Genomic DNA, 72089 nt, shown 5'->3' with positions numbered 1-72089 from the left:
AACATGTAATTACATTAATGTTTTATATTTATTTCAACTAAATTGTAAATAATTGTAAATTGGTTTGTTGTACATATTAACTACATGTTTATGAAATTTATTTTTCTAACTCTAATATATTAACGTATTACACTATTTTTATCTCTAATTCAACTATATAATCCAAATCTTAAGTAACTATAATCCCTAGAATTGAACTATAATCCTAATTTGAAGGTTAACAATGTAATCCAATTTTAACTAGAGCCATACTAATATTGACCTTAATTTATGTACATCTTAACTGAACCCTATGTAATGCGCATAATCTGAAACCCTTACTTCAATCCTACATCTAACTCTAAACCTTAAATGCCTAGCATTAGATAATAAGTTAAGTTTCAAACCTTATATTCCTAACCCTACCATATAGACACTAAATTCGAAATGTAGTAAACCATGATGTTAGCTACCCATATTCATCACCTAGCACTAAACCTAACCAAGTTTAATGAACTCATACCCTAAAATGTTATTTCTAAATCTTAACCATGTAACCCTAATCTTGTAGTTTAAGGTGATGTATATATGTTTGAATTGAATGTAAGTTTAATATTTTATGTAGATTTATTAAATTTATAAAAATTGGTAAGTGTTACAGTCTCTCAATTATTCATATATGTTCACATGTATGAATTGATGGTTCATTATACAAAAAAATAAAGTTAGTATTTATTTTAATTTTTAAATAATAAATAATCAATTTTTATGTTTTAAAATAAATTATAAATTCAATATATCAAATAATAGACAATTTAAGTAATTTACCTTTATACCAAATGATCTAGAGCTATGTACATGTATATATGAATGTAATTGTAATCCTAAGTCAAACTCTAATCCTAACATTAACTAAAATCCTAATCCTAAACAATCATAACCAAATCCTTTACACAACCTAGACTAGATCTTAAATTCTATTTGTGATTTTCAATAAGTCATGTTTCCCTTCCAAATCAAATGTAAAATTAAATATAAATTTGATATTTATATTTGAAAAAAAGTGATATGGCAATAAATATAATTAATTTAAATCTAAATCTAAATCTAATTTAGATATAAATATCTACTAAATCTAAATCAAAATTTAAAACCTTTATCATAAATACAAATTAATTAAAATTTAAAATTCAATATATTTGATATAAATATTAATTAAAAAAATATAAATTCAATACAATTGAAATTGTAAAATATTGATTCATGAATGTAACTCTAATCTGAAGCCCAACTCTAAAATATTGATTCATGAATGTTAAATTTTAACTCTAAACCCTAGATTCATGAATGTAACTATAATTCTAAGCCCAACTCTAATCCTAACATCAACTAAAACCCTAATCCTAAACAATCATCCTTAACACAACCTTAGCTCTAATTATGACATAAACCTAGACTCTCTTTTAAATTCTATTAAATGTTATTTTCAATAAGTCATGTTTCCCTTCTAAATCAAATGTAAAATTAAATATAAATTTGATATTCACATTTGAAAAAAAGTGATATGGCAATAAATATAATTTTAAATATTATAAATTTAAATTTAAATTTAAATCTAATTTAGATATAAATATCTGCTAAATAAAAATAAAAATTTAAAACCTTTATCATAAATACAAATTAATTAAAATTAAAAATTTAATATATTTGATATAAATATTAATTAATAAATTAAAAAAATTCAATACAATTAAAATTCTATAATATTGATTCATGAATGTAAAATTTTAACTCTAAATCCTATATTGGTGAATGTAACTCTAATCCTAAGTCCAAATCTAATCCTAACATTAACTAAAACCTAATCCTAAATAATCACAACCAAATCCTTAACACAACCTTAGCTCTAATTATGACATAAACCTATGCTCTCTTTTAAATTCTATTAAATGTTATTTTCAATAAGTTGTGTTTCCCTTCCAAATCAAATCTAAAATTAAATATAAATTTGATATTTATATTTGAAAAAAAAATTATATTGACATAAATATACTTTTAAATATATAATTAATTAAAATTTCAATTCAAATCTAATTTTGATATAAATATCTACTAAATAAAAATAAAAATTTAAAACCTTTATCATAAATATAAATTAATTTAAATTTAAAATTTAATATATTTAATATAAATATTAATTAATAAAAATAAAATTCAATACAATTGAAAGTGTAAAATATTGATTCATGAATGTAACTCTAATCCTAAGCCCTACTCTAATCCTAACATTAACTAAAACCCTAATCCTAAACAATCATAACCAAATCTTTAACACAACCTTAGCCCTAATTATGACATAAACCTAGACTCTCTTTTAAATTATATTAAATGTTATTTTCAATAAGTCGTGTTTCCCTTCCAAATCAAATGTAAAATTAAATATAAATTTGATATTTATATTTGAAAAAAATTGATACTACAATAAATATACTTTTAAATATATAATTAATTAAAATTCAGATTTAAATCTAATTTTGATTAAATATCTACTAAATCAAAATCAAATTTTAAAACCTTTATCATAAATACAAATTGATTTAAATTTAAAATTTAATATATTTGATATAAATATTAATTAATAAAAAATAAATTCAATACAATTGAAATTGTAAAGTATTAATCTCTCTCTCTCTCTCTCTCTCTCTCTCTCTACCCACTTTCACCTCTTCATTATTATCTATCTTTTTGGATTATTATTATTATGATTTTAAAGTTACCATTCATAATGTCTTAGATTTTAGTTTGGTTTGTAGTAATGATTCAAGTTATTTTTACAATTCACATTTAAGTTGATTTTTTAATAGTTTTTTGGAGCATTATTTTATGATTGGGCTTAAATTTGGTTTAATGCTCAATTAGCCTTAAGATTAAAGATTACTTAAGTGTTTAACTTTATTCTAGTGTTAGTGTTATGGTTCTATTTGGTGTAGATTAAGATTAAATTAAATTTATTATTAGAGTTTGTTTTTAGATTATTATTTTTTTGGATTAAATTAGATTCCATGAAAGGACATTTAGCATTCACTTTTATTTAGTCTTCATTTTCAATATTATTTAAGATGATATTTAATTTCATATAATTTGTTAAAGTAGGTTTTGTTTACTATACTTTGTACGGTTTTATATGTTAATGATTTTCATAATGTTTCTTTAATCCAAATATATTCTCTCCTCTTTTTGTTATATTCAAGTAGTTAAAGATGTATTGGATGTAAATTAATATGGTTTTAAAGATGTACATTTATATAATTGATATTTTAGATTTATTTTATTAAATAGTAATTTTGTAAATTTTTATGTTGTTTACATATATGTAGATTATATTTGACGGACCCACCCCCTCCCCCTCCCTCTCCCCCACATCCACCCTTGCCCCCTCCATCTCCACCTCCACCTCCACCGCCACCTCCACGACCACCTAGTCCTCCTCCACCACCTACGATAGTGGATTTGAGGGAGAGCATGAGGTGCAACCTTCGTGACCTCATGCAAGATATTCAGACCATTAGGCACGAGGCCCACCCCCTCTCACCTACTTCGCCTTGCAGATAGTATGCAAGGAATTGTACACTGTATTGACCATTTGGATAGTAACATCGATAGCTTTAAACTATGGAGGCAAAACATGCATGTCTTTTATTCTTATGGCCTATCTTATGGAGAGGTCCATCAACTCAAATTAAATAAAGGGCATTTTAAAAGATATTTTTTAAACCTTAAGACGAGTCCTGAGATTAGCAAGAAGAAGCCTCACATATCTATTAGATGGTGCACACATCCATGTCTATCAACGCACTTTTGGGGGAGGTGGTGGATGGTATTTGACAATCCACCACATGTAAATCATGAGGTGCCCAGCTAATTTCTTAAGGAAGTATGGGCTGAGTTTTAATTGGGTTTGAAACTTAATTATTTTGATATTAGATCATTTCAGGGGGTTGGTGGAGGGATGCCTCAAGAAAGGCATGGGACAAAGCTCAGTGATAATGTGAGGAATTGCAGACATCCTTAGCCTCTTATACCACTTCCTACACTAGTTGTCCCAATGCCTCTCCATCATCAAGTAGTGTCATATTCTCTATTGGCATTATATTGTATTTATCATTAGTGACAACACTTATTCGATTCTGAATGGTTACCGAGCTCATCACTTATTCTACAATTTATATCAAGCATTTAGTGGTTACCTTGTAAGTTCATCACTTCAGTAATTTACACTGAGCATATAGTGGTCACTGAGAATTTCTGAAGCTACCGAGTAAATATGCAATTCAGTAGTGTCTACCGTGACTACAGTGTTCACCGAGCAGATAGTGTTCACTGAGATTCATATTATCTACCGAGTCATCAATTTTTGTGATGGAAGCCAGTATTTACCGAGTAATGGATGTGTAGTGTTTATCAAGTGCAAGCAAGGTAAATGAAGGATTCAGTTTTTACCAAGTAACACCATATCTACCGAGTCTCCAATGGTTACTGATTTCCAAGCTATGTTGTGTGATTAGTATGGATCGAGCTTCTATTTCTACTGAGTGCATGATGATGCCGAGTAGTACAGTGAATGCCAAGTATCAGAAGGTCACGAAGTCAGCTTGAAGAACTCGAGTTTTCTACTGTTTGGCACACTCAATACTATTTTGTTTACTTGTGTTTTAGCCAACCTTGTAATTGTAATTATTGGAGTGGTATATATGTAATGTATTGTATCATTTTCAATATATGATGAGGATGTGAAATGTATGGACTTGTAATATTTTGAGAAGAGTGAATGCAAATCAACAGCAAAGTAGAATATTCAGCAAGGTCAACAAGGAGCAGTAAAGATATATCAATCACAAGAGGTGATATGTACTTCAAGGATCTAATCAACAATCAAGTTGTAAGTCAGATCCATTGCTTCATCCTAACAGGTGAATCAATCTCTAAATCCTTTAATAGAGTAGACTTAATAGTCTTTTGTAAATCTCTTAATTGAGTGCATAGTTCATTGTATGTTTGTAAATCCTCTAATAAGGTGGACCTAGCAATCCTTTGTGCTCCTAACAGGATAGATCACCAGAAGTGGTCAATGTAAGCCTTAACTGGTCAAATTTATGCTACAGTAGTGAAGTTTTGTGGGTATCATCCCCACCCCAGTTTTACTTTCTATTTTGGAAGTTTTCTACGTCACCAAAATTATGTGTTCATGTGTTATGGATGTTTATCTTTGTCATGCATACAATAGATTAAATGAATGAATGATGAATGGATCAAGTACTGAATTGATTTAAAGTTTTTTAGGGTACTGATTCACCCCTCTCCTCTCAGTAACCTAGTTAGTCTTGATTATTTCCAACAATTCTCTTACATCATTGAGAGCCCTTTCGGGCAATTTAGTAGAGTAGTGGATGTAGGTGACACATATTCATCCACTTGGACACATTTGGACCAGTTAAAAAGGTATATGCAGATTCCCCCAAGGTAATGATGATGTAGGACAAGATGACCATGATGCTAAGGGTGTTGGTTTTGATTATGAGGCGTATGCTGCTCATGGTGGTGGTAGTGATGAGATTGATGTTGAGTCATTTGTTGACCTTCTTTTTCGAGAAGGAGTGAGTCATGAGCAGTAGGTAAAATTTTAATTTTAAAATTTATAAAGTACATAATTATTTACTTTCTACATACATGCATAATTGTACTAACCATATTAATGTATGTTGATTTTCAATTAATAGAGGATGGATGATACGATTCCTCCTAGGAGGTAGTATAGTCTTTTTTCGAGACCTTCAGACATTGGCATTCCTTATACAGTATGCACTTTGAATTACAATGTAAATGATGTACATTAGAACTCAAATTTAATAAAATGTGCTCATATATTCTTTTTATCTTATTTTGTTGGGATCTTCGTCTGATGCTTATACAGGTCTTTATCCATCGACCATTGAGGCACAACCTCAAATACTTATAGTATGAACTAAGTTTGAAGAAAAATAATTTGTACTATTTTTATGTACACATTGTTATTGTTGGTGTAAATAAGTATTTCCTTATTACACTTTACTTAAGTTTACTTAGGTTAATGCATTATTTTATTATTTATTTAGGTGAGACACTTAGGACTTTGCGTACTCTCATGAGTTGTCATGTTGACAACACTAGAGTAAGCAACTCTAAATCAGCACATGGTGTCTACAACACTGGAGTTTACATAATTAAATGAGTTTTCATGTAGACAACACAATTATTCACACTCCTAATTTAGCACATGGTTTCTACAACATATTTTTTCTTGCTACACCATTGTAGGCTTATCCTCCATCGTCGCACTTAATCCCATGCTTAATGGAGGATAAACCATATCTGGTGGACATGTGCCTAGTTGTATGAATTATCATGTTGCTGACTTCTATGCTTTCTAGAAGCTTTCTAGAGGCCTTTATATACAGACACTCCTAGTGTACTTGCATGTGATATTGAATGAATAATATATTATTATTTTGATCATACTCTTTCAGGTCTACTATTGTGCTTGTGCTTGAGTTCCTTAATCTTGGGAGAATTTACCCTAAGAAAAATTCTTACATGGTATTAGAGCCATGGCAAATTCTCTTCAGACAACCATCTGAGACCATTGTTGCTTCAACACCTTGACCTGAATCCAAAGAATTTGTAGAAATTGGGAGCATCTAGAGCCAAATCAGACCTCACCATTACGTTCAAAATGTTGATTCAGTGAAAATTGGCTATAAATTTTCGTATGCTAGGCTAAAGTTGATCGTGAGGCAAAAAAAATTGTAAACCGGCACGTGAAGGCCCTGATTTGTAACTTGGGTATGGTCATTTAATTCAATCTATGATTTGTATTTTCATATCTATTTTTTTATTATTCACTACTTTTTCGAATTTGTGGCTTTTTCAAAAAACAATTTCAGCCCTACAGACCCTTGTAGAGAAATTTTTTTTGTAGAACCGAGTAGTGACACCCCAACCCTACAAGGAGGAATATTCATATTTGATTCAGAGAATATTCCTTAATCGGCAGGCTTCAACACTATATCCAGCATCTAAATTCTGGTCACATAAGCCACCAAACTGGTCTGCATACATTTTGGTCGAGGCCAAATTTGGCAAGTGCCCCTCCCTCATGATGGCTTCCACTTTGCTTTGTAGTCTAGGTGTTTTTCTTTTTAAATAGTGGTGAATTCAATCCCACCACAAATGTGGGATTAAACCTATGAAAATTAGCTCCCGCAAAGTCATTACCGGCACCATTTCAAACATACCAGCCACCGCTATTTCTTTTTCTAGTAAGACCCCACTTCATTCTTCCATCTGACACGTAGACTCCACTACCTCTGCCATGTGGATGACCCAAAAACAAATGCCCACATCAGCATATAGCTATCAATGACCTTGACTCAATGCTGATCCATGCCTCTACCACGTGGACCAATCCACGCCCACCAACTCAACTATACGCAAGCACAGAAGCCAACTCGACAACAATATGACACATCAGCATACACGCAAGTAGACACATGTTTTTTTGTCATACTATTATGTAAAATCTATATGGTGTCGATGTCATCATGATGTCACACTAATGTCATCATAGGGCCTGGGTATGCTGACATCATTAGTTCACAAGCCTAAATTTGATTCCCTTCTGACCATCATCCAGGGGAAAAATAGAACTATTGTGATGATCGTATGACCATCAAATTTAACCCCATCTTTTGTTGATTCAACCCCTCTCCAGATTGATTTTTGATTTGATAGTTCGACTTTGGGAGGCCATATCTCAGTCATCCGAACTCCAAATCACGTGCAAATTTTTTTTCATTTTGGGTAGAATTTCCTAAACTTTTCAGTGGTGCAACTCTTTTCTAGTTTTGGTGCAAGGATTTATCAAAAATTACATCTTTTGGCAATTGTACCTATCCAATCTTGCATTTTGCAACTTCAAATGCTTCGTATGGGCTCATCTGGACATGAAAATTGGTTCCATTTTTTTTGAAAGTGTGTTATTTTTTGTCTACTTTCCAAATCTAAAATCAAATTATAGGGTTGTGCTGACAAAAGTGTCACTTTCAAAATTAGGTCCTTTTCTGCATTGTAATGCTTTGATATATCTTCAAAATTGTTGTATATCTAAGATACATTGTAATGTTCTAGTTTTAAACTCCATAAGGAGGTTGTACAAGGTAAAATTAGAAGTCCACTAAGGCCAAAATTGGCAAGTGGCCATTGTAATCAAATAACATATAAAGTGCCAAAATATATCTTTTGGGGTGGGTTTCTTGATTGAGTGAAAAGGGGGGGTGTTCTTGGTGTTGTGTTCCTCTTTTCTTTAGTTTTCTTTCATTTTTTGCATCATGGGAAATTTTAAGTTTCCAAAATTAACTCCACATAACTATGCTACATGGTCCATTAAAATGCGGTGTCATTTAATGCATAAAGGAGTTTCTCAATATGTGGATGTACCCTTCCTAAACCAACAAGTGATCAAGTATCTTCTAGTGAAATCATTGATTGGAAAACAATGAATAGGAAAGCCCTAGGTGATATTTGTTTGGGGGTTGAAGACAAGATCATAACCCAAGGAAGCTTGGGATACCCTCCAAAACCTATATGGTAAAGTGTTTGAGGAAGATGTTTTCAAAATTGAGGATGAGCTTGTCTCCTTAGATCCTAAGACATTTGATTCCATATAGGATTTTATCATAAAGGTGAATGAATTAAGAACGAAACTTGATAAATGTGGGAGTCCTATTAAAGATGACAGGTTAATCTATCTCATACATAATAAGTTGCCATTTGAGTACTCCACATTTGTTTCTACTTATAACACCTCAAAGACTACATTAGGGTCTTCCTATCAGAAATTATCTTTTGATCATTATGTCGAACCGTTGGATAAAGAAGAAAAGAAGTTGAAATCAATGGGGATTCTTAATTCACCAAAGTCTAAGGCATTGGCAGCAAATAATGAGGGTTTTCAAAATTTAGCTGGTCAATCTTCAAATAAAGGAAAAGGCAAGAATAAGAAGTGGAGGAATAACAAATTAGAGGATGTAGAAAAGACAACACCACAATCAAATCAACAAGGCAAGTCTTCCTCAAATTCAAACAAGAAGGGTGACAATAATAAGGACAAGAAAAAGAGTGTCTTGCAATAAATTGAGTCATGAAGAACATGAGTGTTATCATAAAAAGATTGATGAGTTAACAAACATCATGAAGAAACATAATTTTCCATTTCCTAATGCCTATAAGGAGAAAGGATCTTCTTCAGATTCAAAGGGAAAAGGGTAAGCACTCATGGAAAATTCAAATTCTTCAAAGGAATGGATTCTTGACTCAGGTGCCTCATTTCATTTGGGTTCTTCAAAAGAGGATTTTTCTTCATTGAAGCAGTCTAAGGTATCGCACATCTTTGTGGGAGATGATACAAAAATGGAAGTTGAAGGGAAAGGAAATGTGGAGATGGAAAATGGAGAGTTTAAAGATGTTCTCTATGTTCCTTACCTAAGTTCTAACCTCCTCTCAATTTACCAAATCACTCACCTTGGAGATGGCCACAAAGTTGAGTTCCTTCCTAAATTAGTAAAGATGCACAGTCTAAAAGGTGATTTAGTGGTTGCAATGGGAAAATTTAATCATGACAAAAGGTTGTATTCTTTCTCCCACTTTGTACCCAAGTCTCCTTCACAAGCCTTGTTGACTCAATCCAAGTCACAAATCCAATTATGGCATGAGCAGTTTGGTCATCTTGCCTTCCACTATCTTTAGCAACTTTTCTCAAACAATATGGTAAAAGGTCTACATACAATCAACTTTTCCCACGGTGAATGTTCAACAGGTTCAATGGATATGCATCTAGAGGAGAAGTTACATAAAGGGAAGTCTTCAAGAGCACCAGTTGTTCTTTAGTTGGTTCACATGGTACTAGCAGGTCCTTTTGTAGTGACATCAGTCAGCTAGGATCACTACATACTTACTTTCATTGATGACTTTTCACGTTATACTTGGGTCTACTTTCTTCATCACATGAATGAAGTGTTGGATAAGTTTCTAGCCTTCAAAACTCATGTTGAACATAAATCGAGGAAATCCATCAAAGTTCTTTGAATGGACAATGAAAGAAAATATGTGAGAAAAAGACTTAAAGACTTTTGCAAACTTGAGAGAATTGATCTTTAGAATCCACCAACATTCACTCCGCAAAAGATAGATGTTGCAGTATTGAGGATACAAACTCTTAAGTCTATGGTAGGTTGCATGATACAAGCCAAGTCTCTAGATCCATCACTTGAATTTGAAGCAATCAGTAGTGCTAATCACATACTTAACAGGTCTCCTTATCTTTCCTTACATGGAAAGACTCCTTTTGAGCTATGGTGTGGCATAAAACTAGTTGTGACACACTTTAGAGTCTTCAGTTTTCTAGCATGGGAAAACCTATATTCTAGGGGATGGAAGGCACCTCCACCTCAACCTTGTACTTTCATCAGATATGAAGATGGTGTGAAGGCATACAGACTTATGGATCCTGAGACACATGAGATCTTTGTGGAGAAGAATGTACACTTTGAGGAAAGTTCACCCAACTTATCCTCTAATCATCTCCGCACATCATACATTGTGGAAACTAATAGTGACACCAGTGATAGTGCTTCAATAGATTCAGATACATGGGGTTCTATCAATAGTTGTAGTGAGAGGTCATGACATCAGCATATTCCACATGCATACATTACCACAATGATAGGTCTAACACAATAGGGTACACCTAGTCTTCTAGCTCTAGCAATAGAGAATGACTACATAGCAAATATTTCAAGTTTGCTTATGGAGTCATACATAGTGGGTTTGGGGGACATCATTGATGATATACATCTTCCCTTTGATGAAAAAGATCCTTCTTCAGTTGTTGAGAAGGCTTACAATGACCCTCATGTCCATTCTCTACGTGATTGATCTTCACATGTTGATGTGATTGTGGATCCTTATCTACAACAATTACAGGAGGTCTCTTTATCAGTTGAGGACACAAAAAGTTCTTTGGGACAAGTTCTAAATTCATTCTTGATAGTTGAGCAGGTTTCAAAGACATCATTGATCATCGAGATTCTTTCTCTACATAGGGGAAGCATCTCACTTGTACCTTTGCCATTGTTTCTTCCAAAGGGGAGGAACAGTATTTAGCATTCCTGGATCAGCTTCTACATTAGAGCAGCTATCACTGATCGACACTCTTCATTTGCAAGGGGGAGACTACCTTGTCTCTCTTCTTCTTCTCTCTTGTGGGGGGGGGGGGGACCTTTTCCTCTTTTGGGATTGTGTTCTTATCATATTTCTCTATTGTATATACTTGATGTATGTCGTAATGCATGGTCTTGATTACTCCATCCATCCATGCATCTAATTTTTTCATCTCTCTTTTTGGGGGATGCTTTTTCACATGAGGTTTTCCCTCTTTCTCCACTTTATGAGAGATTGCATTGTATTATTTCCTTGGGTACCTAACATGGCCTAGTAGCTAGGACCCATTATGCATTTCATCCTAGATTTTGTGAACTTAAGAGCATTCCCCTAAGTTGCACTTAAGGGGGGGTGTTGGTGTAAATCAGTATTTACTTATTACACTTTACTTAAGCTTACTTAGGTTAAAGCATTATTTTATTATATTGCATTATTTTATTATTTATTTAGGTGAGACATTTAGGAGTTTGCATACTCTCATGAGTTTTAATTTTGACAACACTGGAGTAAGCAACTCTAAATCAGCAACATAGTGTCTATAACACTAGAGTTTGCATAATTAATTGAGTTGTCATGTAGACAACATATTTATTCGCACTCTTAATTTAGCACATAGTGTCTACAACATAATTTTGTGTGCTACACCATTGTAGGCTTATCCTCTCATCATTGCACTTACTCGTGTGCTTAATGGAGGATAACCCATATTTGGTGGACATGTGCCTAGTTGTATGATTTATCATGTTGCTGACTTCTATGAATTATAGAAGCTTTCTAGAGGCCTTTATATACATGCACTCCTAGTGCACTTGCAAGTGATATTGAATAAATAATAGATTGTTATTTTGATCATACTCGTTCTGGTCTACTATTGTGCTTGTGCTTGTGCTTGAGTTCCTTGATCTTGGGTGAATTTTCCCTAGGACAAATTCTTACAGTGATTAACATATCTTCAACTTTGATTCATGTACAATAATGTATTTTGGTTTTATGAACAAGAAATAGATCATACTTATCCATATAGGCCCCAGTATAGTCTATTTCAAACATGTCAATGATCATCATGGTAGCATATCTCTAAACATGTCTATGATACTGGCTACTACTTAGGTATGATATATGTTAAATTAGTTTCAAAAAAATGTAGTGTTAAATTGTGTACTTTTAAATTTAAGTACTTTATAATTCATTTATATATAATTTTAACTCAAGGTTTATGTATCCATGATTTTAGGACTATGTCGCCATGAGTATTGCTAAGGCTATAGGACTAAGCCATATGGAGGTACAGACATCATCCTTTCATGTTAGTATTGTGATTTATACATACATAGTTCATTATGATCTTTATCAAATTTTAAAAATTTATGTATCCTAAATTATGGGACCTCACCACTACCACATTTGGTAGCTTTGACAGTGCACCTCCCTCTTGTTATAGAGGGACACCTATCTCACGTGGTATTATTTTTAATAAGTACTAAATATTTAATCTATTTTGAAACCCATTTCAATTAAGCATGTACATATTATCTTCTCAAGATGTGACACGCAATGCCCCATAGGATGACCCACATGATGAGACACATCATGTTACACAAGATGATCCATCTGAGTCATCTTCACGTGGAGTAAAGAGCAGTGTAGATCAGATAGATCAGGTCTTTTGGCACCTTTAGATTTTATTTTTATGACACATGTTTATTCTAATACACTTTGTATTAGGAGATTTAACTATATTATATGTATTTTTTGACTTCATAGATCATGTTATGACATTTTAGACCATGTCATATATTTTTGAGACTTCTTATCATGCTAGTGTATGTAGTATAGATTATTATGTTATCATGTTGTAAGTATGAACCGTTTTCTTTATTGTGACATATTTTATTCTTGCTATGACAAATTTTGTTAGTATATGTTACATGAATGATAATTTTAATAATTTTAATCAAATATAGGAACATTAATTTAAATGGAAAAATATAGGACGTTGTTACTTGAATTGTCAAAGAATTTTTAATATCAAGTGCACACCTTTAACTTCCAAGTAGAAGTGAACTCCTATATTTTACACAACTGAAATCATATAAATTTAAAACAAGTGAAGTCCTATATATGTAACACAATGTGAAAACATAAATAGAAGCGCACTCCTATTTTAAAATGTTTACAACATGTTTCAATTTCAAAATAAAAAATTGGTTCAACACATTTGTTCAAATGAGGTCCTATAAAACAAAATTTTACAACAAAAATATATGTTAATAAAAGCATAAATTAATAAGATCTGTATGTATTAAATGTAAATATGTGTAATTGCACAAGATGTTGATGTTTGATCTACCTTAAGCATTTAACTTTGCAAAAATAGGAATTAAGACCTGAATAAAAGGTATATATAAGTTCTCTAATTTTCTATTGACAACACATACATACATTTAAATTATATAACTACATATATAAAAAGAGCACAATAAATAAAAAACTTACACTTGTTTGATTTAATTGTAGTCATCTTACTATACCATTTGCATCCTCTCTCGTTTGCAATGCATCTATGATTGTCTCGTGCTTATCCATTGAAATTGTCCATAATACCTTATCATCAAGTTTGTATCTTTCTAATTTGATATTCGGTTACACAACTGTTGTGGTGTCCACAACACATGCCCCATTCCTCACTAGGAATGGGGACCCCTACCTTTTTTGACTCCCGGATTCACATTTCAAGAGTTGGGAGAAGAAATTTTTGTTAGAGTTAGAATTTTAGAATTAAAAAAAAATGAAAAAACATTGAAATGACACAAAAAAAATAATAAAATATTAATAATAATTATAAATAAATAAATACTGTGTGCACATGTCACAAAGGGTTGCGTGCACGCCACCAAGGGCAGTGCATGTGCCCAAGCGCTGCGCGTGCCACAAAGTGTAGCATGTGTGCTTGTTCCAAAGGGTTGCGCGCACGCCACGCACCACAAAGGGCCATGCATGCACCAAAGCATCTCACACCACACCGCCCTTTGTGCGTGTGCTAAATTGCACCATGCATGCCATCTCACGTCGTACACCATGCCCACACCTCGCCATAGTGTACTTGGACGCACGCACACCACCAAGCTCATTTTGCACACATGCTGCCCCTCCAATTTAGCTCCGATTTTGTTTGAGTAGCTAGTATTTTTGGTTTTTTGTTTTGGTGTCATTAGGGTGTGTCATAATTAAGCATTTTTTTTATCTCCATAGACTAATATGTGCTTCATTGTGTAGGTAAAAATGGCATCAACTTGTCGGGCTCATAACTTTTGACCTGTAGCTCAACAATCAGAATTGTTTACACCACTGGAAAGAAGGACTGAAGATCTAATTTTACTCCCTAAAATAGTGAGTCTTTGGCTGCCTAATTTTAGAGACCGACAAAGGTTTCAATTTGAAATTTTGAGCAAAAGACCTCTAAAAAAGCCATTTAAAAATGCCCAGAAAAACTTGTAAAATATATATGAAAAAGTTTCAAATATTTGATCAATTTGGATGATCCAGTCTCTTGTCGAGATGGATAGGGAAGTTGGAGAGAAGACAAAGGTCGAAGATACAGAGGTTGGACAAATGAAGTGGAATAGGTTCCTCATCTTATGTAGCTATTAATGACAAGATTCAATTCATGTGCCTTGGGATTTTAGATCAAAGAAATAGGAGTTCAAGTTTATGAAAGTGATTGGCTATAAAGAGGGTATAAATCATCAAAAAGGGGCAAAGTATATACACAAAAAATGATCTAAAACCCCATTTTAACAAAACCCAGAAACTATTTTCAAAATTGAGAACTTTGATTTTTTGGTGAATTGGGCTTCCGAGGTACACAACTTTCTAGGCACGCAAGTCCGCAGCTTTGCATTTTCATGCAGCTTTACAGGTCTACATTTTTGTGTAGCTCTGCATTTCATGTACCTCCTCAAGTCCATAGCTCCACAATTCCAAAGTGCGTGCGTCATCAATGAACTGCCAGTTCCAAAAATAACACCTTCCATGCATCGGGAATGCATTCTAACAGTAGTTTAACTCCGACACACGCCTAGTGAAGGGCTAACTTCTATTTTTGGCACCTCCATGCACTTCCACTTTGACTGATGGCTTCCTCCTATGTTCTCTCTCATGATTTCCTATTTTTTGGCATGTAAAGGGGCTCATGCATCCAATTAATGAATATAAAATGGATGAAGTCCCTCTTAGCACCATTTTTATAGTTAGTTTGTATATAATTAGTTTGTTTTATTAGTTAAAATAAATTTATTGCATGAAGGTATCTCTCACTCTCAACACAAATTGAAGAGATGATTTCCTTTAAATACCCCATTGCAATATGTAACAAGGGTCGCCATTATTATGCAATAAAATTATGCTTTTGGTGCTTGTATTCATAATGTGGTTATTCTTGCCTGCATGTGTCATTATTTTGTGAATTTTATTCATTAGATTGTGATTGAGCCAAAGGTTTATTGTGTTGTTTCTAGTTGTGCGATGTTTTAGTTTTGGTGTTTGCTATAGATATACAAATTCCGCTGACGTAACGAGCTTGAGAAGAGATCACCCGATTGTGTCTACATAGTTTTTCCTCTCGCATGAGCGCACTTTTAGTGGCCTTATGATTTGATGAAATGTGAAATATCATACAATTATTAAAGATTCTCACTGACGATTGCATCAATGGATTCTAGGAAGTCCTACTCCTATTTTCATTGGTTTCCTATCGATTTCTTCAAAGGTTTAACTCACAACGTGTTGTGTTCTGTAGCTTATGTCTATTTAGGAATTTCAATTTCAAGTCATTTGATTTCATGTTATTTTCTCTGCTAACCCCTTGTTAGAATAGGACCTCATAGTAGCTGCATTGTTAGAATTGCGTTCATTGAAAAATAGAAAAATACAAAAAGTTATTGTTCTTTTGGTGTCATATTTTGAGACAGCGATCAGATTTACTTTGATTATGAGATAAAAGAGTTTTTAGAACCAGCAAAGGCCTCCTCATGAACACTCACATTTATCTTCTACTAAGCTAATTTTGGTACATTGCAAGACAAATATTGAACCTTGGAGCAGATCCTTAAAAAGATTTTCTTTTTAAGAGAGGAATTGTGCAATGGATTCCTATCGTTGACCTTGTGCAAAATGAATGCCCAACAAAAGTGGCGCTAAAAGGAGGGCCCCCTTTAGACTTCCAAAAAGGAAGAAAGTTTTTCTAGGTTTTGGAATTTTACACCTCTACAATAATCTGTGCTTCACAAAAGTTCAAAAAAATTCTTGATTTTTTGACAAATTCAAGTCCGCAGCTCTGCAGGTATGCAAGTCCACAGATCTGCAAGTATGCAAGTCAACAGGTCGGTAGGTCTGCATGTATGTAGGTCTATAGATCTGCAAGTCTGTAGGTTCACAGGTCTGCAAGTACATAGCTACGTAGGTCTACAAATTTGCAACTTTGCAGCTATGCAGAACTCTATGGTGCATTGTTTTGAGAAAGCATTATTTTTCAAAGGTGCACTTTTCCAAAATAAATAAGGGGTCCTACAACTCAATCACTTTCACAATCATCACAGTGATAAAGGGATACTAAGAACTTCACCCATTCACATTACACATTGGACAACATCATCGTTTGCTTTACATTCTATTTCACACATTTCCATCATTATGCACCATGTCTTTCTTCACTACCCAAAGTTCACATTTGAACCTAACTGGACCATTACATGACTTGCCCAAAAATCCTACAAAGTCTTTCCCATGGTTCATCTATGGAGAATCATGAACAGTAGAGGATCATCTTAAAATTTTCAAGGAGATTTGTAATCGAAACCAGATTCAACATATGGATGTGTTATGCCACCTTTTTCCTTACACTTTGGGGGAAATGGCATTCAATTGGTACCTCAATCTACCACCAGCATCAATAAGGGATTGGAACTCTTTTGAGAGCAAGTTTCTAGAATAATTCAAGATCTATATCAATCTAGATATCCTACATCATTAGTTCATCTCAATTAAGAGGGATACCCACGAGACTATTTCAAAGTTTAATCATCGCTTCTATAGGATGTATCAAATAATGGAGTTTCCTTACGTTATACCACAAGAGGCTGCCATCTAGGTCTATTTCATAACAATGTATTCATTAAATTCTATTTTTCTAAGAAGGCTCCCACCTAGAGACATTGATACCATTGAAAAGGTCTTCAAAGAGGCTATTACATTCACAAATCAAGTTACTGTTGCTCCAATGCCAACAATTACATATTCAGGGCATGAGTCCCAAAAGGTAGTTGCATCTGCTAAAGTAGAAAGCAATATGGCTAGAGAGTTTAAGGCCATGAAGGAGATGATATCTCTTTTATCCAGTGAACTTGTGAGAATAAAGTTGAATTCCTCAAGAGACCAAGACAACTCACTACCCAAAGCAATTATTCTAAAAATCAGAGTGGAAATTTTGGCCTTTACAGTAGCATCAACAATGAGAATAATTGTATTACAGGCATGAGTCCAAGTGAAAATGGATCCAGGTAGAATGATTTTTTAGATCAGCCTCCCCAAATTATGAAGAAACAACCTTTTCAATTTAGTGCAATGGTGTTTGAATCATATGATAAATCTACAAGAGGACAAAATGATGAAGATGATCAAGAGGATTTTGTGTTCCCATTTAATGAAGAAATTCTTCCAAGTGTTGATGTTTCAATAATTATAGATATGCCAAGAAATTTTGAGGGTGCAAAAAATTTTGAAGTTCCAAAACTCCATGAAGTTGCAAAAAGTGATGGAAATGTAGCGGATCCCAAGGTTGGTGAGATTTTTGAATAAAAAAGCCATCAAGATGAAGATACCAATTCTTCCTACTATGATATTGATTCCCCATTGAACAATAATAAGATACATCTGTCAGGACAAGATTTGTCATCAGAAGAGATGGATATAGTGCTCAATTTGGTCTCGAGCTTAACTAAGGAAATGTCTATGTGTGGGTATTCTACACATATATCAAACCATGCAGTAATTGAATCATGTAGAATCCATCCATTTGGGTTCCATTCAGAAGAAAGTTGTCCTAATTTCTTAATATCTTGGGAAATCACAATGGAGGGAAAGTATGATTTTGAACAGGCTTCTTTGGGACATGAGGGAGAGAACATTTGCAATGACGATAGTAATGAATCCTGTAATTTGAAAGGAAGGTTGGTGATTGATTTTTCTAGTCCAAAGGAACCTAAAGTGTTTCCATGTGTGAGTGGAGTTGTGAACCATGAGATAAGACCATGAGAAGGAGAAATAAAAATGTGTGAGTGTACCCCTATGGTGGGGGACTCGTTGGATCAGGTGATATCTTTCCATTATCCCTCTCAATTTGATGAATTTCAATTTGAATATGATGCTAAAGGTAAGAGAACTTGTTTGTGGATTAATCATGATCATAAAGAGTTACCACAACTTTTGATTTTCTGTGATTTGTGCCCAGAATTTGAACCAAGATTGTCCAATCTTTATTTTTCTGAGTACAAAGACAAGTTAGCATTTTTTAGAAGTATACGGGGTGGTTCATCACTATTACACATAATGAGAAATCTACTGACAACTACCCCACATTCTTATTATTCAAAGTTTTTAGTAGATAAGGTTTTCTTTTGTTTTTGTTTTTTGTTTTTTGTTTTCATTTTTCTTAGTCTTTTAGTTTTTCTAGTTAGGTGTTAGTTTTCATTGAGTCGAGTCCTTTATCTGGGTTTTGTTTCTATTTTAGCCATGTCAGTTTGTGGATTAGGTGCAATCAAGACTCATTCTTGACACATTTTACTAACCACTCTTTGGTTTTGATTTTAGGAAGAGGTATTTCTTTGTCAAAACATCTGGATGATTGTGTGTCTTATACCAACTGAGCAACTAACATTTCTTGTGGAAATAGGGGACTTTCAGTTTGGAAACCAAAAGCCTAGACCAACAAGTTTTCAACACTTTGCAAATTTAAAGATCTGATTATTTTAGGTGCTATTGAATTGAAGTCAAAGGTGATGAGGGATGATCCAAACTTCAACTAGTTCAAATAGAAGGGGTCTCCTTAAAAGGTTGTTGAGATCATTGTTTGGCATGAGAGTTTCCAAGAGTTCTAAAAGAGGAATGCAAGGGGATGTTCATAAGAGATTGAATCCAAGAAATGACATTGATGTTCTGGCTACACAGTCCAAGCGTAGTCAGGATACAGAATTAAAAAGAAAAAAGAAAAAAAGATAGTGTTAAGTCTGAAGGATTCTAAAGATCTAAAATGGAAAAAGATACATTCTCAAAATAAAGTATCTTCTATTCAAAGTATTGTTTCATCAAAAGTAAAATTTTGAAAGACATGGAGCAATTATTCATAAAGCCAAAAATTTAAAAGAAGGTGGCATCCTACCAAGAGCCCTTAAACGGATTCTCTCATCTAGTCAAGTAATTGATTGATAAAAGGCCTTTGTCAAGATTCTGAATGAATGAGCTGGGAGGAGTGGAAGATTGTTTTGAGCTATCAGAAAACTTTGATTGATTGCATTCTGACATGTCAAACGGAATGAATACACAATGCACACACTGAACTTGAAGGTTTTGAATTCTGAGATTTTGACTGTAAAGTCATCTGAAAGATGCTCGAGATGTTCAGAGTTTGGTTAGTGTTTGACACACATCAAAGGAATTTTTGCTGATGAAAAAATGCCTTAGTCATTTCTTCCTTTTTCTGGGGCTATTTGTTGTGGTGTCCACAACACACGCCCCATTCCTTACTAGGAATGGGGATCCCCTACTTTTTTTGACTCCTGGACTCACATTTCGAGAGTTGGGAGAAGAAAGTTTTGTTAGAGTTAGAATTTTAGAGTTGAAAAAATAAAAAGTAAAAAAAATTTAAAAAATAGAAACTGAAAAAATACAAAAAAAAATTACAAATTGAAAAAAACCCAAAAAATTGGAAAAATTGAAAAAATAAGAAAAAATAATAATAATAAATAAAATAAAATAAATAATAGTAATAATTGTAGACACCTAAAAATCCTTTAGAAAATAAAGTATTTTTATTTTTTTGAAAAATTCCCGATGACATCATCATTTATTAATTAATTAATTAATTAATTAATTAATTAATTTTTATGCCATTAAATCCCTTTATCTTAATTAAAAATATTTAATTAAGGAATCCCTCCCAAAAATGTTTAAATCTTATTTAAACATTATTTCCTTATTTATTAATTATTTAATTAATAAATTGACCAAAAATCCTAAAATAAATAAAAAATTTATTTTTTTCCCAAAAGTTGGCCAATTTCCTTATGACCAATAACCTCTTCCAAAATCTTCTAATCCTTCTTTAATTTCGATTAAAGGCTAATCTCATCATTTCCTACCCCTAACCCCAACTCAAAATATTTAATTAAAATTAAATATTAATCCTCATGTTTATTAAAAAAGTTTTAATAAATATCTCCTCAACCCAAACCCTTGAAATAAATAAAACTTTATTTATTTCCTAAAAATCTAATTTATCCTCACCCTAAGAAGTTCTAGACTCTTCTAGAAAGTCTTCATCCTCATCCTAGGAAATTCTAGACTATTCTAGAAAGTCTTTATCCTCATCCAAAATCTAGACTCTTCTAGAAGATGTCTTTAAACCTAATCCTAATCCCCTCCTAACCTTGTCACATTCCCTAAACATGGGTTAAAACTTACTAACCCAAGCCAAAGTTAACAAATATCTCTTCCTTCACCCACCCTCATTAAATGCCATCCACTTGCCTATCCTTAAGCTAATCCTAAACCATCCTAATCCATCCTCTAATCATTTGCACAAGCCTAAACAAGCTTAAAACATTTCTAATCAAGTCCAAGTCGAATTTGCTCTCATCACCCTCAAAATATCTCAACCATAAAACTTTATGAAGTCCACTAGGTCATAAATGACTCTTACAAGCCCTTTTATTGCTCTTACAAGTCATTATGAGGGTCTTTATGAAGATTTTATCTCTTGAGCCTCCTTTGTTGACTCATCCTTGCCCTTTCCTCCATCCTCTCACCATGTGACATGTGTCACTCCTTGATTGGCTATAAGGAAGCACAATCCATGTGCTCTCCTCTCATGCAATCTGAGCCTTCCATAAGCTTTTTCCCATCCTTGCATCTTAGCCCTCAATCCCTCAAGCCTCTTGCCTATAAATTGGATCCTTCCCCTTTGCAAAATAACACAATCCATGAAGTAAAGTTATAATGCTATTTTGAGAGCCAAATCCATACTAAATCCATCTATCCACACCAAAAATCCACAATCATCCATTGAAGCCTTTGAAAGCATATTGAGCATACATCCTATCCATTTAGATAAAGCTACTCAACAAGAGAGCTTCTTATTGAGAGAGTCCATTAATGGCTCATATTCTCAATTAAGAGCTCATCTTAGTCTATCTTGAAGTTTATGAATTTTGTTTAGTTTGTAGAAGCTTTATATTAAATTTGGTTTCTATTAGCATACTAACATTGCTCATATACATTTTGGCACGCCCAGTGGGACCCCGCATGGGTCATCTTCATTAGCTTTTTTACTCAAGTTTTGTATGTCATTTGCTGATTTTGGCTAATTTTTCTTGTTTTTGTGATTGGTAGGATTGTATAAATTGGTTTTGTAGGTCCACATGAGCATGAAGAAGACAAAGGAACTCATAGTCTATCTCATAGTATTTGCAGATTTTTCAAGCTTATAGGTGGACAAAGCACTTGGAATTCTTCTTCCTCTTCTTGTCTATATTCTTCTTATTCCATCTACTTCTTCTTCTTCTTCTTATGGGAGATCTTGGCCATTTTTTTTTTAAGGAAGCAAAATCATACACACTTCTTTTTAGTGCTTAAAATGAACCCCCAAATCATACTTAAATCCATTGAAAAATTAAAAATTTGCAAGAAAGAAAAAATCTTTTAACAAGTGAAACTAAACCAATCTAATCATTTGCATCCTTGCAACATCAAGGTTTTAGATGCATTCATGCAAAATTAGGAACACTTCATTTTTGGGAATTTAAAAAGAACTTCAAGTTTCCATTTCAAAAGGTTCAAAATCAACACTAAGTGCACACTAAAGTTCTTTTAAAAAATCTCATGAAAACTAAGAGTCCTAAATGGTTGCCAAAAATTGTCCTAAAAGCTTTGTTATTTGTTCCAATTGCAAAATCTTGAATGTTTCTTAGGATTTTCATGCATCAAAACAATCTAGGAATATCATTTTTGGGCTTAAAACATGCAAACTAGCACACAAAATCTTGAATGAAAAGCAAAGTCCAAAGAGTCATTTTCACTTTTGAGTCCAAAATCAATCTTGAATGATCTAAGGTTAAAACAAAGCACTTCAAAGTTCTTAAAAAAACACACAAAATCTCAATCTTGAATGCTCAAAGGAAAAAACTTGAATGTTTAATCACTTGTCTTTGAATGCATGTTGCTAAAATCACTCTTGAATGCCATGGATTAAAATCAAATTTTCCTTGAATGCACCTTAATCTCGCTCACACTTTATTTGGGCATAAAAATTGGACAAATCTTGACGTGGAGGGCCTCCGGGCGCGAGCTTGAAATCGAATCTCACACACCTTTATTTTGGGCTTAAAATAAACTCACACTCAATCTTGAATGCCTTAAAGAAAAATCAATCGATACTTGACGTGGAGGGCCTCTGGGCACGCGAGTTTGCTTTTGTTGACCCTAACTCTTCTTATTGTTTGCATTCTTCGATCGATTTACTTTTGTTGGCGCTTCAAGTTGGAATTGAACATTGTCTCTTAAACATGAGTGCTTGCAAAGTCTAGATCAGAAAACTTAAGCGTCAGTTGGTAAAAGAACAAGCGTGTTTTTTAGCCCAAGATCATCCAAGTCTTCTCTCCCCTTGTCGTCTTTCGAGGCCATCTTGGGTGCATAAGATTAGGATCCAAAATCTTGTCTTAGCTTTTTAGGAGGCCTGCTTGGGGATTTCATCACCCCTTGGGACGACCTCAACTCCAGCGTTCCGGCGGAGTATAAAGATCGGGAGGTGAATCCAAAGACACCTCTCTTGGGATCAAAATTTTGTCACTCAGGCTAAGCCTCAAGGAACTTTATACCCTTGAGAAGTGAAAGAGGAGAAGTGGGTTACCGCTCCTCTCGGCTGTGTGACATCTTTTTGGTTTCATCTACGGATTTGGGCCTCACGTACCTTGCGTATATCGAGGACTCCCTAGCTAAACCAAATTTCATCCTTGTAGAAAGCTTCCTAGGATGTTGGTGTGTTTGACGTGCTTGCTGAACACTTTTTTCTGCTTGTTTGTTCATAGCTTTGGAATGAATGTTTGCCAACTTTGGTCAAAATCTTAGAAAAGCAGAAATCTCCCAGCTCAAGGCATACTTAGCGTAGTCACTGCTTTATCAAAAAATCATCCAAGCTCCCCCGCTGCAACCGAATCTATCTAGTTCTTTTCCTTAGAACAATCCCAAATCCAAAGTCCATCCAAATCATCCCCCCCTAGCTAGCTAGAAACCCAATCCAAAATCACACCCAAGCCTTTAGAGAGTTGTTGTCATTCTGCTAGAATTTGTTATCCAATCAATCCAACCAATCCACCAGCCTCACCACGGTTATCCTTTTGACAGAGCTTTGTCTAAGGTAATCTAGCTTTGTCACCTGTTATCCCTCATCACCTTGAGCTAAAGGTTGGGATCCACAAGTGGTCAATCTCATGTCATGCCCATAGGATCATTAGTCTATCCTCAAGTTGACACAGCCACCACCAAATCCAGCGCATAGGAAAGCAAAACTCTCACCTTTTGACAACATGCCCTTGAAGTCTTCCATCCACAAGAAAGCCAAAAATCTCTAGCCAATCCTCCTTAGGTCTGTCATACAGCTTTGACTCTCCCTAGAAAATCTTTCATCAGCCAATCCAAAATCTGTGCTTAATCCAAATCCAACCATGAGCTTCCGTGTTCATCCATATGCAAGACCCCATCCCCATCAAACTCATCATCAAAGCATGAAGTACCAATCCTATCATGATGTGTTTGGTCGCATTGTCCTTGCTCCCGCCACCTCCTATTCCAATGATGATGAAAATCTTGTTGACTATGACGGCTATATTGAAAGCCTTAGAAACATTCCCCCAAGCATCCCCCAAAATCCAAGAGTTATTCCAAACTATCTAGTCATGCCATCTGATATTCCAGCTTCCCCTCCATCACCCCATCAACCAAGCTTCCAATCTTCCACCCCCATCACACTAGCTATTCCTGTCAATCCACCTCCACCTTCGACACATGAGTCTCCAAGGAATCTCCTAGAGGAAATACAAGAAAAGTTGCCTCCAACAGTCAATAAGCCATGTCATCTAATCCAACCATGTGAAGTAGTCAATGATGAAGCTTCCCCATCTATAATATCACCTCCATCCCCTATAGCTATCATCCCCATACCATCCATCAAATTGCTTAAAATCCTTCCACTTCCCACAAGCATAAAAATCCCACCACCTATCAAATCCCTCCAAATCCTATCCACATCGCCTCCAAGCATTTCCCAAATCTCTCGTAATGACCCTTATGCATCCATCTTCTACTCACCCATCTCCACTACTGAATCTCCCATCTATCCATCTGCTGCCTTTGAAGAATCCATCCCTTCACCTCCTATTGCACCATCCACTCCAAACCAATCTTATCAAGATCCTGCCCAAAAGCATGTTGACATCCCCCAAAGAATAAATGAAGATATCATCATACCATGTCTTCCATCCATAGTGCAGTCACCATCTCCTCCATCTCCAAAACCTCGAGCCATATCTCCTCCACTACAAGATATCTTGTCATCCCACCAGCTACATCAAGATCCTATCCTTCCATCTCCCCCGCTCCATGCTTCCATCTTACCACCTATCCAAGCTATTCCACCATCTATAATCTACCCTCTTGGTTCACTTAAATTCATCCACGGTGGCCCTCTCTCAGCAGAAGAATTAAGAACAGTATCTTCCCATTGCAATACACCTAATAAATCACTTCTACCATTTTCTGCAAGCAAAAAGTTTCCTCAGCTTGTTCAAATGCTCAATCGATGGCATTATCAAGGTCAAGGTTTAGGACCAAAAGAGCAAGGAATCAGAGAGCCTATTATTGCACAAAAAAATCTAGGATTTCATGGTCTTGGATATGTATCCAAAGGCTCACCATCTAAAGGTGTTGGTACACCACACCCCCAAACCAAGCCTATCTCCAAGCCCACCATGCCAGCCTCCCATCACTCCTTCAAGAAAGCTTATGTCATCCCCCCTCCACCATCTTTGCAACCCAAAACAACCTACCATATCCCCCCTTCATCCGCTAAATCCATTTTGGGTCCCTATGTCCCAAAATCTACCATCCTCCATCCTCCTATTAGCCATCATAAAAATCCTATTCCATCCATTCCTATGCAAGATCAACAAAGGAACATATCAGGGCACATCATCCATCATCATCCCCCTACATGCTCTTTCATATCCTCTCCATCTCACAAATCTTCTCCTAACCATCTTCCCAAAGCTTACCATAGCAATGTGAATGCCAACTTCAAAATGCCTAAAGCTAAAAATCCACATCCTAGGCAATCATATGTCTATTCTAAAAGACATACTCCAAAAAGGAAAAATCCAATCAAAGAATGCAAAACAATGCAAAAGCCTATGAAAAGAAAATCCAAAACCATGTGGATCCCCAAGAAAAAAGTTGAAACCCAATGCATAATGACATCCACCATTGCTAATCCCCCATCTAGTGACTCATGTCCCCCATCTCCTAACTCCATCTTGGGTGCCTATATCCCCAAGCATGCTTCCACAAATCCTCCATCACGCCCACATCTACCATCTATCCCCCATATGCTCTTTTCACACCCGTCCCAACATGTGCCAATGTTGCTCTTGCAAGCATCCCCATCTCATGCTCCTTTCTAACCTTTTCATCCCTCCATATCTTACCATCAATCCCATCTAATCCAATCTATTGCATAAATCACACATCCGGTGTACCAATAACTAGCAACAAAATTGAACATTCCAACAGCTAGTGAAAAATCCCAAAAAATCCAAAATAGCTGAAGAAAGCCAAAATCATTCCAGCTAAGTCCAAAGTCAAAAATTCAAAAAAAAAAAAAAGTAAAGAAAAATAAAGCGTCCACTGGTGAAAACTTGGCAATTCAAGCGCCTTGGACAAGTACCATGATGAAAACTTGGCAAACAAGCGTCATGCGTAATCCCACCATCCCTAGCTTAGCCTATGACCCTCATGCTTTTGGTCATCTCTTGACATCCAACTCCATCTTCCAATCTATCCACCTATCCTCCATCCTCCAGCTTCCATCTCACACCATCCACTAATCTTATGCAGCTTCAGCCAATCATCTCAACTATCATCCATCTCCCTAGCCCCTTCAGCTTTTTCCATCCTAGCTTCAATCCTATCACATATATCATAAGACCTCCTTCCGCATGTTATCTTTTGATTGGGGGCACTATATTCCTTGGAGATCTTGTCTTGTCCATCCTCCCTTGTCATTGGTATCTAGCTCTAGGCTATCCTCATGCAAACCCAATGTCATCTCTTTATATCCATCATAATCCTAGCTATCTACCATCCTATCCAGCCATCTCACCCTGCTCCTCTAGCTATCCTTGGTCACAAAATCTCTCATCATCATTGGATACATCCTTCCAAATCCATATCTTTTGCTATCACCTCACCCTTAGCTTTTGCATCTTGCACAACATCGAACCATCTCGCTATCCTATCATCCTGAGCTTTTGCCTGCTTGTAACTATCTTGGTCAGCTTTAGCTTGTAAATATCTTGGTCTGTCAACTTGTACATCCTCTTTAGCTTAGTACCATTGTATCTATCTAGCTTTTTTGTCAGTTCCTCCTTGATCAACATCTTGCACACATCGCACATCTTGGTTAGATATTCCAATGCATCCTTTAGCTAGATTTCCTATCACCAAAGTTTTATCTTTCTTAGTTTAGCTTGCCAGACGCATCACTCATCCAAATCCACCAGCTTAGGTGCTCTCCGATAGGTCCTTGCAGGATATACCTTTCCTCATGTCTGATCTTGGTCCGTTAGTACCTCGTCCTACCCATCTCGTTGGCAAACGGTTCTCTTTTAGATTTTCACTTTCTTTTGATTTGGGATCTTCCCTTTTGGGTCTTGAAGTATCTTTTCCAAGAAATCTCCTTGTTCCCTCCTCAAGGTTGCCACGATCTTTCATATCATGGTATGCTACGAATGGGGCAATTAGAGCATAAGGTCTTGATCAGGTCTTTCGTTTGTTTTTCTTTTCTGCTTGTGGGTTCTCCAATGTTGTTTCCACGCTGCTTCCTCTAGGATTCATGTGTGATGTTGGGGCAATCCTTGCGTGTTTTTTTTGAGTTAGTTTGTCAATCCTTTGGACGGTTGGTGAAAAGGCCTTGATGTTCTTGGTAACCTTGGCAATTAACCAATAGTCCTATAGCAAATCTAGTGCTCAACTACATGGTGGTACTTCTCTTTGAAGTATCCCCCCGCTCAAAAAGCTTCAATGGTTTTCCTTCATCTCCATTATCCCCCATCCATATCCAGTATCCGTCTCTCCTACCCCAACTTATGCATCAGTATCTCTTTGAATCACTCCTCACCTTTAGCTTTAGGGATCCACAATCCTAGTCTTAGGGATCCACCAATCCAAATCAATCCACCAAGCCTCATCTTTCGAGATCCACAATCCTAGTCCTAGGGATCTCGGAAACCCATCTTCCACCAATCTGACTCTTTGAAATCCTATTGCATCAGCTTTATAATCCTTTCATCCATCTCCCTATCCTAGATTCCTTTTTATAGCGCTCTGCTCCTTCATCCTCCACCTTCCCAAAAGTCTTAAGCTTGTTTCCTCTTGTGCCCCTGATTTCCCTTTATCATCCTCTCGTAGTGAGAGTTTGAGCTAATTTAGCCCCTTCTCTTTGCCAAACCTGTGTCTTGGCTCATCTCAATTTCTTGTACTTTTCAAGAAGTCGTCGAGCCTCGCTTTCTCTCCCCGCCGCCTTCTTGAGGGGGCATCTCACAGTCCATTCTCTCCTCTTCTGCTCTAGCCTTGGGCATCTTATTTTCTTATCTTTGATGCCATGCCACTTGCGGCATCACATCAAAGAGGGGCAAAATGTAGACACCTAAAAATCCTTTAGAAAATAAAGTATTTTTATTTTTTTGAAAAATTCCCGATGACATCATCATTTATTAATTAATTAATTAATTAATTAATTAATTAATTAATTTTTATGCCATTAAATCCCTTTATCTTAATTAAAAATATTTAATTAAGGAATCCCTCCCAAAAATGTTTAAATCTTATTTAAACATTATTTCCTTATTTATTAATTATTTAATTAATAAATTGACCAAAAATCCTAAAATAAATAAAAAATTTATTTTTTTCCCAAAAGTTGGCCAATTTCCTTATGACCAATAACCTCTTCCAAAATCTTCTAATCCTTCTTTAATTTCGATTAAAGGCTAATCTCATCATTTCCTACCCCTAACCCCAACTCAAAATATTTAATTAAAATTAAATATTAATCCTCATGTTTATTAAAAAAGTTTTAATAAATATCTCCTCAACCCAAACCCTTGAAATAAATAAAACTTTATTTATTTCCTAAAAATCTAATTTATCCTCACCCTAAGAAGTTCTAGACTCTTCTAGAAAGTCTTCATCCTCATCCTAGGAAATTCTAGACTATTCTAGAAAGTCTTTATCCTCATCCAAAATCTAGACTCTTCTAGAAGATGTCTTTAAACCTAATCCTAATCCCCTCCTAACCTTGTCACATTCCCTAAACATGGGTTAAAACTTACTAACCCAAGCCAAAGTTAACAAATATCTCTTCCTTCACCCACCCTCATTAAATGCCATCCACTTGCCTATCCTTAAGCTAATCCTAAACCATCCTAATCCATCCTCTAATCATTTGCACAAGCCTAAACAAGCTTAAAACATTTCTAATCAAGTCCAAGTCGAATTTTCTCTCATCACCCTCAAAATATCTCAACCATAAAACTTTATGAAGTCCACTAGGTCATAAATGACTCTTACAAGCCCTTTTATTGCTCTTACAAGTCATTATGAGGGTCTTTATGAAGATTTTATCTCTTGAGCCTCCTTTGTTGACTCATCCTTGCCCTTTCCTCCATCCTCTCACCATGTGACATGTGTCACTCCTTGATTGGCTATAAGGAAGCACAATCCATGTGCTCTCCTCTCATGCAATCTGAGCCTTCCATAAGCTTTTTCCCATCCTTGCATCTTAGCCCTCAATCCCTCAAGCCTCTTGCCTATAAATTGGATCCTTCCCCTTTGCAAAATAACACAATCCATGAAGTAAAGTTATAATGCTATTTTGAGAGCCAAATCCATACTAAATCCATCTATCCACACCAAAAATCCACAATCATCCATTGAAGCCTTTGAAAGCATATTGAGCATACATCCTATCCATTTAGATAAAGCTACTCAACAAGAGAGCTTCTTATTGAGAGAGTCCATTAATGGCTCATATTCTCAATTAAGAGCTCATCTTAGTCTATCTTGAAGTTTATGAATTTTGTTTAGTTTGTAGAAGCTTTATATTAAATTTGGTTTCTATTAGCATACTAACATTGCTCATATACAATAATAATAAATTTAAAAAATTTAAAAATAAATAAATACTGCACACACATGCCACAAAGGGCCATGCACGTGACCAAGCGCCATGCACGCTAAAGGGCCATGCGCCACCAAGGGCAACGTATGCGCCCGAGCACTGCGTGCGACATGCCAAATGGCCACGCACATGCACCAAATGGCACTACGTGCCGTGCACCACAAAGGGCCACGAATGCACTAAAGTATCTCGTGCCACACCACCATTCGTGTTCGCGTGCTAAATTGCACCATGTGCGTCATCTCATGCTGTGCACTGTGCCCACACCTCACCACAGTGCACTTGGACGTGTTGCACCACCAAGGACATTCTACACACACGCCACCACTCCCATTCACCTCCATTTTTGTTTGAGTAACTAGTATTTTGAGTTTTTTGTTCTGGTGTCGTTAAGGTGCATCTTAATTAAGCATTTTTTATCTCTACAGACTAATATGTGCTTGATTGTGTAGGTAAAAATGACATCAACTTGGCAAGGTCATAACTTTTGACCTGTAGCTCAAAATTAAAAACTGTTTACATCACTTGAAAGAAGGACTGAAGATCTAATTTTAGTCCCTAAAATAGTGAGTCTTCGACTGCCCAATTTTAGGGACCGACAAAGGTTTCAATTTGAAATTTTAAGTAGAAGACCTTCGAAAAAGCCATTTAAAAATGCTCAGAAAAACTTGTAAAATATATGTGAAAAAGTTTCAAACATTTGATCAATTTGGATGATCCAGTCTCTCATCAGGATGGATAGGGAAGTTGGAGAGAAGACAAAGGTTGAAGATACAGAGGTTGGACACATGAAGCAGAACAGGTTCCTCATCGTATGCAACTATTAATGACAAGATTCAACGTAGGTGCCTTGGGATTTTAGATCAAAGAAACAGAAGGAGTTCAAGTTTATGAAAGTGATTGGCTATAAATAGGGTATAAATCATCAAAAAGGGGCAAAGTATATACACAAAAAATGATCTAAAACCCCATTTTAGCAAAACCTAGAAACCATTTTCAAAATTGAGAACTTTGATTTTTTGGTGAATTGAGCTTCCAAGGTGTGCAGCTCTACAAGTACACAAGTCCATAGCTCCATAGCTCCATAGCTTTGCATTTTCATGCAGCTTTGCATTTCATGCAACTCCACAATTCCAAAGTGCACCGTTAGTTAATTGCTAGTTCCAAAAATAGCACCTTCCATGTATCAGGAGCACATTCTGACAGTAGTTTAACTCTGACACATGCCTAGTACAGGGCTAGCTTCTATTTTTGGCACCTCCATGCACTTCCACTTCAATTGATGGCTTCCTCCTATGTTCTCTCTCATGCTTTCTTGTTTTTTGGCATTTAAAGGGGCTCATGCATCCAATTAATGAATATAAAATGGATGGAATCCCTCTTAGCACCAGTTTTATAGTTAGTTTGTATATAATTAGTTTGTTTTATTAGTTAAAAGCAATTTTTTGTGTGAAGGTATCTCTCACTCTCAACACAAATTGAGGAGACAATTTCCTTTAAATACCCCATTGCAATATGTAATGAGGGTTGTCGTTATTATACAATAAAATTATGCTTTTGTTGCTCGCATTCAAAGTGTAGTTATTCTTGCCTGAATGTGTCATTTTTTTGTGAATTTTATTCATGATATTGTGATTGAGCCAAAGGTTTATTGTGTTATTTTTGGTTGTGTGATCTTTTAGTTCTAGTGTTTGCTATAGATATACAAATTCCACTGACATAATGAGCTTTAGAAGAGATCACCTGATTGTGTCTACATAGCTTTTCATCTTACATGAGTGCACTTTTCGTGTCCTTGCGATTTGATGAAAGATGAAATATCATATGATTATTAAAGATTCTCACCAAGGATTGCATCAGTGGATTCTAGGAAGCGTTGCTTGTTGTGTTTTGTAGCTTATGTCCATTTGGGAATTTCAATTTCAAATCATTTGATTTCATGTTATTTGATTTGCTAACCCCTTGTTAGAATAGGACCTCATAGTAGCTACATTGTTAGAATTGCATTCATTGAAAAATACAAAAATACAAAAAAATATTGTTCTTTTGTTGTGATATTTGAGACAGCGATCAAATTTACTTCGATTTTGAGATAAAAGAGCTTTTGGCAATAGCAAAGGCCTCCTCATGAACACTAATATTTATCTTCTACTAAGCAGATTTTGGTATGTCACAAGACAAATACTTTCTTTTCAAGAGAGGAATTGCGCAATGGATTCCTATTGTTGACCTCGTGCAAAACAAACACCCAACAACAACCAAATGAGAATAGTGTAAAATATTATTTTCTAATTGGTAGTCTTCAAATGTTGGCAAACCATTTCTTCTTGTTAGGTGTGTACATAGGCAAGTGCCAGCTACAATGACAAACCCAATTGGATACTCAAAACCATCATCATCTACTTGATGACATGTCAATTTTTTCTTAGGTTCCACACATCTAGCTATCCAATACTCAATTTCTTCATCATTATGATTAGGTGAAATAACATCATAAACATGTCCTAAAAGATAAGATAAAGTACATATACACTCTAATCACATGTGTACATAATTACATAACATATTAATGTCATGTACTTGAATTATATTAATGACATGTACATAAATAAATAATATAAGTTAAAGCATGATCACAACAAAATTTAATTAAATTGTGCATACCAGGTTGTACATGAGGTTTGAAATACAACCAATCTTCTAATGCAAAAGTAACATTCTAGCCTTCATTTACTATATCATCTTGATAATGTGTGTCAGTAGGTGCTAATGACTTATGTATTCTCACATCCTTCCTAGTCACCTGCAAGACAAAACTAACAAAAAGCAAGCATGCACCCTAGTCCATATAGTCCAAGTGTTAGAATATGAACTCCTAAATGAATGCCATTTAGCTAACCAACTAATTGTGTCACAATCATATCTTGAAAGGATATTCTTCTCTTCAACTAGCAAAAGAAATGTCTGATTGTAGAGTTCTAACTCGATCCTATGTATAAATATTTATTACACCATTCCACAATCTCATGTGCATTTTTTAATTTGGCTTTTTCCTCAAATTTTAATTGCTCTCTACAAAGGGCTCTCTTCACACATGCACTAGCACCATCATGTTCTCCTTTACCATGTCCAGCCTCAAAAAACCTCCCCATATGTTGGATATTAGTTTCCCTATGTGTCCTACTCAACCAATAGAACATTCTAGCATTCTTGAATTATCCTATACAATTATTTGACCATATCCAATGTTGTGTCATTTGAATTTGTCTCTCTCTTAAATTATCGTAAAAGACCTTGAAATAATATTGGACAAACTCAAATGAATGAAGTTTATTTTCACTCATATAGAAATGGTACTCTCTCAATATTTTTTGATCCTCCTCTGTACTATTACGTGCATGCCTATAAACTATATGAACATAACTTGTTACTAACATTGAATTGTAATATTGTGGTTGTACCTCATCTTGCGGTGCAAGTGTGTAGTTCTCTGCAAACTCAACAACTAAAAGTATAGTACCAATTAGAAATGTATTCTTACATATGTGAAATTATCCATCAACCCATCTAACATATTAAGAGTGATCCAGGGGATATTTTCATCAAAAATTGAAGTACCTCCAAAACTCCAATAATCAATACTAGTTTAAAGTTCTCAAAATCATGGATCCAACGCAATTCAAACGAATGAAAAAGGAGTTCATACGCAAAAGTTATAGCCAATCAAAGTTTGGTCAAACCAAGTACAGAGGTCGTCAAAAGGTGAAAATAAATACATCTCAAAAGTGGTCAACAATGGATTTCAAATTGAAGATCTCATCAAGAGCTTTCCAGCGACATTCGTTTCATCAAAAATGGAGCTCGTATGCAAAATATATGTTCAATTGAAGTTTGAGGTGGAAAAAAATAATTTAAAAAAATAAAATAAAATAAAAAATAAATAAATAAATAAATATTTAGTAGCGGCACCGAGTTTTGAGCCCATGACCATCGGCCCCTAAAATCTGACCGATAATCGTTACACCACCAATGACTATTTGAAACATATGCCACTGATGTTTGTTTTATTGTTTTGAACACCGCTAAATTGGGCTAAAAGCCAAAGGCCGATGTGGTGGTTGGAACCACCGACCTCCCTCTTGCATGCACGTCCTCAAAATGCTCACTACCATTGCACCACGTGAGTGGCTTATGATATTTTTAGCGCAGATTTTATTTAAAGTGTATCAAGCCCAATTCCCTCTTGCCTAAATAAAGGCAATTATTAAATAAGGACAATTTTCAAAAATAGGAATGAGTCTTATTTTGAAGATAGACTATTGTAAGGGTCTAAATATGTATAATCTTTTTTTGCCCTATTATTAGGCAAATATTTTGTATAAAAAGAGGGTTTAGGGGCCTTTTGAAGGCATGAAAATGAAGGGAGAAATAATGCAAATGTTGAGAGAGAGTTTGTCTATGTGGAGACTTAGTGATTTTTCCTGCACATAGAGGAATTTTTCTGCGTGTGCTTGAAGGGAATTGTCACAAATCACTTGTATTGATTTATTGGAGTTAATTAGATCGGTCCCCCTATTGGAGTTGGACCCAGAGACATAGTCCTTCTCGAATGAACTCCGAAATCAAACATATTGTCTCTCTATCTCTCTTTCTATCATCTCATTCTGTGTTTTCTTATTTGCAATTATGTTAATTTTTCTTTATTAAAGCTTTAAAATTAACTTTATGTAATTGGTTAACATTATCTGTAATAGTCCTAGATCCTAGAAATCAGATCAAATTTGGTATCAGAGCTTTGTTGGACTAGTATTGCAGATTTGAATGTTAACAAGATCCAGGTTGAATCAAGGCGAAGGTGATCTTGAAGAATATAATCCTGAGATTAGAAAACGAAGAGCTAATCCATCATTTCATATGGAAGATAAAGGTGGTGGACAAGGTTCAGAAGATCAAAATGTCCAGAAGACTCTCTAGAGTTTGCAAACAATGGTAGAAGTTTTGTTACAAGAAAGAGAAGAGAAGATGCGAAGGCGTGCAGCTCGTGATGACAAAGAGAAAAAGAAAGGCACTGATAATGATCCTGATCATGAGCCTCCATCTCCTCCCTCTTCTCCTTCTCCCCCTTCTTCTCCTTCTACACATTTTGAGTCTTCTAATATTTTTAAAGGTGGACATAAGCCTCAAATAAAGTTGGATGTAAAATTTGACTTGCCAAAATATTGTGGGGAGTTAAATGCTGAGAAATTAGATGACTGGATTCAGCAAGTAGAAGTCTACTATAGAGTCCAACACCTTGTAGATGATGTTGATAGAATTCAGTTAGCCACTCTTCGATTAGGCGATGTAGCTCTAACTTGGTGGGAGAGTAGGACCCAGCATGAAACTTCAAAACATGGTAAGTTAAATATGTCTTGGTCAGAATTTTTTAGTGCTTTAAAGAAGCAATTCTATCCCCTAGGCCATATGTAGTAGTTAATGATGAGCTGGCAACATTTTAGACAAGGGAAAGGTCAAACTGTCCAAGAGTACACCCATGAGTTTCATAAAAGGGCTATTTCATTAAATGTTCCATTGTATACCTAGGAGACTTTACTCAAATATATAGGTGGTCTTCATTCTTACCTAAGGCACTCTATTCTTGTCCTGAATCCTTGTAATTTGGATGAAGTATGTGTCCAGGCAACACATTTAGAGTCAAGAGGTAAGGGTACCTTCATTGATAAGTCTGACAAAAAGTCATCTAAGTCTGAGGAAAAGTCCAAAGGAAAAGGGAAGGATAAAAAAATAGCTACAGTAAAGAAAGAGGGTGAGAAACCCACATGCTCACATTGCAAGAAAGAAGGGCATGATGATTCTAAGTGCTGGAAGCTACATCCTGAAAAGAGGCCGAAGTGATTTGGTGGAAATAAAGGCAAACAAAAGATTGCTACTATAGCTCGACAGGATCTTGGATCTGACTCCAGAGATGAAACAAAGATCGTTGCTACCGGGATCCAAGGTAAAGGAAAAGGTATTTCTCTTTCATCAGCTACCAGTTCTTCTAGCATAAGTGCAAGTACAAGTGAAGATTCTTCTCCTAAGAATGATAAGAAAAGGAATGAATTATTTCACATTCGAGTTGTCATCAAGAAAAATAAGGTCGATACATTATTTGATACAGGTTCTCAAGTTAATTTGATATCTGAGGAAATTGTTAAGAAGCTCAATCTGACTACAACACCTCATCCAAAGCCATATCCTCTTGGATGGGTTTGCAATGATGCACAATTACAGGTAACCAAGAAATGTAAGTTAAGATTTGCTATCACTGCAAACTTTGTAGATGAGGTAGAAGTTGATGTAGTCCCTCTAGATATTTGTGGTCTTGTACTTGGGAGTCCTTATTTGTATGATCGACAAGCTATCTTCTATAGGGGGGAAAATAAGTATCATCTGTTTAAAGATAAAATTAAATACATTGTACGGGCACATAAGGTTAAAACTAATTTGGCACTAGTTAATGTTGGTCAGATGAAAAGGTTAGTCAACTCTAGTAAGAATTTTGTGCTGATGATTGTAAAAGCCAAAGAAGATGAAACATCTGAGGCATTTAAGGGATGTGATCCAAAACATAAAGATGAAATGGTCAAATTTGTTTCTGCCTATGATGACTTTTTTTAGGAACCGAAGGGATTGCCTCCCAAAAGAGAGATACAGCATGAAATTCAATTGCAACAAGAAGCACCACTTCCTAATATCGGCATGTACCGCTTATCAGTCTTGCAGAATGAGGAAATCAAGAAGCAAGTTCAAGAGCTCATGGAGAAAGGAGTTATTCATCCTAGTACTTCTCCTTGTGGTTCACCTATTGTGTTGGTTGCAAAGAAAGATGGGACTTGGAGAATGTGCATTGACTACAGGGCTTTGAACAAGATAACGGTAAAGAATAGGTACCCTCTTCCCAAAATTGATGATTTACTTGATTAGTTGAAACATGAAATTTATTTCACTAAGCTAGACTTACGTAGCGGATATCATCAAATAAGAATTGCAGAAAGTGATATTTGGAAAACTGCTTTTAAGACAAAACAAGGACTTTACGAGTGGTTGGTTATGCCATTTGGGCCTTGTAATGCACCAACTACATTCATGAGAGTCATGAATGATGTCTTTTGTTCTTTTATTGATGATTTTTCCATTGTCTATTTAGATAATATTCTTGTATTTAGTAAGTCTTGGGATGATCATGTAATTCATGTAAAAAAAGTACTTGATGTATTGAGAAAAGAAAAACTCTATGTAAAGATGTCAAAATGCGAATTTGCAAAGACATCCTTAGGGTACTTAGGCTATATCGTAGGAAATGGTCAATTGAAAGTAGACCCTGTGAAGGTTGAATGTATTGTAAAATGGCCTAAGCCAAGTACGGTTACAGAAGTCAAGAGCTTTTTAGGTGCAGTTCAGTACTGGAGAAAGTTCATTGCAAACTTCTCTTATATTGCATCACCTTTGCATGCATTGACCAGTACCAAGGAAATTTTTCAATGGGGAGGTCCACAACAAAAGGATTTTGACACTTTGAAGGAAAAGTTGAGCACTGCACTAGTTCTAGCTTTACCAAATTTACATCAACCATTTGAGATTGAGACAGATGCAAGCGGATTTGCCATGGGAGTTTTACTCATGCAAGGAGGTAAACCAGTCTGCTACCACTCTGAAAATTTTTCAAGAGCAGTAAGTAACTATCCTACTTATGATAAGGAACTTTATGCTTTAGTTCAGAGTGTTAAAAAATGGAAGCACTACTTAATGGGAAAGGAAACTATAATCCACACTGATCACCAGCCCCTACAATATTTGCACTCACAATCTAAGTTGCAACAAAGTAGGCATTTTAGGTGGATGGGTTTTCTACAATAGTTTCATTTGGTAATTGAGTATAAAAAGGGTTCCCATAACAAAGTAGCAGATATGCTCTCTAGGCCTCCTATTAAGAATGCTTTGATAATCCTTCAGAATAGTTCTATGGTTCATGAAAGTTTTCAGGAACAATATTCTAATGATGAGGACTTTAAGGATATCTATACAGCTTTAATCCAAGGTAAACATGTGGAAGAGAAAGATTACCATGTGCAAGATAATTTGTTGTACCACTTGGGAAAACTATGAATTCCTAAAGATGAACAAGCACATGTAATCCGTGAAGCACACACCTCTTTGATTGCAGGACATTTCAGGGTAAGTAAGACATTAGCTCAATTGCAAAAATATTGTTACTGGCCTCATATGCAAGAAACTGTCACCAAGTATATAAAAGGATGTGTAATGTGTGCAACCAGTAAGCCAAGTAATAGGAAATTTGGTTTGTACACACCATTACCTATACCATCCCATCCATGGGAAAGTGTGTCTATGGACTCTGTGGGGGGTTTACCTATGTCTAGGAAGGGTCATGATTATTTGTATGTAGTAGTTGATCGGTTCAGTAAAATGTGTATTTTAATGCCTTGTAAAAAGAAAGTCACTGCTGAACTGACTGCTCATATGTACTTTCAAAATGTATGGGTTCATTTTGGGTTACCCACTTCCATTGTATCGGATCGAGATTCTCGATTCTTAGGGGAATTTTGGTCATCTTTGTGGGGACTCATGGATACCAAGCTGAAGAAGAGTACAGCCTTCCATCTACAGACTGACGGACAGACAGAGGTAGTCAAAAAGACAATGGTTCATCTACTTAGAAGATACTGTAGCAAGCATCCTAAGTTGTGGGATGAAATTCTTCACTATGTGCAACATGCTTACAACCATGTAGCACACTCTTCTACAAAGAGGTCTCCTTTTGAGAATTGCTTCGGATATTTTCCAAAAACACCAATGGATTTTGCTTTTGGAAAGGACAATATCATTGATGGATGCCATGATGTAGAAAGGGCTTTGAAGTTCATCTAGAAGGTCCAAGCAATCCATTAGGCAGTAGAAGCACAGTTGGAGCAGACCCAAGCAAAATACAAGGCTCACCATGATAAGCATCGCATTGATCATTAGTTCCAAGTTGGTGATAGAGTTTGGTTACATATCAGTAAGGAAAGAATGCAAGGTGAAGGAAGGAAGCTCAAGCCTATCAGGTATGGTCCTTTTGAAATCTTAGAAAAGATTTGTACTAATGCCTTCTGCCTTAATCTTCCTCCATACATGCAAATTTACTTAGTTGTCAATGTTGAGAATTTGAAGTTGTATGAGCCTCCAATGATCTTGGATGAAGACATTAGTTTTCAGGTTCCATCAATTGATGATCTTTCACTAGAGTATATGACAGAATTGCCAGAAGATGTCATCCTTGACAGGAATGTCAGAACTTCACGAAGAGGACCAGTTGAATACCTCTGAGTGGGATTGAAGGGGATGCATCCAAGCAAAGCAATATGGATGGAGATAGGTAAAGTGAGGGAGAAATACCCTCACCTATTTTCTAAGTAATCAAACTTTCGATGGTCTGAAAGCTTCTTAGTGGGGAGGCTTGATCCAGGGGATATTTTCATCAAAAATTGAAGTATCTCCAAAACACCAATAATCAATACCAGTTTAAAGTTCTCAAAATCTTGGATTCGACACAATTCGAACGGATGAAAAAGGACTTCATACGCAAAAGTTATAGCCAGTCAAAGTTTGGTCAAACTAGGTACAGAGGTCATCAAAATGTGAAAATAAAATCATCTCAAAAGTGGTCAACAATGGATTTCAAATTGAAGATCTTTTCAAGAGCTTTTCAGCGACATTCGTTTCATCAAAAATGGAGCTCGTATGCAAAAGATATGTTCGATTGAAGTTTGAGGTGGAAAAAAATAATAAAAAATAATAAAAAATAAAAATAAAAAATAAAAAATAAAAAATAAAAAAATAATAAATATTTGGTATCGGCGCCAGGTTTTGAACCTATGACCACCGGCCCCTAAAATCCGACCGATGGCTGTTACACCACCAATGACTATTTGAAACATATGCCATTGATGTTTGTTTTATTGTTTTGAACGCGGCTAAATTGGGCTAAAAGCGAAAGGCCGGTGTGGTGGTTGGAACCACCGACCTCCCTCTTGCATGCACGTCCTCAAAATGCTCACTACCATTGCACCACATGAGTGGCTTGTGATATTTTTAGCGCAGATTTTATTTAAAGTGTATCAAGCCTGATTCCCTCTTGCCTAAATAAAGGCAATTATTAAATAAGGACAATTTTCAAAAATAGGAATGAGTCTTATTTCGAAGATAGACTATTGTAAGGGTCCAAATATGTAAAATCTTGTTTTACCCTATTATTAGGCAAATATTTTGTATAAAAAGAGGGTTTAGGGGCCTTTTGAAGGCATGAAAATGAAGGGAGAAATAATGCAAATGTTGAGAGAGAGTTTGTCTATGTGGAGACTTAGTGATTTTTCCTGCACATAGAGGAATTTTGCTGCGTGTGCTTGAAGGGAATTGTCACAAATCACTTGTATTGATTTATTGGAGTTAATCAAATTGGTCCCCCTATTGGAGCTGGACCCAAAGACATAGTCCTTCCCGGACGAACTCTGAAATCAAACATGTTGTCTCTCTATCTCTCTTTCTATTATCTCATTTTGTGTTTTCTTATTTACAATTATGTTAATTTTTTTTTATTAAAGCTTTAAAATTAACTTTATGTAATTGGTTAACATTATCTGTAATAGTCCTAGATCCTAGAAATCAGATCAGAGAGTGTTTAACATATTTTTGTATGATCACACTCTTAAACTCATCCATATGACAACTAACTTTATCTGTAACTAGATCATGCCTTCTTCCAATCTTCCCATTCTTCAATGGATATTCAATAGTTTTGAATCTTTTTACATGAAATAATTGTTGTCCAAAAGTAGTCAAAAAAATTTCATGCAAACATTCATCTAACAAAGAAATATTGCCAGACATATCACATGTACCAGAAAGACATGCATTGAAAAGAAAATATTGGTCATTAGGTGGCTTACAAAATAAACCTGATATGAAATCCTTTCTAGTTTGAGGTGGTATTTTTACATCACATTCCTACAACATTTCTTTACTATGCATGGTACCACATATAGATTGAAATACATCATAATGGTAATGAAATTGAATATCATTTTTACAACATGTGATTCTTTCCTTGTTAATCCTTACATACCATGCTTTACACTTTTCAAAAGACCTTTGACTAATGGTAATAGTTAACACCTCATCATCTAAAAAAATTTTGAACAATTTAGTTTGAGTCATGTCCAAAAGGTGTTTAGGATGTGGATCATGTATTTTTTATTCAACTCTCAATTTAAGAACATCTCTTGAATTAGGTGATACTCTTGTATTATCATGCCAAAAAATTTCAACCAAACTTTTGACTTCACTAGTAAGTTTCATATCTTATCTCGGGAGCCTACCACTAGAAGTCCACAAACTATTTGTTGGATCACATTCAAAGTTAACCCTTCTCTTTACAACTCTTTCTAAAGTCTTACAATTCACATTAAGATATCCACTTATGTTACTAATCAATCTTTTTTTAGTAATTGATTTGTTAACTAAAGTTGTTGCTATTGCTCATCGTGTTGCATTTTTATCTTTAGAGCGACTTCTTTTTTCGATAACATCAAAGACACTAGCAATAGTGGATACATCTTGTATTAAAGACTCATTTTCATTCTTGGGTTTTGCATATATTCCTAACCTTTTCATTACTTGTTGCATCTTAGATATTTTAATTAGTTGCAACATCAACTGACATTGAAACCAAAAATTTTTATTATAAAAAAATTTCTATATAATATATTACCATGTGTCCTAATTTGTCTCCATGAAACCAATCCATGAAGATTATCTAGCACATCATTAGAAAAATGAAAATTATGTTCACGCACTTTACTATCATTCAAACATGTTTGTTTAGTACTTGGTGTTTGCATGTCTACATTCATACCATTTTTATTTTCAATTGGCATTTCATTTTCAGTTTTATTTGAAATTTCAATCTCATTTTCATTTTTCCTTTGTAATCCTTTTGGGGCTTGCATTTCTATTGGAGTTTGGTGTGCATGATTATTTGGCAAACTATTCTCATGAATATAATACTGAATCATTTAAATCGTAACCTGCTTCTACAAAATCACCAATTTCGTCATGAGAAAAAATTCGAGGGTTTGGAGACACATCTATATCGAATGTTTGATTTGAATGTGCACCTGAATCTCCTTGTATTGGGTGCTCTTCTTCAGCCTCTTCATCCATCATGGTATCCTCAATGTCTTTCTCTTCTAAAACATTGCTCAACTCTCGAATTCTTTGTCTTCTCCCTTGTTGACATTGTGCTTCATTCCCTTTCTATGTTGCAATCTCCTCATTTGTTAGAACTTTCTTCTTTCTTCATTGTTTTGATCCCATGTTTGCACTAGTTTTGAATTCAAATCAATAACTTGTAAATTGTAGAAGATGACAAGAAAACAAAATAATTGTGATAGAAAATCATTGTTGCAGCTTGAAAGTGTCATTCAATCATTGAAATGATTGATAAGTTCTTTATGGGGCATCTTTTGGGGCCCAATGGATACTTTAGAATTGGGTACCTAATTTTCAAACAATCAGGTACCCAATTTTTAATCAGGCTCCCAATATTTAAACAATCAAGTACCCAATTTTTAAATAATCAGGTACCTGATTGTTTAAATATTAGGTGTCCAATTTCGATAATGGCTAAATTAGAATATGGCACCCAATTTTTGAATTGCAAATCAAGTGCCCGATTCTAATGCCATGGGCAGGAATTTGCATTGGGTTTTTCCTTGGTGAAAGCATGGCATAGGCTTGGTGGGACCAAGCCTATACCTTTATGAACCAAATTTTGACTAAAGCATTTAATCGACAATTTTAGGGATTGTCATAATTTTTATATAGTCATCACCACTAAATTTTTTGACAAAATGAAAACTCATTATAGGTCTTACTATTTTGATTTAAAAAATGTAAATTTAACAGTGTTATGTGTTCATTTTCTATTTTTGTATTATTTATTAATCAAAAGTGTCTCTTAAACATAAAATAGTTAGATTCACTAAAACTTTTAGAACTTTTTAAATTTTTCATATTTCTTAAATTAATTTACATGTCATTAATCTTCAAACAATACTTTTGAAGTTAAAAAAAGAATCTAAAAAAGTTAAATTTTGATTAAATTATGGTGTTTGTACACGAGAGCTTTTAGAAATTAGCTTAATCATCAATTAAAAAATAATTTTTAAAAAAACATTCATTAAAAATTTTAAGAAAATTATTCTCATCAATATTTGGTGTGTCAAGTAAATTTGTTTAAAAGGATTGACAAAGAATCATTTAGTTGGGTCAAATTATGATGTCTGTACATGAGTGTGGCATGGTCCTAAAATAGGCATTTTCAAAAAGTGGTTTTTAAAGATCCATACCAAAAAAATAATCTATCATATGGGTATACAAATAAATTACATATTCAAAAAGGAGATTTTGGGCACTACAATTTTTATTTCTTAAGTTTTTTTTATATTTAATCTCTAAATGCCTCAAATTTTTGCATTATTTGACAAAATATTTTTAAAAGAGGAAGAAAACTTCCACTTTCTGGACCCAACTTCTTGCACTAACCCTTGTCCAAAAACCACATTTTGTCACATTTGAAAGGGTTTCTTAAAGGTTTTCAAGTTCTACAAATTTCATTCTCACAGGATAATGATCTGAGCCTACGATTGGTAAGATAGTAGCTTGGATTACCATATCAATATTACTTAATTCTCCTTTGAAGAAGAATCTATCAAATTTTTTTCTATGTAGGTGAAATCCTTCCTTCTATTGTTCCATTACTAATAGGTATATCTAGTAGCTTATTTTGTTCTACCCATCTTTTAAAATCATTTGTTGCTTGTGAAATCTATTGCATTCCCCCATATTTTTCATCCAGGTTTAAAATTACATTGAATTCTCCTTCAATGATTATGTTATCATTGTGATAATTTTCCATAAATGTGGTTATTTCATTCCATAATTGTTTCTTATCTGCAGTCTATGTTGGTCCTTAACTATTGATTAGGATAATTTGGAGGTTGTGCCTAAGGCTGTTAACTTTGCATCTCATCCAATTATGATGAGAATTTATAAGATATAAGGCTATTTTCCTTGGGTTCCAAATCATACCTATACCTCTTGATGCTCCTCTAGATTCTACTAGTTCTAATTTCCAATTTCCCATTTTTCCCCCTAATTGGATTCCTTCTTTTTTTAGTTTTGTCTCTTGAATTAGTATTACTTTGTATTCAAATAGGGATATGTTGCACTTTAGTAAAGACTTTTTGCTAGGGGTATTTAAGCCTCTAGCATTCTAGGTTGTTATCCTCATAGCGATATGGGAAGGCTCTTCCCCTTTCCTTTTTTAAGGATCTAAATGATTTTTTTTTTTGCTCTTTTTCTTGTCCATCTACCTCTCTTAATTCTTTGAGTGATTTCCTCCCACACTTTAATTTTTGTTTACCACATTTTGATGTCTTGAAGCCTTCTTGATTCATTGAGATTCCACAATTTTCTATATTCTCTTGTGCATTGATTATGCTTTTAGTATGATCTTCTTCTTCCTCCTTTGTTTTTTCTAGATCATTCAAGATCCCAAAATTATAGCTAACTATGTTGTATCTGGGGGCATTAATATTTTATTTAAATAAAAATAAAAATTATAGAGAATATTACTCATTAAAAAAATTATAATCATGATGGATACCAAGTTAAACTTTATAAATTGTGGTCCTTCACATTCATGAAAATAAGTATATGATATTTTAATAATAAAATCTTTAAAGAAAAATATATTATTTATATAATATTATTACATAATAAAATATTACACAACAAAATATTCATACTCTAGTATTAAGTATTAAAAATAAAAAAATATTTATTTCTACAAAGTTAAAATATATAAATTTTGGTCTTTGATTTCACATTATAAAAGTTAATATGATTTTTTTTTTTTTTATTGACATGAATATTGGGCAGTGCTTCCTCAAAATCCTCTCCCATAAGATCTAAATATATGAACCAATCAAACTCGAATAAAACAAATTTATGAATTTTAGAAATTAAAAATCTCACAAATAAACATTATAAAAATTTAAAGTTAAAATTAAAATGAAAAATACTTACATGTAATTGATTGAGATAGAAAATATTAATAACGAATTAAGTACTAAGTAATTTCACTTTGCATACAATAACAAGAGCTCAATTGGAGCAGGAGTCCCTACCTATAGTGATAAGTTTGAATTCTGAAATTGAACTAAAGTTATAATAAGTTAGAATTTTTGTTTTGTTTGATCAGGAAAAATATGTACATAGAAATAAGATATCTATATAAAAGATAAAGAACCCAAAGAATAGTTACAAAGGGACATGTATTATTTGGTCTATGGTTGTGGTTGAGAGATAAATAGCTTGAAAGATACAATTAAGCCTCGTTCTCTTGCATATGGATTTCAACGATAAGAGATTGAAAGACATAGTGCAACCTCATCTCTTCCTATGTCATTTTCATAGCAAGAAGGCATTTTAACAATTATAGACATGGTTCTTTGTAATATAAATATGAATATTGACACATTTTAGTGCAATAATCTTTTTCTTTTCATTTAATTTATATAATCTAAGATATGTTTTTTCAATACTTGTTAATATTTATAAGCATGTATAATAGAGAGAAGAGTTATGTAATAAAAGAAAGATACAAAATTTCTCATTGAAAAAGCTATGTAAAAAATAATTATTTTATATGCAATCAAAGTAAATAAATATCTTAATTGTGTAAATTAATTTATTTTTAATTATAAATATAATGTGTGTTTTTAATCATTTGTAAGATTAAATTTTTTAAACAAAATTGTTAAGTGCACAAATAGACTATGACTATGAATTTTCTAGTAATGATGTATAGATGCACCATCCTTACAAATATGACACCATCCAAATTGCTTTTAAGTGATGCTTTCTAACTAAAATTAATTCCTTTTCTTTGGTATCACCTCTTACAATATCAAACACTTTTTCAATGCCAAAAGAAAAGACTAGACAAAAGACACCACCACAGACAATGTGAAGCATTGTAAATCAGAAAATAAAGAATAATATCTAAGTATAATAAAATGGGTCAATGAGTTTGACTCAAAATCAAATCGTTAAATCTGGATAGCAATATCACAATTTGACTTACTGCAAAAATTATCTCCTAATTATCAATTGATGAGATTAACGGGCTTTCTAATGAATGGTTCATAAGGCACAACACTTGGTGAAGGTTTTGCAAATGGGGTTGCAAGCTTTGGGTTTGACCATGGAGGAAACTCCATAGTTAAGTTCGCTCGGGCTAAAGTAGTACTAGGATGGGTGACCTCTCAAGAAGTCTTGGTGCTTCACCCCTGTGAGCATCACCTAGATCCAATGAGTGTTGTTCCATTTATTCTCATGAGAGATGGATTCATGTTGAATCACTACTCATGAAACATGGGTCAATGAGTTTGACTCAAAATCACACAGTTAAATTCTGATAGCAATATCACAATTTGACTTGCTATGGAAATTATCTCCTACTTATCAATTGATGAGCCTAAGGGGCTTTCTAATGAATGGTTCATAAGGTACAACACTTGGTGAAGGTTTTTCAAATGGGGTTGCAAGCTTTGGGTTTAACCATGGAGAAACTTCATAGTTAAGCGTGCTCAGGCTGAAGTAGTACTGGGATGGGTGACCTCCTGGGAAGTCTTGGCGCTTCACCCCTGTGAGCATCACCTAGATCCAATGAGTGCTAAGTGTTCCATTTATTCTCATGAGAGATGGATTCATGTTGAATCACTACTCATGAAACATGGGTCAATGAATTTGACTCAAAATCACAAAGTTAAATCCTGATAGCAAAATCACAATAAAATGGAAGGTAAATTTATTCCATGTTTACATACTTAAGAGTTGAGACATAGTAGGTGGAGAGTTTGGATGAACGTGACATGTATGGTATCAAAATTTAACTGAAATTGACTAAGAGTTGAGTTCCAAACAAAGGAGTCAGGGATCCATTACTACCAAGACATCTCCAATAGTGAATCCACAATAACGGTTCCTCTTCTCTTTTACTATAGACTGTCAAGAAAGATAGCAGGGCGCCTAATGAGTAAACCCCTTTCATCAAGCACAAGGCACAATTCAAATGCTATTTGGTTGGGAGAATTATTAACAAGAGCACACAAACCATAGGCAATTTATTATTGCAAACACATACAAAGCAGCATGAATGCCAATTCCTATAGGGTACCCTACAATGTGCATCTGTCTCCTTTTCCTATGGACTCTACGCAACATACAAAAATGCAAATGCTTTAACGATCGCCCCTGCTTTGTCGGCAACCACCGATATACCATGACACATTGACCAGCACCTAGTATGCTTTGCTTCATGTCAATATCCTATTCCCAAGCTCCCATTTTAGTAGAGATAAAAAGCATGCTAAAAAGAATGATTTTTATTCTAGTTGTTTGGGAAGATGCCGAGAGAATGGATTGCAAACTAGAAGTGGAATTGAAAGAAGTGAATGCTCAAATGGGACAAGGGTTACAGTGTTCTTAGGGCGTAATTTGATGGTGTTTTTACCAAATTTTTGTGTGGTTTCAAGTGCTACGCATACTATTTCTGCACAAATTTTCTTTCGAACCTGGATAAGCATGGGCTGACTAAGGGTTTGTAAGAAGAACCATTATTTTGCTATCATAAATTTTTTGATTATTCGCCTATTGTCAGTCCATTCTGTATTGGCTAAGGAAAATAGCAGTAGTGGTATGTTGCCCCTTGTTTTAGCTACCTGGTCATATACAACTCAGGGGAACTTGATCCAGACCATAAGGAGCATGTAAGGGAGGGTTGCTCTCCTATACAAGCCGAAGTTGACAGGGGTGCTACTGGCAAGTACTCTCCTATGGATGTAGAACTTACAAGATGGTTTGAGAACCACTCTGACATTATTTTTTACCAATTTTCTGAATAAGAAAACTCTTTTAACCCATGGGAAAATGTGCTTTGACCAATAAGATTTTAATATTTAATGCACATAAAAATATTTTTAAAATAAATCATTATAAACCTTAGAATATTACATATCAGTTTGTGGAAAAATTAATTGGGGCACGCTAGTGGGAACATTAGTTCCCAGGGAGGGACTAATAATAAGACTGTCCATTTAAAAAAATGTAAATATTGAATTCGATATAGTAATTGTGCTAGGCAATATACTATTGAAGCTGTTAATATTGAATTTGAATTAGTAATTGCGTTATGTTGGAATTATAATGTGTTAATGCAGGTTATGGATAACAGTAAAGCCCCACTTTGAATAGGTTAGATTATGTACGTAAGGTTGGCATTGTGCGTGTTCCATCATGGCCCTTTTGGCAATTGGAATACAAGTGGAATAGGCATACGTAAATTCTTAAAATTTTGAATTTTTCGTTTGGATGCACCAAATTGGAATTGGAATACGAAGTAAAATAGGAATATGTATTCAACTTTTGGCCCAAAAATGAGGTTTTGCAATTCCACCCAAATACGTGTTATTGGAATACGTATTCCTATTCCACTTTTATTTATTTTAGAAAACATAAATTTTGGGGTCCGTGAATTCCCCATCAAATATTGGCTGAACCAAACAAGAACTGGTATACGTAGCCCCATTTTCTATTCCAGAATAGCAATTCCTATTCCCGCAACCAAACGGGCCCTCAAGGAAACGACTTTGTGAATATCTCGGTTTCGCTGGATTGCTTTTATCGAAGAATGCATGTGGTCTGAAAAAGGGTTCGAATAATTTGACATTCCTTATATATATTACGCCAGCACATGATTCCAGTAAAACACTTCGATTATTTTCTTTTACCTTTACCGTGACTGATGCAAGTCACTAATGAACACGACAAACTGAAAACCCCTGACTCATTTTAAATTATTCTGTTTTCCCCGCAACTGACTGCCATTCCTGCGAAATCGATTTCTAGTTCTTAGAAATCTATGTTTGTAGTTCTTATGAAAAACGAATTTGCAGGACTGCTCAATCAAATGCTGACCTACCTTGAAAATCTTGGCTACTTTCACCGTCAATTACCCATCGTATAAAATCTCGACACTTTCTGTATCATTTGGTTTGGATTTCCTTTGTGTTATTAACTTATTCAGAGCACCAACACTATTAGACACTATGATTAATATGGTGCTACGAAAGGGTGCAAACCAAAACTAAGCAGTGTGACAGTGACTTGTAAAGGAACTCCAGAACTTCAATGATCTGAAGTTGCGAAGCAGAAATTGACGACGGAAACGGAGTTTCAGCAAATGCAACTCTTGATGCAGACATCGTTGGAGATCCGAAAGATTAAACATGGAAAATAATACCATTAAGTAATCCAATCATGATTAAAACGGTAGAATCTGAAATATGAATTAGCCAGTGGCCCTATAGATTTTCCACTATTAAGTATCTGAGCACACTTTTCTTAGTTCTTCCTAATTTTTCCTCATTAATCTAAAACCTTGAATATGAATAAACGCTTGCACTAATTATATTCAATTTTGATCAACAAATTAACCAGATATACCTTGATATAATAAAAAGCTAAAGTTCAATTCAATATACTTCGTGACTGGGAGTTAGAAACCGTTATGATGACCGATTAGAGAGGGCATTTTCAACCATCGATAATTGCAGTGGACAGATTATTACAAAATAAACGGATAGGGAGGCACTACAACTAATGCTCTAACAGAGAGCTTATGTATTTATTGGATGAGAGTACCCCACTGGTTTCTGCAAGGCCTTAGTTACATGTGGTGCAGGTGGAATATACGTTGAAATTGTAATGGCTCACATTGGAATTACTAATCTGCTTGCTCCCCGTCAGCGTGCTGACCACTTTACCACCACGCTTCAGGGTTGCCACCTGCTGTCCTACCTGGAAATCCATACTCCACGTGGATATCCCTTTCGGAACATCGAACGTCTTAGTCGCACTTCCAGATCGCAATTCCACCGTGGCAGGCCCAGTCAGCTTGGCAGTCACGTAAACTTTGTCGCTTAGCTGATCAGAATACACAACCTTGCAACCATCAGCGGGCACGTTGATGTTTTTGCTTTCCGTATAATAAAACAAGTAAATTGAATCCTGAGTAATCGCTGGTGCGGTGCCGGTCTTGTACCAGCTGAAGTAGTACTGCCCCAGCTCCAAGAAGGCGCGGTGCGTGTACCCCGACACGTCAGAAGCTGCACTGCTGAGTGGCGGTGCCACGTAGGAGCCCTCGACCCAGTCGTTCCACGTCACAATCTCGAGGAGAGGAGGGCTCAGCTGGATGAGCTGCTCCCACTTTTTGATCCAAAGACCCGGACCCTGGTAATTGCCCTTCACTTGACAGTTACAGCCGTTGAGATCCTTCGCCTTGCAGGCATCAGAGCAGCAAGAGCCTTGAATGTTCTTGAAGAACCAGGGGCTAGGGCTAGCCATGTACACTTTCCCGGCGGCTTTGCAGGCGTTGAGATAATTCCGGTCTTTGGTGTCCGATGGGTTCTGGAAATCGGGGCTAACGTAGGGCCACGCTGACGTGTCCCACGCGAACAGCCCATCGATAATATCCTTGAATTTGTCGAGCGTGCCTTGGACGCCCCCCGAGGAGCCGTCGGTGGGGAAGAAGGGGATGAAGAAGAATTTGTTCCTTCCGCCGGCCTTTTGGAAAACGTCGTTCCACCCGTTGAGTGCGGAGGAGTAGCCGTAGTCTTTCCACCAGGAATCGTCGCTACCGAGCCAGGAGGTGAACAAGGGTTTGCCACCGTATTTCATCTGGTTTGGGTGGTTTTGGTAGCGGGTGAGCATGGTGGCCAGCTGGTCGGGTGTGAGGTTGCCATTGTTGTCCTTGTGAATGTCGGCGGAGAAGAAGATTTTGAAAGACGTACCCACTTCTTTGGCCGCTTGGTACATGTTGTCCGCCAGATTCTGGCGCCACACATTGCTGTTGAGAGCAAAGGCGTCGATGCCTTTGCTCTGGGCAAGTTGGATCTCCTGCTTGAGGACATTGATGTTGTCGTTGGCGTAGAGCATATAATGGGCGAACACCAGCCTCGGATCTGCGGCCCTTGCGGGGCAGATGAAAATAAAGGACACGGCCAATACGAAAAGAAACACTGTCATTGTTGCAGAGCTCGTAGCCAATTGTGGCCTTCATTTGCTCATTCTCTGCTTATATGATTAGAGAAATAGACAGGGTGGGCTAAGTCAAAGTCAATTCCGTGTAAGAAACGTCGGTCTTTGTGGAATTCGGCGACGATTGTGGTCGGCTTAGCGGGTTGTGGGGGATAAACGATTACATTTTTTGGCATTTCTTACCACGGATTATTTTTTCTTTGTAAAAGATGTAAATGTCACTAACGTAGAATGGACAAAACAGGACAACCTTTTTTAAAATAATTCACAGATTGTTAGTTTTATCTTCACAAAGTTGGAGTCAAATTGATTTGCGTAAATATGAATTAAAAACGAATTTTATATGGTAATGGATGCTACATATTGTTAGTCATAATTAAATAAATATTAATTTTCAATTCTAATGCTATCTTACTTTTAAAAACCTTAATAAATCTAAATCATAATTCATATATATTATGGTAGACTTTTACAAAAGCAGCATATTTATTAAACTTTCTGTTTTTTAATGTTTCAAATTCAAATAATGTATCACATTATAATATTATATATACATATATTATAAATTATATATAAAATTTATCTTCATCTTAATTGTTTTATTTTAACATTAAAATCAAAGGTCTGATTTTTAAATCTATTTTTTCAAAACAAAATAATCTATTTAAATTATTTATCATAAATTTTTTTTATTTTAGAATGATATCTTATATAACTTTAATTGCTATTTAAATATTAAGATATTTTTTAAAAGTATCTTTATATGCTTCAAATACATACATACATGTATACATATGTAAATATTAGATTTCATTATTAATTTCTTTAACTACTTAAAAATTATATTAATTTAATTGAAATGTAATAATACTTTAAAAACTAAACCTACAAGAGTCATAATAGAGTAAAAATAGAACAATTTTACAAATCACAGTATTAGATAATAGAATTTCAATTTAAAAATGATTTAACAAGTAAGTACTTCATACTTTCATTTACATAAAAGATATTTTTTTATAATACATATTAGTTTCTTCTTAAATTAATTGTCTATATTTTTTTTAAGTCAAATTTAGAAACAATCCAATTTAATTTTTTTGTTAATTGCAACAACATCGTTGAGCATGTCATTCAGAATTTTACTAATTGAAAAGTTCAATTGTATAGAGGAGAGAGTGTAAATTGCACCAGAGGACGTAACTAATTTTTTGATAATGGGTCATTGTCGAAAACAACATGGGGCTAGAGAAAAATCGAAAGAAAATCTTATAGTTTATCTAAATCTAATTAATAAAGCCTATTTAGACAGTAAAATTCAAATTTATAACTTGTATTTATAAAAGAATATGTACACAATAAAATATTAATCATGAATAGTTCACTTTTTGAGATGGCACCATGGATGAATGGGAGTAAATTATAATTGTAAGATCATCCAACAAAGATGATCTCAAAGATAAAAACACAAATGCAGTGGCATTATCACATGTTTTAAATTAAAGTCAACGCTAGCATTGAATTGGAGTTACTAATTGCATTATATTGGATTAGATTAGATGATTTATCTGCCCCACTTCTAACTTTCATCAGAGGATAAATATGGTTTATAATAAGGTTCCAATAATTTGACAATTGTTACACGAGATTTGGATTCTAACAAAATATACCTTTTTAATTTTCTTTATTTGAGTAACATGACCAACTGCAAAACCTTGCCTCAAGCTAAGAACAGGAAAAGGTACAAGCAAATGATTAGCAACACTTGTGCAATACTATTCATAGCACCTTTGATTCCCGTAAAGCATAGCAAACTCTCATTTTTCTATAGGTATATCTCCAAACGTGAGCTTGTGGTGCTGCTCTTCTTGTTTCTCTTTGTTATCCGGTCATAAAGTGTTTCAAATTTTGAATCTATTAATCCCCTGGTTATGTGTGAAATATTTTCCATTTTAATCATTGGAATGGTCATTTTATCACTGAATTTCTGTGAGTTTCTAAATCTTCATGTCTCCAGCTCGTTCCGAGCTCCACAGAGCACTTGAAATTTTTAAAATCCAACTTCTGAGCTACAACTTATCGCAGGTTAATGTTGAGACCCAAAATACGTGTTTTCAAGTCTATCATTAACCATTAACCTCTCAAAAGGTTAATGATAACTTTCAAATCGCGCATTTTGGAGTAGGTTAATTAACCTCTCCAAAAATGCTTTTTTCTTAACCTCTCAAAAGGTTAATGATAACTTTCAAAACATGTATTTTGGAGCAGGTTAATTAACCTCTCCAAAAACATGTATTTCCTAACCTCCATGAAACAATTATGAACCTGTTTGAAATTCCAAATCAGACATGAAAATGGTTTGAAATAGGAAATGGGGGTGATAAACTTATCTTGGCTGAGCACAATGCCAAAGTGGAGAAAGATGCAGGCATCCCATCATTTTAATAGAAGAAAGAATCACACTCTTTAAAATCTCGGGCACAAATTGGTGGAAGTATTTCTTTGTGAAGATTACAATATATGCATCGAAATGATTAATTGACGAAGACAGTATTCAGGAATGCTAAATGTGTATATCAAGAAACTCATCTCTAATCAAAACCAGATCTCCTTCGATATCTCAATTCAACAAACAAAAGCTTGGAAAATCATTGGTACCTAATAAAAGTTGAATTGCAAGATGCTCGTGAGGAATGAAACGGTATGAAATGGGATATTAATTATAGTGATTCCGATGAACATGTACGGAAACTAGCATATGCTATGATGTCAATTTTTCTAGCATGAAACAAGCATATCAATCATAGAACTTTTATCTATAAAATAAATGATTATTGGTGCAACCTGAAGAAACCCTGCTCAATTCCCATATTTGCCAGACTTTCTTTGGGATTTTATGAAGCATCATGGTGATTTAGGTGTGAATGAAAGATAATCAAGTCAAAGAAGTTAAGAGAAAATACCAACAGGTGTAGTTGAGAAAGAATCCGGTGCATTTGAAAAAATTCCCCTTCTGAATTAACGGCTCTAACTCCATTAGTTTAGTCAGATCTTTCAATGACCACCCTTCCTCTCTCAATATCATTGAACATACCCATAGCTCCTTAGAATGATGTGTGTGTATTCACTCAAGTATATCAAAAAGGAACATGGTGAGGAGAAGCACATAATCATATGATAATCACATGACAGTATCAAAATTAAAACATTTAAGTGGTCAACCACAACTGGTGTAGCACAAAGTTTGAAGCTTTGCAAATATTATTTTCAAATGTCGATCTTGTGAGCACTATAACTCGCTATAGCACATAACTTATTTGACAAAATGTTCAAAAGTCCCCAACCTCACGCCATGTCTTTGAACCACTGTTATGGCTAATTAGCAGTAGTAGCATTGCTTACTACATTAGGGTTTTGTCATACATGAGAGTGTTGCGACCTGTAAAAAGAACTGTCTATTCCTATTCACGTGAGTAGGGGCAATCTACAAATATAAACAAAGACTACCAACTATAACTAGCTCAAATATTTGGAGAAGTAAACTTTGCAAAAACAAATGTTGGAAAATGAATTCGATTGATAAAAGATAGTGATTGTCTTGAAGCAAGGAGGAATCTTATGGTTCATTTTAAAAATTCATGGATATGTGATGAGGAACACAAGTAATGAATGAGATCGCTCTTGACTTGCTTGACATAATGCTTGAATAAAACGGTGGTGAAAATGAAAAAATCATATAGAGTGTTAGCAAAATGTTCAACAAAATGAAATACTTGTTCCTGACCTATAGCTTTGGAAGCTTCACTCATTAAATCATCCAAATTTGGATAAGCATCCTCATTTTCTTTGGAATTTGGCATATTTGACAAAATGATTGGAAATCAAACCATGAAGTACAAGTATCAAAGGCCAGATTAAGTTCTTTTTTTGAGAAGTACACTTCCAGATATCGGTGATACCATTTTAGGAAATGTCTGCCTTCAAGACTTCTGGTCTTCTCTCATGAATGAAGAAAGGACCCCATTAGACAGAAAGATATTAGAAAGTGGCTTGGATCGAGTAGGCGGACATCCCATTTCAATACAGTGTCTAGACTTAGTATTGGAGTGCATGAAGGCTTATCATCCCAACACTAGAGAAGTTATTTCACCGAACAATGAAGTAATTGTCCATCTAGAACCTACCTCTATTGCTGTTATTTTTTGATTGCCTACCAGGATGCAATATGCCAGCGTCAATCTAAGAATTGCCAAAGAGTATTAAATACTACAAATCAAACCCAATGTTTAAATAGTGTGGCGAGGTCATGGTTCTTGCAACCAAGAAGAGGAAAATCTCAATTAGGCAAATCCATTCACATATTATTACTAAAAGAAGACGTGGAAAACATGGTAACTCTATTGAGTAGGATCGTTGGTCTTCGAGATTCACATGAGTTCGAAGGTTTGATGTTCCTATTTATCAATATAGTCTATGAAGGAAAATAATATATTGATTGGGCTGAAGTTATCAGTGACTCACTGCATAGACAGCTCATGGGACTTCAAGAAAATGACTACATTTATATGACTTCATATCTTTTATATGCTATTGCAAGTACCAAAAATTTGGCCAAGACTTAACTGGCAGAGTATTTATGATCATTTATAATCATCTTCCTCAAACTCAATATGATAATAGCTTGCACCATTTTAAAAGAGTGAATGATGCATTCACCATGCTAATTGTAAGGGAGATTAAGGGGAATATTGGACTTAGAATTTCACCAGAAGCAGCAATGAAACTCCAAAAATATGGAAGTATTTTCATACAATTCCCGAAGTTTACTTATATCAAGTTAGCTATCTATGATGGGTGTCCACTGATGCTACCTAGATTTGTTGATGATAAACTAGTCTTAATTGAAATGTGCACGCAGATTAGTCAAATCAATAAACTTTGCAGGAATAGGAGGATAGATAAAATACCTTTTCCTATCAACATCAGATATTATAGTTGTCATACTGCATTAGATACCAGGAACATTGAAAGATCTATTGCTACAATAAATTTGCATCCTTACACAATGTGTTTCCCTTATGATAGTAAGGGCTATGCAGTGAATGAATTAAAGTTAAATCCTAGTCTTGGTCACTTCTCAGCTCTAGAAGACTTTTGGGAGGATTTTGAAAATGATTTCGAAGTCAAGAAGAGAGATTGGATGCAACTTAAAGTACGGTAGGTGATAGACTTCAAGTTGGACATTGATGTGACAAGTGTTGATGATGATGAGGTTTCTTTGGTCGATCCTTACTATTATAAGAAAATTGAATTGCTAGATCTCCCTCCTATTGATTGGTCAATTCTTGAGTTAAAAATATTGAAGGAGAGGTCTTCCTATGTTCTTAAAAGGACAAGAGACTGGATCAGTAAAGTCATAGCTGAAAAAGAAACTAGTGAATTTCAAAATAAAGAGAGGAGAAATGATAAAGGGGAATCATCTCAAATGGAAATAGAAGCAACTTTTAGTGGGGAGATACAAAAACTGGATACAAGTGCCCAATATCGGGATGAAGGTCAGAATCAACCAGATAAGTTTACAGTCAAAAGAAAAAGGACAAGAATGAAAGGTAGAATGAATCAGGAAGGAAATGAATCCAATGAAAAAGATCAAAGAACTCCTCAAATTGTTGAATCACATGTCCCTATTACATCTCCTTGTGATGTAGTGATTCCTCATTTGAATCTCTTTCCTCCTGATATGCCATTAATAGACATCACACAGTTAGATAACCTGTTATCTAATTCAGAACACTTAATGATGATTTCTGAAAATATAACAAGTGATGTGCAAGCTTCAAAAATTACACATTCATGGTTCCAGAACAGTCTTCAGCAAAAGAAGAAAGTTGTTCAAATGATCCCGCCTCCATTTGATGTGATCTCTACTATTCTTCAAAAGCCTCCTAAGATGAAAAAAGACCAAGGTGATGTCCAGGTTAGCTATTGATGAAACTTCAAGCAACTTGTGTGTAGAATTAGCCAAGCCTATAATTGAAAAGAGTGTTGATGAAGCATCTAAATTAGATTTCATTCTAGATAATGTTGATCTTGGTCCTTCTAATGTAGAAAGAGATTTTCAAAATTTTGAGGTGACTTCTGCTCAAATGCTACAAAGGGCAAAGAAAGAGAAAAGAACCAAAGAGCAACTCAAGGAACAAGTTCAGATGTTGATATCATATATTAATTCAATCAGTGATCCCTCTAATGCCAAAGCAGTGGTCACTCCACCAATTTTAGTAGGCCCTGATGGTATTCTAAATCATACTGTTGTCGAAAGAATAGACAAACACAAGTCACGTAGTATGATGATCGAAGCTTGGATAAACAGGATGATAGAGGATGCTTCAAAACTTATAACTAGAATGAAGGAGATATATGGAAAAGCCATCAGACAGATACAAGAAATTTCTAAAGAGCTAGAAAATAGCAAGGAACAGAAATCCACCTGGCAAAAAGTAGCTGATGAATTAAAAGAAATGGCCAATTTGGATACAAGCATCCTACTTCTTGAGAAAATTATTGCTGATCCAAGTGACAACCAAATGCCTATCTAGAGTAAAAGTGTTGGTTGGAAGGTGATAAACATTAGCAAAGGGATCACTAAGTTCAAAAAGCTAATAGCTTCTTTGGAGCAGCTGAAAACAAAAGGTACAGATGAATTAATCTATACTATCATAGGTGGGGTGCCAGTAAGTGACCTTCATTATGTTGATTGTCAATTTCTCCTTGATTCCTTCAGTGCTCAGATTCATTCAAAAATAGAGAACCGTGTATCAGATGCTGAAACTATGATGAAGCTCAACCTAGTTGCAATCACTCTGGGAGATTGTAACATTTCAAACTATCGACAAGAGTCAAAAGAAATTCAAGATAAATACTTCACAGCCAAACTTAGGATGGAAAATGTGTTCATTCCAAACTATGAATCAATGATGATCGTCCTAGATGCTTACAAGGCTTTCTAGGATAGATCAATTGTGTCCAAATAGATAGAGTTATTAGCTAGAAGATCGATGATTGAATATGTATACATTCTTAGGAATTCTAGCTGAAAATTTTGTTTTGAAAGTCTTCCTTGTATAGGTTAATTTTCTTGAGCTTAATTAACCTCCCAAAAAAACATATTTTGGAGGTGGTTATTAACCACGCAGAGGTGTAAGGACTCCAATTGGCTTTGTAAAGGGACTTTTTGGTTTTAAAAATAAGGGGACACTATGCTGAAATTTTGATTGAGAGATAAATTTTGGAAAGTATGCACACTTTTTCTCTCTAAAATTGAAAAATCTCTATTATCTTCTTGGTGCAAGGAAATGAGATGAGATGTACTTTGGGTTTCTTATTCTAAAACCAAAATTTTTATATGTTGTAGTAGACATTCTCATGGTACTGTGTGAGTGTTTATGAATAATGAATGTGCTTGGTAATACTAGTTGCTTTCAAGCGTAGTTCTTGATCACCTTTGTTATCGTTCTTGTTTACTCAAGAAGGTTGTAAGGGTGTGTGGTGCATTTTTCCTGAATGGCTTTCCCTTGATCTTTGAAGTTTTAGATTCTTTATATGGAAAGCCCTTTAAAAATCACATCATACGAGGGAGATGCCCCTCTAAATGCAGAGGAAGGCCACATACCAAGGGCCTATCCAACTATTGTGAATGATTTGCCACACACTCTATTGGGAAAATTCTACTATGACAAATATGTTTACCAACATATTTTTGGCGACTCTACTAGGGATACTAAATGAGTAAAGATTGACAGTCGCCTATAATGAAGCACAATGGTGCTACCACATGAGAAATTTTTTCCTTTTCTCCAACCAAACCTCAGCTTCTAAGACACCTAGGAGGATATCATTTCAAACTTGAACACTCTAGCTTGGAGGTGTAGATGAAGTGCATAGCAATATCATCAAGTAAATCAAGTTCTTGAAGAAGAAGAAGGGTTCGGGGAAATCTTGCAAAGGGCTCCAACTAGTCAAAACATTGTAGTTGTTGAAAGGATAATAGTCATTCCAAGAAGAAACAAGCAGAATCTTGGTCACATTCAAGGGAAAATAAATAATAACCACTAAGTTGGCTGACAAACCATACACCTATGTTTAAAGACAAAAGGGTTTGGTAGACGAAGATTTTGAAGCCCTCTGGAAGTTAGATTTCAAACTAGTTACTCCTAAGAAGAAGAAGAAGAAGGTTAATTCTATTAGTAGGTCATCTTCACCAACTAAGGCTACTATTTCTCCTATGGCCTTTCAAGCTTTAATTCTGCCAGGTACTCTTGTACCACTAGCTATAAATTTGTAGCCCTTGAATATCATTCTTCTGACTATGGCACATCAAGCACCACAGCCACTAGTTCCTTGGGGAGCTACTATTGGTCCTCTATCTTTAGGGAACCAATTACATGACATGCCCATAGGTTCTCAAAAAATTCTTCCCAAGTTTTTTGGTGATGGAAAAGTCATTACTGATCAGCACATAAGTGCTTTCTTTACAGCAAGCGGGGTTCTTGCAATTCAACATGAAGATGTTTATGTCCCTCTTTTTATTGAAACCCTCACTGAAGCCGCAACTGAATGGTTCGGTCAGCTACTAGCTAGGTTAGTAACTTCATGGGCAACTTTAATTTAGGCTTTCGAGAGGAGATTTAAAACTGCTAAGGATGAACATTTGTTGCTTTCCCAGTTAACTTCAATGAAGAAAGAAATTCATGAGCCCATGCCAGAATTCATTTCTCATTTTAACTAGATAGTGAATCGAATTCCTACTAATAAGAGACCGACTAAAGAAAATCAAATGACCTTCTTCATTAGTGCTCAGCCCTTCGAAATAAGTTTTCAGATATGAAGGGCGAGAACTCCTAATCTGGAAGATGCAAAAACCTTGGCTATTGAAGTGGAGGACAACTTGCTTAGTTCAGGAAAGTGGAGTCGTGATCTACAAAAGGGAAAAGGTCAACAAGCTCCTTTCACTATCATAGATCCTTTATATCAAAAATTGGCTAATGATCTGTTACAACTCAAAAAGCAGTTGCCCTATAATCCTCCACCTTTTTATCAAGATATTCCAAGAAGGAATAATATGCCATATCAACAAAATAGACAAACTAAATGGCTACCCCAATCAACACAAAGATTAGCCATCGAACATCCTGCATCATCTAGTAAATAGGCTACTATGTGTGATTTTCACCTAACAACATATCATGATGGTGCAAGCTGTCCCGAGATGGCCAAATTCATGCAAATGTATTTGACGGTGGAGAAAATAGAAGAATATGTGGCTCCTAAAGATGTAACAAAACCTACTGCTGGAACCTCTTCTATTAACTTTCTAGAATATGAATTTGATAGTGAGAAAGTTGAAGATATTAAAAATCACTCTCGTAATATGGCTACACCCAATTGGAGACAGAGATTAGAAGAAAAATGGAGTAAAAAAGCAAAGGAGAAAGCTTCTGATGAGACTGCTAAGTGAATTCTATCTCAAAAGCATACTCCCAAAGAGCCTTCACAAAAAAGGAGACAGATAAGGGTAAAACCTCTCCCATTATTGAAGACTCTTTTGATATCATTGATCATTGTAAGAAGACCAAAGCACAAATTTCTTAGTTGGACTACCTAAAAGCCAACCCTCGTCAGTTAGAAAGGTTGATCCAAAGTTCACCTAAGATCACTATCAACCATGAATCAGGAGTTTCTCTAAAAGAAAAAGATAATTTGGAAGGGCCCATGACTGAGAAAGAATCTTTTGTTGTAGCTTCTTTGTTAGACAAACCTGAGCCTTTCTATGTTTCTCTTTATATAGCTGGATGCAAGTTAAGTAATTGTATCATTGATTCTGGTGCATCTGATAATGTTATGCCTTCAAAGGTAGCACATTCCTTGGGTCTCTCTCTTAATAAACATTCTGGAAAAGTGTATTCTATGGAGGCAAAACAAGTCCCACTGGTTGGTCAGTTGAAAGATGCTCAAGTAGCACTTGCAACACATCTTGAGAAAAAGTTAAAATTGAATATCTTGGTTGTTGATATTCTCACCAATTATGGGATGCTTTTGAGTAGAAGTTTTTGTAAAGATCTTAGTGTTGAGATCAAGATGGACATGTCTCATGCCCTTATCCCAATTGGAGATAAAAAGGTTAAGCTTAATCCTGAACCTAAAGTCAAATATACAGTCCTGAAATCAGACGATCCAAGAGCTGAAATATTGTATGTTGATACTGGACATGGAATGTATATGATGATGTCCACTGAAGAAGACGTAATTGAGCCTCTCATGCCTGATATAACCAATGAATTATGGTCAATGGAGTTTGATGGAAGTTCTTCTTCTTCTAGTTCAAGTGCTGGGATAGTGTTGATATCACTAAAAGGAGAGAAATTCCCAAAAGCTTACAAGTTGGATTTTGAGACCACCAATAATACCACAGAATATGAAGCCCTTCTACTTGGTCTCAAGTATGCAAAAGAAAAGGGAATCAAGCAACTCAAGGTATCAGGAAATGCAGAATTAGTTGGCAACCAAGTGCGGAGACAATATCAAACAAAGAATGCAAAACTGAAGGCATATAGAAATAGAGTGTGGGATGAGATTGAGTATTTCGATGCCTTTTCTTTATCTTCTATCCCTCATGAACAAAATTTCAAAGCAGATTGTCTTGTGGTCTCTGCATCTCTACTCATTGCTCACCCTGAGTTCAACAGAGATGTTTACATGGTAGAGATGATTCATAGACCCAGTGTGCCTGATAATGATCGACACTGGAAAATTTTTGATGATGATGGGAAAATCATTGCATTTCTTGAGGGAAGGCCCCCATTTTTAGACCTGAAATTTGAAGGATCACGTAATCATAATGGAACACTAGGAGATGACCTTGAGGTTATTCAATTGGAAGGTAATGTTATCCCAAGAGGATTAGTTACCCTAGAGAGTCTTTTTGATAAAGAAGACAAAAAGAAAGAGAAAGTTGAAGACACTAAACCTTCTAGTTGTTCGGGTTATGAGAAAGTAAATATTGGTTCTGAGGAAAATCCAAAGATGGTCCTAATAGGGAAAGATTTGACATCAGAAGAGAAAGAAGAATTCACAAAGTTGTTGAAAGCCTACCAAGAAGTTTTTGCTTGGGGTTATGAAGATCTAAAGGAGTTCATGAATGGGAAATTTAAACATCAAATTCCTTTGAAACCTAGTTCAACTCCTTTCCGGCAAAAGCAAAGGCAATTCAATCCCAAGGTAGCTGATGTTATTTTCAATGAAGTTGATAAGATGCTTAAAGAAAATATTATCTATCCCATTCACCATTCCACATGGGTAGCCAATATCGTTCCCGTTAGGAAGAAGAATGGTGAGATAAGAATATGTGTTGACTTTCGTAATTTGAATCAGGAGTCACTTAAGGATAATTATGGACTCCTTGTCATGGATCATATTCTACAGTTGGTATCTGGCTCAGAACTCATGTCAATGTTAGATGGCTTCTCTGGTTATAATCAGATCACTGTCGCACTAGAGGACCAACATAAAACAGCTTTTACCACTCCATGGGGCACATTTGCCTACAATCGTATGCCTTTTGGTTTGATAAATGTCGAAGCCACCTTTCAACGGGCGATGGATCATTCATTTGTGGATTTCAAGAATAAGGTTATTGTGATGTACCTTGATGATCTTATAGTGTTTTCAAAATAGAGAAGAGATCATGTGCATCATCTCGAAGCTATCTTGCATCGATGTCAAACTCATGGTATCTCACTCAATCCTAAGAAGTCTATATTTGGGGTGACAGAAAGTAAACTACTGGGGCATATTGTCTCTAAAGAGGGTATTCGAATAGATCCTAAATGGGTGAAAGCTATCCAATAGTTGTCACTTCCCATGAGTAAACCAGGAGTCAGATCTTTCTTTGGGCAGATAAACTTCATAAGGAGGTTCGTACCAGACTTCTCTGAGATTACAAAGTCAATTGTGGATATGATGAAAGGGAATACAAATTTTAAGTGGATGAAGGAAGGTAACACTTCTTTTGAAAAAATCAAATCTATGATTGCTAATGCTCCTACCATTTCTTATCCAGATTTTTCTAAAGATTTTCATTTGTATTGCTATGCATCTGAGAACACTTTATCTGCTATACTTATACAATCTAACAAAGACAATACCAAGGCCCCGATAGAATTCATGAGTATCCCTCTTAAGAAACATGAATTGAAATATTCTTTGATTGAGAAGAATGTATATGCTTTGGTTAGAGCAGTAAAAAAATTTAGGTTCTACATCCTAAACTCTCACTCCAAGGCATTTGTTCCTAATTCACCAGTGAAGACGCTTCTGACACAACAAGAGATTGGTGTGAACAAAAGGGCCTCCTAGATAGCTAAAGTACAAGAATATGATCTCGATATCAAACCTACAAAGCTTTTTAGAGGAAAAGGTTTGTGTAAGGCAATAGCAGAAGGGTCTTCTAAAGGTGAAGAAGAAATGGAGGAAAAAATGCCTTTAGTTTTATTCATTAGCAATATTGATGATTGATTTTCAAATATTTCCTATTTTCTGACATATGGAGAATGTCCTACTCATTTATCACCTAAAGAGAAGAGGACCTTAAAATTGAAATATATGAAGTACGTTCTCTGGGGTGACACTTTATACAAGAAAGGGATAGATGGTACTTTTCTGAGATGGGTAGATTCTGAACAAAGAAAAGGGTTATTTCAATTGTTTCATAATGAAGTGTGTGGAGGTCATTACTCAGCATCAGTAATAGCTTACAAAATTCTAAGAAATTGTTTTTACTAGCCTGGGATGTTTAAGGATGCAAAAGAATGGGTCAAGAAGTGTGACTCTTATCAATATTTCAAAGGAAGAGTTCAATTAGCAGCACTGCCCTTAAAGCTAGTAGTAATCAAAGAACCCTTTCAGCAATGGGGTTTGGACTTCATTAGTCCTATTCATCCTTCATCCACTACTGGACACACTCACATTTTGATGGCAACTAACTATTTTACCAAGTGGGTGGAAGCTATTCCAGTCAAACAAACAACTTCAGAAGTGGTGTGCAATTTTATCAAGCAAAATATTTTGGTTAGGTTTGGAGTTCCTAACAAGATTGTTACTGACAATGCTACAAACTTCTCTTCTCAAGATATATCAGCCTTCTTCTATCAATATGGAATCATCCTCTCTCGCTCATTAGATTATTTTTCACAAGGAAATGGTCAGGCGGAATCAAGCAATAAAAATATTATGACCATTGTGCGGAAATTGATAGATGTTAATCAAAGGTCCTGGCACAAGCACTTGTATGATGCACTGTGGGCAGATCGCACTACTAAAAAGAGAGCAACAGGATTATCCCCCTTTGAAATCCTTATAGAACTAAGCCAACTCTTCCTCTTCCTTTGGAACTATCCACCTTGAAGTTACGGAATGCTATTGAGAATCATGAATTCAAAGATGCCCTTCAAAAGAAAATGTTGTATTTAACAAAGTTGGAGGAAGAGAGAGATGTGGTCGTAGACAGAATTCAGGAACATCAATCCCGTGTTAAGAAGTTATTTGATAAGAAGGCTAAGTAGAGGGTGTTCCAAGAAGGTGATCTTGTTTTTCTTTGGGATAAACATTGAGAACCAAAGGGCTTACATGGAAAATTTGACTCTTTATGGAGAGGCCCTTTCCAGATTAAAGAGGTATGTGGAAAGAACTCCTTTATTTTGCCATACCTGAGTGGTACCCAGTTACACTTACCTTATAATGGGGAACACTTGAAGCATTATCATTAGTAGAAGGTGTTTGTACACCTTTTTGTATATAAGTTGTTCCATTTTTGGTGTGCTCTTGTCAGTTTGTGTTGCTTTAGTTTTTCTTTCTGCTGTCCTATTTTTGGTGTTTGTCCCCTCTTTTGTAAATTGGTCCCTTAGATGACTCTATTTTATAGCCCATTGGATAAGGCACTATTTTATTCATTCTAGATTCAAGCTTCGTCTTTGTCAATCCTTGTCCCCAAATAGAGCCAGTTGTTATCCCGTCATAAAGTGTTTCAAATTTTGAACCTGTTAATCCCCTAGGTTTGTGTGAAATATTTTCCATTTTAATCATTGGAATGGTCATTTTGTCTCTAAATTTTTGTGAGTTTCTAAATCTTCATGTCTCTGGCTCATTCCCAGCATCGCACAACACTTGAAATTTTTAAAATTTGAGTTGTGAGCTCCAACTTATTGCAGGTTAATGTTAAGACCCAAAATACGTGTTTTCAAGTCTATCATTAACCATTAACCTCTGAAAAGGTTAATGATAACTTTAAAAACATTCATTTTGGAGCAAGGTATTTAACCTCTCCAAAAACATGTATTTCCTAACCTCTATGAAATAGTTATTAACCTGTTTGAAATTCTAAATCAGACATGAAAATGGTTCGAAATAGAAAATGGGGGTGGTAAAGTTATCTTCGCTGAGCACAATGCCAAAGTGGAGAAAGATGCAGGAATCCCATCATTTTAACAAAAGAAAGAATCACACTCTTTAAAATCTCGGGCACAAGATGGTGGAAGTATTTCTTTATGATGATTACAGTATATGCATCGAAATGATTAATTGACAAAGACAGTATTCAGGAAGGCTAAATGTGTATATCAAGAAACTCATCTCTGATCAAAACTAGATCTCCTTTTGTATCTCGATTCAACAAACAAAAGCTTGGAAAATCATTGGTACCTAATAAAAGTTGAATTGCAAGATGCTCGTGAGGAATGAAATGGTGTGAAATGGGATATTAATTATAGTGATTCCGATGAACATGCACGAAAACTAGCATATGCTATGATGTCAATTTTGCTTGGATGAAAGAAGCATATCGATCATAGAACTTTTATCTATAAAATAAATGATTACTAGTCCAACCTAAGGCAACCCTGCTCAATTCCCATATTTGTCAGACTTTCTCCAACAATTTATGAAGCATCATGGCGATTTAGGTGTGAATGAAAGATAATCAAGTCGAAGAAGTTAACAACAAATACCAACAGGTGTAGTTGAGAAAGAATCCTATGTATTTAACAAAATTCCCCTTATAAATTAACGGCTTGGACTCTGTTAGTTTAGTCAGATCTTTCACCAACCACCCTTCCTCTCTCAGTATCATTAAATGTACCTGTAGCTCCTTAGAATGATGTGTGTGTATTCAATCAGGTATATCAAAAAGGAAAATTATGAGGAGAAGCACATAATCATATGATAATCACACGGTAGTATCAGAATTGAAACATTTAAGTGGTCAACCACAACTGGTGTAGTGCGAAGTTTGAAGCCTTGCAAATATTATTTTCAAATGTTGATCTTGTGAGCTCTATACCTGGATGTAGCACATAACTTATTTGACAAAATGTTCGAAAGTCCCCAGCCTCATGCCATGTCTTTGAACCACTGTTATGGCTAATTAGTTGTAGCAACATTGCTTACTACATTAGTGTTTTGTCGTACATGAGAGGGTTGCAGCTTTTACAAAGAAGTGCTTGTTCCTAGTCATGTGAGCAGGGGCAATCTACAAATATAAACAGAGACTACCTATTGTAACTAGCTCAAATATTTGGAGAAGTAAACTTTGCAAAAAACAAACATTGGAAAAAGAATTCAATTGATACAAGATAATGATTGTCTTGAAGCAAGGAGGAATCTTATGGTTCATTTTCAAAATTCATGGATATGTGATGAGGAACACAAGTAATGAATGAGATTGCTCTTGACTTGCTTGACATAATGCCTGAATAGGAAGTTGGTGAACACGAAAAAATTATATAAAGTGTTAGCAAAATGTTCAACAAAATGAAATACTTGTTCCTGACCTATAGCTTTGGAAGCTTCACTCATTAAATCATCCAAATTCGGATTAGCATCCTCATTTTCTTTGGAATTTGGCATATTTGACAAAAGGATTGGAAATCAAACCATGAAGTACAAGTATCAAAGGTTGGATTATGCTCCTATTTTGAGAAGTACACTTCTAGATATCAGTGATACCATTTTAGGAAATGTCTTCCTTCAAGACTTCTGGTCTTCTCTTGTAAATGCAAAAAGGACCCCATTAGCCAAAAAGATATTAGAAACTGACTTGGCTCGAGCAGGTGGACATCCCATTTCAGTACAGTGTCCAGACTTAGTATTGGAGTGCATGAAGGCTTATCATCCCAACACTAGAGAAGTTATTTCACCGAACAATGAAGTAATTGTTTGTCTAGACCTTGCCTCTATTGCAATTATTTTTTGATTACCTACCAGGATGCAATACGCCAGCATCAATCTAAGAAATGCCAAAGAGTATTTTACTGCAAATCAAACCCAATTTTTAAATAGTGTGGTGAGGTCATGGTTCTTGCAACCAAGAAGAGGAAAATCTCAATTAGGCAAATCCATTCACATATCGTTACTAAAAGAAGACGTGGCAAACATGGTAACTCTATTGAGTAGGATCGTTGGTCTTTGGGATTTGCATGAGTTCGAAGGTTGGATGTTCCTATTTATCAATATCGTTTGTGAAGGAAAATAATATATTGATTGGGTTGAAGTTATTAACGACTCACTACATAGACAGCTCATGGAACTTCAAGAAAATTACTACTTTTATATGACTTCATATCTTTTCTATGCTATTGCAAGTACAAAAAGTTGGCCAGGACTTAACTGGCAGGGTATTTATGATGATACAACCATCATTTATAATCATCTTCCTCAAATTCAATATGATAATAGCTTGCATCATTTTAGAACAGTGAATGATGCATTCACCATGCTAACTATAAGGGAGATTCAAGGAATACCAGACTCAGAATTTCACCGGAAGCAGCAATGAAAGTCCAAAAGTATGGAAGTATTTTCATACAATTCTTGAAGTTTACTTATATCAGGTTGGCTACCTATGATGGGTGTCCACTGATGCTACCTAGATTTTTTGATGATAAACTGGTCTTAATTGAAATTTGCAGGCAGATTAGTCAAATCAATAAACTTTGTAGGAATAGGAGGATAGATGAAATATCTTTTCCTATCAGCATCGAATATTATAGTTGTGATACTACATCAGTTGCCAAGAACATTGAAAGATCTATTGCCACAATAAATTTGCATCCTTACACGATGTGTTTCCCTTATGATAGTAAGGGCTATGTAGTGAATGAATTAAAGTTAAATCCTAGTCTTGGTCACTTCCCGTCTTTAGAAGACTTTTGGGAGGACTGTGAAAATGATTTTGAAGTCAGGAAGAGAGATTGGATGCGGCTTATAGTACGATGGGTGATAGACTTCAAGTTGGACATTGATGTGATAGGCGTTGATTATGATGAGATTTCTTTGGTCAATCCTTACTATTATGAGAAAATTGAATTGCTAGATCTCCCTCCTATTGATTGGTCAATTTTTGAGTTAAAAAGCTTGAAGGAGAGGTTTGCCTATGTTCTTAAAAGGACAAGAGACTGGATCAGTAAAGTCAAAGTCAAAAAAACAACTAGTGAATTTCAAAATAAAGAGAGGAGAAATGATAAAGGGGAATCATCTTGGATGGCAATACAGGAAACTTCTAATGGGAAGATACAAAAATTGGATACAGGTGCCCAAGATCAGGATGAAGATCTGAATCAACTAGATAAGTTTACAGTCAAAAGAAAAAGGATAAGAAGGAAGGGTACAATGAATCAGGAAGGAAATGAATCCAATGAAAAAGATCAAAGAACTCCTCAAATTGTTGAATCACATTTCCCTATTACATCCCCTCGTGATGTAGTGATTCCTCATTTGAATCTCTCTCCTCCTAATATGCCATTAATAGACATCATGCAGATAGATAACCCGTTATCTAATTCAGAAGACTTAATGATGATTGCTGAAAATATAACAAGTGATGTGCAAGCTTCAAAAATTATGCATTCATGTTTCCAGAACAGTCTTCAGTAGAAGAAGAAAGTTGTTCAAATGAGCCCGCCTCCATCTGATGTGATCTCTAGTATTCTTCAAAAGCCTCCTAAGATGAAAAAGACCAAGGTGATTTCCAAGTTACCTATTGATGAAACTTCAGGCAACTTGTGTTTAGAATTAGACAAGCCTATAATTGAAAAGAGTGTTGATGAAGCATCTGAATCAGATTTCATTCTAGATAAGGTTGATCTTGGTCCTTCTAATGGAGAAAGAGATTTACAAAATTTTGAGGTGACTGCTACTCAGATGCTACAAAGGGAAAAGAAAGAGAAAAGAACCAAAGAGCAACTCAAGGAACAAGTTCAGATATTGGTATCATATATTAATTCAATTAGCAATCCCTCTAATGCCAAAGCAGTGGTCACTCCACTAGTTTTAGCAAGCCTTGATGGTATTCTTGATCATAATGTTGTTGAAAGAATAGACAAACACAAGTCACATAGTATGATGATCGAAGCTTGGATAAACAAGATGATAGAGGATGGTTCAAAACTTATAACTAGAATGAAGGAGATATATGGAAAAGTCATCGGATAGATACAAGAAATTTCTAAAGAGCTGGAAAATAGCAAGGAACAGAAATCCACCTGGCAAAAAGTAGCTGATGAATTAAAAGAAATGGCCAAGTTGGATACAAGCATCCTACTTCTTGAGAAAATTATTGCTGATCCAAGTGACAACCAAACATGTATCCAGAGTAAAAGTGTTGGTTGGAAGGTGATAAACATCAGCAAAGGGATCACTGAGTTCGAAAAGCTAATAGCTTCTTTGGAGTAGCTGAAAACAAAAGGTACAGATGAATTAATCTCTACTATCATAGGTGGGGTGTCAGTAAGTGACCTTCAACATGTTGATTTTCAAATTCTCCTTGATTCCTTCAGTGCTTAGATTCATTCAGAAATAGAGAACCATGTATCAGATGCTAAAACTATGATGAAGCTTAGCCTAGTTGTACTCATTCTAGGAGATTGTAACCTTTTAGCCTATCGACAAGAGTCATAAGAAATTCAAGATAGATACTTCACAACCAAACTCAAGATGGAAAATGTGTTCATTCTGAACTATGAATCAATGATGATCATCCTAGATTCTTATAGGGCTTTCCAAGATAGATCAATTGTGTTCGGATAGATAGAGTTATTAGCTAGAAGATTGATGATTGAATATGTATACATTCTTAGGAATTCTAGTTGAAAGTTTTGTTTTGAAAGTCTTCCTTGTATAGGTTAATTTTCTTGAGGTTAATTAACCTCCCAAAATCACATATTTTGGAGGTGGTTATGAACCACAAAGAGGCAGTTATTAACCTCTATGTCTATATAAGGACTCATATTGGCTTTGTAAAGGGTCTTTTTGGTTTTAAAAATAAGGGGATACTATGCTGAAATTTTGATTGAGAGATAAATTTTGAAAGTATGTAAACTTTTTATCTCTGAAATTGAAAAATCTCTATTATCTTCTTGGTGCAATGAAATGAGATGAGATGTACTTTGGGTTTCTTATTCTAAAACCAAAATTGTTATATGTTGTAGTAGACATTCTCATGGTACTATGTGAGTGTTTATGAATAATGAATGTGCTTGATAATATTGGTTGCTTTCGAGCGTAGTTCTTCATCACTTGTGTTATCATTCTTGTTTACTCAAGAAGGTTGTAAGGTCATGTGGTGCATTTGTCCTGAATGGCTTTCTCTTGATCTTTGAAGTTTTAGATTCTTTATTCAAAAAACCCTTTAAAAATCACATCATACGAGGGAGCTGCCCCTCTAAACACAGAGGAAGGCTGCATACCAAGGGCCTATCCAACTGTTGTGAACGATTTGCCACACACTCCATTGGGCAAATTCTACTGTGACAAATCCATTTACCAAAACTCTTCCATGTCAAATTCATCGTCTCTGAAGTGAAATTGTGTACATTAAATTCAGAGCAGTTTTATATTTTTTAAATATAAATTTTGAAATTAAATTGTAAAATTAATGTCACATTATCATGCAATTCAATACAACATTTTGAACCTTTTTTTTAACATATGGCATTTACATTAAGCTACATTTTCATTTTGGATGGTAAACCTTCTCATTCTATTCCTAAGCAAAACAAAGTCACAAGTTTGTATTAGATTTAAAATACTCGACTGATTAATTAGTGACCGCTAATAGGACCACAAGTAATTTTACACATGTATTGTAGTTTTCATAATTATATTCTAGGGTTTTTCATTTGAGTGTGATTGGATGCTAATGCTTGCAATGAGTTTATCTCATTGACCAATTTATTTTATTGTGAGTCCTCTATCAAAGAAGAAAACTAATGGTAATTGTCGGGCCTTATGTTCTTCATTATTAATCTTCCTCTTGTACACAGATATGTACCAAAACTCATAGAATATTTATAACAAACTAGAACATTAAACGCTTCAATCAATTGAAAAATGAAATGGGGCAATGAAATATTTGTCATTTTGCAACGTAGCCTAAAATCTTAAATTTTGTCTAGCCAACATTAGGAATACTTCTCCACAGATCCCTCGCTTGGGTAATGATATGTGGCAAGGAAAAAGAACTAATATTGGAGATGTTTTGCATGCAATCAAGGGCTCCAACTAGAACTTGGGAATCTGGTTCAACAATAACTTTAAGATGTTCCTTAATATCTAACCACTTAAAAGGAAGCATAGAGAATGGCTAAAGCTTCAGCCTCCTTCTTGGTGGTCTTTGCCAGATCTTGGAGCTCCTAGAGTAAAATGGTACCTTTGT

General features: G+C 35.0%; 1 protein-coding gene across 1 annotated transcript; it reads right to left on the bottom strand.

Moving 5' to 3' along the window:
* Positions 1-49748: 49748 nt before the first annotated feature.
* LOC149546264 (glucan endo-1,3-alpha-glucosidase agn1-like) lies at positions 49749-51331 on the bottom strand. The gene has a single exon (XM_089794554.1). It carries the CDS (start codon positions 51320-51322, stop codon positions 49961-49963), a length of 1362 nt encoding a protein of 453 aa, XP_089650680.1. The 5' UTR covers positions 51323-51331; the 3' UTR covers positions 49749-49960.
* Positions 51332-72089: the final 20758 nt, after the last annotated feature.

This window comes from Cupressus sempervirens, chromosome 7, assembly GCF_028749045.1.
Source record: "Cupressus sempervirens isolate cs-2001-9-10 chromosome 7, ASM2874904v1, whole genome shotgun sequence".
Classification (NCBI taxonomy): domain Eukaryota; kingdom Viridiplantae; phylum Streptophyta; class Pinopsida; order Cupressales; family Cupressaceae; genus Cupressus; species Cupressus sempervirens.
The sequence above is the reverse complement of the archived record's forward strand: the minus strand, read 5'-3'. Positions and strand labels throughout refer to the sequence as shown.

What these genes read in the sequence shown, in the direction of transcription:
- LOC149546264 (XM_089794554.1), bottom strand. Translation starts at nt 51,322, where the DNA reads ATGACAGTGTTTCTTTTCGTATTGGCCGTGTCCTTTATTTTCATCTGC.